Here is a 72,089-nt window from a genome sequence, read left to right as displayed (position 1 = left end):
CAACTCTCTAATCCAATATCTATTCAAATTCTTCAATCTTCTTCTTAGGATAATATTTTAATATAGAAACTTCGTCATCAAACTCATGATACTTATAAAAATTAGCAATATTGAATATAAGAGATATATCCATGTCATTAGGTAACTAAACTTCATAAGCATTACTGATGTCAAACTTCTTCAAGATTTTAAAAGGTCGAAACTTCTTCATCTTTAGCTTACTGTATGTTCCAATAGGAAATCTTTGTTTCTTTAGATGAAACATCACCTCATTACCAACTTCAAAAACGTGATGTCTTGTAGACTTATCAACATTCTCCTTGTATTTCTCATTACTTTGTTCCAACTTTAGCTTCTCTTTCTTATGCAAAGACTCCATGAAAACAAAAAATTCTTCTCCAGTAGCACTTCTCTTTTCTTCAGTAGAAATATTTCTCAAATTTGATACTCCTCTAAGCTTCATTCCAATAACAATTTTGAAAGGTGTCTTCCATGTACTCCTATTCAAAGAATTATTATATGCAAATTCAGCTTGTGCCAATACCATCTCCCAATCACTTGGCTTTTTCCCAACTAAACATCTCAGAAAATTATCCAAGCTTCTATTCACAACCTCTATCTATCCATCTATCTATGGACGGAATGTATAACTTCAATTCAATAGCCATCTTCTTCCACAAAGTCTTCCAAAAATAACCAACAAACTTACTATCTCTATCATAAATAATACTTCTTGGTAATCCATGCAATCTCACAATCTCTTTAAAGAAAAGTCCAACAACATTCTTAGTATCTAATTTCTTCTTACATGGTAAAAAATGAGCCATCTCAAAAAAAATTTCCACTACATCAAATATGGAATCATACCCCTTCACTATGTTAGGTGATCCAAGAGAAAAATTCATACTAATGTCACTCCAAGGTTTCTTAAGAATAATAATAGGTGTATACAAACTGGTATTTTGACTCACTTCTTTTGCAACTTGAAAAACTCCACAACTCTTTACAAATTTCTAAAAATCCTTATACATTTGTGGCCAATAATACTTCTCTTCCAGCAAATTAAATATCTTATCAATTCCAAAATGTCCAACCAATCCACCACTATGATTTTCTTTAATTAGATTCAACCTCATAGAACTTCTAGGAATACACAAATGAATACGTTGGAATAACATACCTTCTTGAATGAAATAATCATCATACTTACTTATGTGATGTGTCAAATTTGGTGCTCTTCACTCTTAGCATGCCTTACGAAAATCAAGATCAACATCTTACAACTTTTTCATTTTATCAAAACCAAGAATTTCAACCTTCATTTCAGTAAACATAGAATGTCTTCTACTCAACCCATTTTATATGTCTCTAATACAATTTATGTTGAATTCTGAAGTATTGTAAAGCTTTATGATCAGTATATAACACAAACTCCTTAGGAATCAAATAATGTCTCCACTTCTTCAAATTTAATAGAACAAATCTAAAAATCAGCCATCTTTGCTTCATCCATTCAAAAATTAAAAGCCCATCCAACCAATCAACATACAAAATCAACTAAAAATTGCAATGCTCCATCTATAACTTATCATTAACATCATCCTTATACATTAAAACTAGATCAGCAATAATCTATAAACTCAGATCCATCATAGCAAAAGAATATAAATTCATAACATAGGAATCTTCCACAAAATCAATATAAAATGAATCCATATTAGAAACATGCAACAATAGACCTATGTCATCCTTATTCATAACAATATATATTCATTCTTCCAATAGCATGTAAATCAGTAGCATCATCAAAATCCACATTAGTAGTAACTTCCATATCCTTTAGTATCTCAATAGTAACATCTAAGTTCAAATCCATATTAGCAACAACAACATCATGTAAATCCACATCAATAACACCTCTAAAACCCTCAACCATATTACAAGCAAGTAAATCGATCTTCTTACCGCAAGCAACATCCAAATCAACATCATTCATAATATAATAAGCATATAACTCTAGATTAAAAATGATAGCAATAGATAAGTCATTAATCACATCCATTTCAACATTAACATTATTCTATATAACAACATCCAATTCCTTACTGACATAAGTGAAACACTCCTCTTTAGCAATCTCATTGTGCCCAACTAGATGCTTCATAATTTCCATGTGAGATCTATCCATTTGCTCATGAAAACCAAAAGATACTTCCTCCATTTTAGTAAAATCATCATGTACTTCCATGATTTTTCTTCTTCTCTTCATAATCTCTTTAACTAGCCAAAAAACCTTCTTTCTAATCCTTATATGCCAACTCAAATTAGGCTTTTCCAGATCATCAATCCTTCCATGTAAATCATCCCAAAAAGAATCATACTCATCAAGATGTCTTCCATGATTTTGCACTAACTCAATAGCTTCTACTCTGATTGCAAGTTTCCTCACCATGTCCAATAACTCTAGATCAACATTTCTCATTCCTCAAATCATCATTACACATACAAACAATAATCAAATAGTGAGTCCTCTACATGTGCAGGCCAAATCCGTAGAGCTGCCACCCTACACTAGATTGCCAACTAGCTAGGACTTCCAAAATCAAAAACCTTCTCTAATAAAATTTTCTAAACCAAGATCCTAGTACAAACTAGCTCTCACTTATACAATCTACTTGTACACTCAAGAACAACTAAGCTTTGATACCAACTAATGTAGTGCTAATCTAGATGTACCCCAAAATGAGATCCAGAAAACCAGCCAATAAAAATATAGTGGAAAATGAACAAGAGGAGTGGGATTAAGATTTAGAGAGACAATATTTCATAAATTCATATCAATAGGTTTACATCCAATATGCCTAGTTATATGGCCTTCTAGGTTACATCCAATATAGAGAAGAATAGATCTCCAAACCCAAATACAAACTTCTGCTTCAAGTTACTCCACCTAAGACTCTTCTACCCAAAAAAATTATCAAGTCTCTACCAAATATCCCTAACTATATTAATCTAAGCCACAAGTCATCCCTTAATTCTAAAAATTAAAACTAAATACTTGAAGAGCCACAAGTCAGCCTCCAAAAATAATTAAATATCCACAAATTCATGTCTAAGAAGTATATGGATATCTCCTAGCTCTGATTGAATTATAACATGTGCTTTTTAAAAAAAGAATTAATTTAGGTCCTCTAAAACTCCTTAAATGATCAAGGGATTATTCAACAAGGAAATGTGTGCATCCATTTTGAAATTTAAGCACAAAAAAATGACACGCAGAACTGCTAGAAATTGATGCTCTAGGAGAATTGTCATATTTCCCAACTTATGAGGAATTATAACTTATTCCTTGGAGCATAGATATTAATCTAGGCCCTCTTCAGTATCTCAATAAATAATCCTCTAATTCATTGTGTAAAATTAGTTGCATGGTCTACAACAGGCACCCAAAAACAAGAAAACATAGTTTCAACAAAACACAATTTTAGCAACAAGGTAAAAATTGAAAACATGTAGGATAGCAGAGCAACCCAGGCTGCTCCTACATTAGTTTAAATTTCATGGATTTGATTGACATTTAGACCTACTTATTATAGCATTTTATCTACAAGTTATGTTAAGCATAAACTAGATATGAGAAGGTCAATATGGTGAATGTAGTATAGTTGTTTTGAAGGATAAAACTTTTATACATCTTGATGCACCCCCCTTCCATTATCTTAGTCTCCCAATAAACCTCCAATATTGGGATATGTGTAGACCATTTTAAGTTCAACCTTTTATTATGTAATAATCTAGAATATTTTGTAAGCCATTTTGGCAAGCATAAATAGGGTTATTTAGGATTAGGTTAAGGCTCACTTAGGGAGTTTCAAGAAGATGATCATGGAAGAGTTAGTTTAGAGTTATACTAATAGAGATCATGGATCTATAAATAAAATATTTTGTATTCAATTGTAATGCAAAATGTCGTACAGGTAGGCATGTAAGCTGATAATTTGGTGAATGAATAAAGTAGTTAATGTTTCTTCTCTCCTTGGTGTTTTTCTTTGTGTTGTTTTCCTTCATTGTGTTTAATTAGTGAGGTGGGATAGTTAGGTGTACCTTTGGCCCTAGATTTGTTATCCTCCTTGCATCAAATTTTTCCAATGGTAACTCTCCTAGATCCATCTAGGATTTGACAAAATTGAGGTCGAATATTACATCATACCCATCCACAACCTCCATGAAAAGAATGAGCCTACTTTCTCTTAAATCCTTCGAAGTGAAATGTTTCATAGAATAATCCTCATTTCTTGATAGCTTAATATGAAGTATTTCCCCCCATTTTTGAGCCCTACTTAGAATTTTGAGAAACCTCTAGATTGGTAAGTTTTGAAAACTCTTGAATTTTTCATAACCTTAATGAAACCATGAGCTCAAATTTCTTCACAATAAAATTTGAATTATGGTTGTGACAATAATTACAAGATATTTCTTCAAAAATCCCATCCCTTTGGTAGTCAATATCCACGTGTGTACCTTCATCCTTGTATTCCTCACATATTCACCTAAATTGCTAAGTATCATACTTCCAATGGAGATTTGAAAGTTTCAGTATTATGTAATAAATATCCTCTATTTGATTAAATCTCACATAATCTCACAATATCTCCTTTAACATAGATTTTCCCTTTATAATTATCCCATCATAATCTTTCTAATGGCCACAATTAGTAATAAAATAAGAGTAATTGTCATTTTTTTTGTTTGAACTCCAACTTGGGTTCATGCCTTGTCCAAATAAAATTACCATCCAAAATAGCCAATAAAATATATTAATTTTAACTTACTCATCACAAACCATGTATAGGAGTCTTTTCCCTCTCAGTTAGAGTATGAATCTTAGTTGAGATTCCTTCAATTTTCATCTAGCATCAAAAGCCTTTGACATGTAAACCCATGGTATCCATAGCATATATCACTAAATTTCCCTCTTTGTAAGTGTATTGTAGGTTGCAACAATCTAGCTTAGTGAGGAAGTGCAAAATGTCCCCCAAAATTCCTCTTTGTGCCCACCCTAGAGTAAAAATACCTTTAATTGATTCCACCATTAGCAAGAAATCTCCTTCAATATTGATGTAGTTCCATCACAGATTGGATTCCAACTAGAGCCCATAGAAAAGGGACATCACTTCAGCCACTTTATTCAATATATTTACCAACTCCTTGCCATAGGTGAAAAGCTATCTACCAACACAATTCCTAATGATACCCTCACCCATAGCATACCCATTTCTTGTTGCACTACCAGAATTGAGCTTCACTTTAGGGGGTTGGACAGTTTCCATTTTGTATTTATACATTTTATTTGTGTTGAATTATCAAACTCATTAACCATCTCTTAAAGGTGTCATTGGATAGCCACCTTCTACCCAGCTAGCCTTGGGGGTTCCTGTGGAATTTTCTACTTGGTGGTGTCCACATGCTCCCTCAACAATCTGATAATATTGTCCCTCAAAATATCCTCATTCATCTCCTCCTCCCTAAAGACCCAATTGTTCCTTTCTTTCTAGATCCCCTAGCACATGTGGGGAGGAACCATGTTCCATAAGATTCTTAGTAGGAGATGCATATAGGGGCATTCCTAGCTCAATATGAACTATTGTAGATCAAACTAAAAGATCCGCACAATTTGGATTTTTTTATAAATATGGTGCCATATCCTCCTATCAAATGAATAATGGATAAATATATGGTTTATATCATCTTCATTAACTTGACATAAGTAGCATCTATTAGGCATTTGAAATCCTCTTTCTATTAGGTTATCAATAGTTAAGATCTTACCATGCAAAGTAGCCCACCAAAAAAATGATTTCTGGTATCAATTAACTGCTCCAACATTTTTTTTAAATGGTGTAATGTTGTCATGATAAGATAACATGTTATAGGTTGAATTCGCCAAAAAAGACCCATCAAAGTTGCGATATTAAATAATGCTATCATCTTCAAGTCTTAAAGTGGTTCTGTATAACTCTAGATGCTCTTTTAATATGGCTACTAAAGCTTCCAAATTTCTTTGGATGGCATCCAAAATGTTGTTTAATGTCTCAACATTTCCTTTAGTTGATGGAATTTTCTAAGGAAGAGGGGTTTTCCTCCTATCCACTTACCACACCAAAATCTAATTGCCCTCTTCTCACCACTCACCTCTGCCCTTTGTTCAATATTTTATTGTTTTTATTCACATTGTGGGTAAGTGTAAGAAGTTGGGTCACAATTCTATAGAAGTGAATTCTGTAGAATGAGACATCTTCAGAAATAGGTACCCAATTTGTTAGAATCAAGTACCTATTATGGTTCAGGTGCCTGATCTGTGGTAAAACAAATTGGGTGCCTAATTTTTGAATAAGGATTGGGCACTTGAACTGTAATTTAAAGATTGAGCACCTAATTTTTTTAATTAGGTACCCAATTTGTAAAAAACATATAACCCATTCATTGGGGGGTTTTTTGTCATTTTCATGCTCACTATTGAATGGGAGCACAATTTATGCTTGGAAAAGGGAGCCCATTTTTTATTTTCTACTAACACCTGGCTATTTTTTTTACTCTACCGATTATTTTTCTTTTTATTATTATTATTTAATTTTATTGCTTTTAGTTTTTTCTCATTTTTTCATGTTTACCAGTTTTCCATATGTAAAATTCTATATTTCCATTGTCAATAGTTTTATATTTAGATTATTGTTAATTTAAAATCTTCGCAACTTAAAATGTCATCTATTTTTATAGTTAAATGTTCATTTAAGTTTTTGTTTTGTTGATGTTCATTTAAAATTTATTATTTTAGATGCTTTGATGTATTTAATTTATATGACGTGTAATTAAAGTTAAAGTGATTGTTGATTAGATAGATGCATTAGATGTTTAGATTGTTTAAACATTTATTTACATTGATGTTTTAGATTTATTTCAACTAAATAGTAATTGTAAATTAGTTTGTTCTACATATTAAATAAATGTTTATGAAATATTTTTCTAACTCTAATATATTAACTTATTACCCTATTTGTATCCCTAATTCAACTATATAATCCAAATCCTAGGTAACTATAATCCCTAGAGTTGAACTATAGTCCTAATTTGAATGCTAACCATGTAATCCAATTTTAACTAGAGCCATAGTAACATTGACCTTAATTTATGTACATCCTAACTAAACCGTACAGAATGCACATAATCTAAATTCCTTACTTCAAACCTACATCTAACTCTAAACCCTAAATGCCTACCTCTAGATAATAAGTTAAGTTTCAAACCTTATATTCCTAACCCTACCATATAGACACTAAATTCTAAATGTAAATGTAAACCATGACATTAGCTGCCCATATCCATACCCTAACACTAAACCTAACCAAGTTTTATGAATTCATACCCTGATACATTATTTTTAAAACTTAACCTTGTAACCCTAATCTTGTAGTTTAAGGTGATGTATGTATATTTGAATTAAATGTGAGTTTAATATTTTATGGAGATATATTAAATTTATAAATTGGTAAGTGTTGTAGTCTCTCAATTATTCACATATGTTCACATGTATGAATTGATAACATTATATGAAGAAATCAAGTTACAATTTATTTTAATTTTTAAATAGCAAATAATCAATCTTTTGTGTATTAAAATAAATTCCAAATGATATATCAGATAATATATAAAACTAATTTACATTTATATCAAATGATCTAGAGCTATGTACATGTATATTTGTATATCAAAACAACAATTTAGTTCATATTCAATATATTAAACTTAAAAATTTCCCCTATCACCTCAAAGAGGCCCCTAGGACTTGGTAAGACAATATAGATCTATGAACATTTATTTTTTTTGGTTTTTCTAATGTCACAAGTTGATCTTATTACCTATATTTTATATGTAACATAACAATGGAATGTTTTCTTTCACTTGATATATACTAAATAACTAACATGAAAATTTTACTCAAAGGTTAATTTATTTCTTTTGGTGATAAGACTAACAATCACACCTTTGCAATAGGTATGTCAAACATATATTGAAGGTCAACTAGAAGAAAACATTGATGAAGGTCAATTGCAAATGAAAAAAAACATTGGTGTATTCTTTTTTGTACATTTGTACAACCAAAGGATTAAAAAATCTCTAAAATTAGGAAGATCTAGTCATGCCCTATTACCATAAACCTTAAACTTATCAAACCCTATCACAAATATTAAATCATAATGGTAATCAAGGTACAAAATCTTAATACTAGAATCATGACATAGACCTAAACCATTATCCTAAGCCAAACCCTATTAAAAATTGTAACTTCCACTATAAAACTAACTACATTCCTAAGTCTAACCTCAACCTAACCACAACTATACAATAAAAATCTAAACCCTAAACATAAAACTAAGTATAATATGCCCCTTTCCTTAAAACAAAAATTTTAACTCTAAACCCTAGATTCATTTAATAAAATACCTCCAACATAAACATTATCCACACATAATTATATTTATTAAAAAAAAGACATATTACCATAAATATTTATTTATTCAAAATGTCAACCCTTTTTCATAATTCTAAAAGTGAAATTATTTCCGCTCTTCCTTGGAATAAATATTTAGAAATTTATAGTTCTCATGTATTTTGAATAGAAATTTATAGAAAATTGATATAACTATTGTAACTATTATTAAAAACTTATTGCTTGAATCAAATTTCATAGTGAAAAACTACATGCATTATTCCTAATTTAAAAATACTTGTGAGCTTGCAATTGAGTGCATCAAGTTCTACCCTATTTATCTCATGTTAAATATCCTTGGCCCAATAAATGACAAATGATAAAAATTTAATGCACTAAATTGTAACCTTAATTCTAACTGGAAAATTTTTAATCAAAACTATTAAATTCTAAATCTTGACCAACATATATTAATGCACAATCTAGTAAAACCTAATTTTGTAAATGTTAACACTTTAGAACACTTTAGTAAATTCTATGCATAATTATAACACTAACCTTTTTTTAAAATAATTCTAATCCTTCTAAGCCTAATCTCGACCATAGTCTAAATATAATTTGAATCATAATCCATACCCTAACCCTAACCTATACTTTATAGCTATGTATGTTTATGATGTACACAATGTCTTTTTAATCCAAATATATTGTCTCTGCTTTTTGATACTTTCAAGTAGTTAAAGATGTATTAGATGTAAATTTATATGGTTTTAAAGATGTATTTATATTGATATTTTAGATTTATTTTATTAAATAGTAATTTTGTGAATTTCTATGTTGTTTACATATATGTAGATTATATTTGATGGACCCATCCCATCCCCACCCCCACCTCCACCCTCACCTCCATGACCACCTAGTCCTCCTCCACCACCTACCCATGATGATTTGTATGAGAGCATGTGGCCCATCCTGTGTGACCTCATGCAAGATAATTAGACTATTAGGTGTGAGGCCTATCCCTCCACCTACTTTGCCTTGCAGGTAAAATGCAAGGCATTTTACACTTTATTGAGCATTTAGATAGTAATATAGATAGCTTAAGACTATGGAGGCAAAACATGTGTGCCTTCTATTATGATGACCTATTTTATAAAGAGGTCCATCAATCTTAATTATTAAAATAATATTTTAAAAGATATTTTGTAAACCCTAAGACAAGTCTTGAAGTAAGTGAGAAGAAGCCTCACATATCTATTAGATGGTGCACACATCCTCATATATCATAATACTTTTGGGAGTGGTGGTGATGCTATTTGACCATCCACCACATGCAAATCATGAGGTGCCCATGTACTTTCTTAGGAAACTATGGGTGAAGTTTGAATTGGGTTTGAAACCCAATTATTTTAATGTTCGATAATTTTAGGTGGTTGGTGGAGGAATGCCTTAGGCTAGGCCTAAGGAAAATCTCAGTGATAGTATGAGGACTCATAGAAATTGTCAGCCTCTTATTCCTCTTCCTGCACTAGTTATCCAAACAACTCTCGTTCATCGAGTAATTGTTGTGGTGTCCACAACACACGCCCCATTCCTCACTAGGAATGGGGACCCCCTACTTTTTTTTTTTGACTCCCAGACTCACAATTCGAGTCAAGAGAAGAATTTTTGTTTAAAAGTTGAGTCCAAAAATCACAAAAAAAATCAAAAAATTGAAAATAACCACAAAATTTTTTTTTTTAAATTTTAAAAATAAATAATAATAATTAAATTTTTGTTTTAAAAAATTGAGTCACCGCACACTGGCACTACCATATGTGCACGCACCGCTACCCACTCTGCCATGTGTGTGCCACTGTGCTCCACCGTGCGTGCACACTATAGCATGCATCGCAACGAGTGCGCGTTGCACCATCACAAGCATTCACCATGCCGTCGTTGTGCCGTGCCCTACCCTCACACGCTTAGCCACAGGTTTGTGCCTCGTGCGCATGCTCTAATGCATTTCATATGTGTGCGTGCGTGCAAGATAAGGTGCCTCATGCACATTCGTGTTGTGCACTCCCAAAGCACCATGTGCTTGCCAAGAAGCCCTTTCACCTCTTGTTTTTCTTGAGTAGCCATAAAAGAGGTTTAAAATATATCGTTGAAGTATAAGTTGACGTATATTTAATTCCTTATACTTAAGATATATTTTAATATATGTGACGAATCTTTTGAGATAGGTTTTAGACCTCCCGGAGATAAGGTAAAGATTTTAGGAAATTTCAGGGCTTCAGAAATCCAAACTTAGCCAAATTTTAGGGATTCAAGATTTCAGACTTAGCCAAATTTTAGGGCTTTAGGATTTCAAACTTAGCCAAATTTCAAGGCTTCAAAATTTCAAACTTAGCTAGATTTCAAGATTCACCTCCAGTTTTGTTTCAATGGGTAGTGTGTCTTTACTATGCATTGTTAACTCTACAGACTAATGTTTGCTTCTTTTGTAGGTAAAAATGGTATTCTCAACATGTCGAGATCATAACTTTTGACTCAGGCCTCAGAATTCAGAACCGCTTACACCATTTGAAAGAAGCACTGAAGATCTAATTTTAGTCCCTAAAATAGTGAGCGTTTGACTGCCCAATTTTAGGGATCGACAAAGGTTTCAACTTAAAATTTTGAGCAAAAGACCTCCAAAAAGGTTATTTAAAAATGCCTCGAAAATTTGTGAAAAAAATATGAAAAAGTTGCAAACATTTGATCATCTTGAGTAATTTGGATCACTTGGTTTCTCACCGGGAATGATTGGATAGGTGGAGAGAAGACAAAGGTCAAAGATATAGAGGTTGGACATATACAACAAATCAAGTTCCTCATCTTATGCAGCTATTGGGGACAAGATTCAACGCAGGTGCCTTGAGATTTTTTGATTGAAGAAGTGGATGGAGTGCAAGTTTATGAAAGTAATTGGCTATAAAGAGGGTGTAAATCATCAGAAAGGGGCATAAAGCATATACAAAAAGTGATCTAAAACCTCATTTGAGAAAAACCCAGAAACTATTTTCAAAATTTAGAACTTTGATTTTTTGGCAAATTGAGCTTCGCAAGTCCGCAGGTCCCCAACTGCACATTTTCATGTAGCTCTGCAATTTAGAGGTGTGCTAAAATTTGACTGCCAGTTCCAAAAATAGCACTTTTCAAGCATTGGGAGCGCATTTTGATGGCAAGTCAACTCCAACACACATCAAGTGAAGGGCCAACTTCTATTTTTGGTGTCTCCGTGCACTTCTACTTTGACTGATGGCTTCCTCCTACTTTCTCTCTCATGTTTTCTTTATGTTTGACATGTAAAGGGCTCATGCATCCAATTAATGAATAAAATATGGATGGAGTCTCTCCAAGCACCAGTTAGATTGTCAATTTGTATATATTTAGTTTGTTTAAATGTTTTAAAAGCATTTTATTGCATCAAGATATCTCTCACTCTCAACACAAATTGAGGAGACGATTTTTATAAATACCCCATTGTAAAATGTTAAAATGGCCACCATTATTATGCAATAAAATTATGCTTTTGGTGCTAGCATTTGGAGTGTAGTTATTCTTGCCTGAATATGTCATTATTTTGTGGATTTTATTCATGAGATTGTGATTGAGCCAAAGGTTTATTGCATTGTTTCTGGTTGTGCAATCTTTTAGTTCTGGTGTTTGCTATAGATATATGAATTTCGTTGACATAACAAACTTGAGAAGAAATCACCCGATTGTGTCTACATAGCTTTTTGTCTCGCATGAGCACACTTTTCATGGCCTTGCAATTTGATGAAGAGTGAAACATCATTCAATTTGTTAAAGATACTCACCGATGATTGCATCAGTGGATTCTAGGAAGCACTGCTCTCATTTTCATTGGTTTCCTACTAATTTCTTCGAAGGTTTAACTCACAGCGTGTTGTGTTCTAAAGCTTATGTTTGTATAAGAATTTCAATTTCAAGTCATTTGATTTCATGTTATTTGCTTGCAGTTTCATTATTTGCTTTACTAACCCCCCTGTTAGAATAGGACCTCATAGTAGCTGCATTGTTAGAGTTGCATATATTGAAAAATAGAAAATGCAAAAATATTGTTCTTTTGGTGTGATATTTTGAGACAGCGAATAGATTTTACTTGATTCCAAGGTAAAAGATTTTTTTGGAACCAGCAAAGGCCTCCTCGTGAACACTCGCATTTATCTTCTACTGAGTAGATTTTGGTATGTTGCAAGACAAACACTGAACCTTGGAGTAGATCCTTAAAAAGATTTTCTTTTCAAGAGAGGAATTACACTATGGATTCCTACCATTGACCTCATGCAAAATGAATGCCCAATAGTATTCTCATCTATTCTTACTTCATTGAGTGCCCTTTCAAGAAATTTAGGAAATTAGTGCATGCAGGTGACAAATATTCATCCACTTGGAAATGTTTGTACAAATTGTGGAGGTATATGTAGAGGACCTTAGAGTGATGCTGATGTAGAACAAGATGACCATGATGCCAAGGGTGTTGATTTTGATGATGAGGCATACACTACTTATTGTGGTGGTAGTGATGAGATTGATTTTGAGTCATTTGTTGACCTTCTTTGTGGAGAGGGAGATAGTCAAGAGAAGTAGGTAAAAATTTAATTAAAATTTATAAAGTACATTGGGTATGTGCAGGATCATGGTGTGCCAAAAAGTGGCGATCTGAAAAATATGTAGTTCTGAACTGCCTCAAAGAATTTCAAAATCTATTCCAACTTTTTTCCCACCCATCCTGATACTAAATGAAAAAACTTAATACCTTTATAATTCCTACTATATCTTTTGATACCAACCTTATATGGTCATCTTTAAAACATCCCGAAAATGTGTTTTTTGCATGTTCTTATGTGTTTTTTACTTCAAGCATGTAGTTGACGACTTTTTTTAAACCAAAATTTGATGTAATGAAAAGGGTTTCTTAAGAATGTTCTTAGCTTTTCATAAATGTAAGGTTTCTCAAATTATGAGTTCAGTAAGTAATTATTACTTATTTCTAATGGAGTTAGCTACAAAGTGTTGATTGACATACTGGTTGAAAAATAGCTATAACTTTCAAATCGTATAAGATTTGTGAAATCCAAAAGATGCATCACATTCTATGCTTCAACTAGTATAAGAAGGAAAAAAAAAAGCATAATTTTGATTTTTTTTGAACTAGTTAAGGTGGTCAGACATGAGAGTTTTTTAATTCTAAAAATAGTATAGTAGAAAATTCATAATTAATTATTTATTTGGAATAAAAATTCCCAAAAATATGCATCACATATAGGCATGAGTGTAATTTTTATATCTAAAATTATATTTAAAAATATTATCATTTCATTATGATTAAGGTGGTCAGACATACACCTACCTTTTATTTTCACCCTGAAATTTTTGTAGTACTGCATTAAAATCCAAACTTTTGACCAATCAAATATTTTTTCTCCAAATAAGGCCTTGTATTTTAGAAACTAGATTCAATTTTCTACAGATTATTTTCTTACAACTTTTTGATATAAAGTCTAGAACCACTTTAAAATTATGTGTCAAGTTGACATAACCCTGATTTGCTGGTTTTTCATTGCCACTTAAGGCCATAGTTATGGTACACCATGATCCTACACATACCCCATTATTATTTAATTTCTACATATATGTATAATTCTATTAACTATATTAATGTATTTTGATTTTCAATTAATAGAGGATGGATGATATTGTTCCTCTTAGGAGATAGTTTAGTCTTTTTTTGAGACCTTCAGATGTTGGAATCCCTCATACAGTATGCACTTTGAATTACACTATAAATAATGTACATGGGAACTCAAACTTAATAACATGTGCTCATGTATTCTTTTTATCTAATTTTTTAGTGACTTTCATCTATTACATATTTCGATTCTTGTATAGGTATTGATCCATTGCCCACTAAGGCACAGCCTCAAATACCTATGGTATGAACTTTCAAAGACAAATAATTCATATTATTTTTATGTACCCATTGCTATTAACTTATCTTCAACTTTGATTCATGTATAATATTTTATTTTAGTTTTACAAACATGAGATGGATCATACATTTCCATATAGGCCTTGGTATAGACTTTTTTCTATTCCTTCATCTTTTGGCCAATTTAGACATGTCAATGATCATCATGGTAGCATATCTCTAGACACATTTGTGATACTGGCTACTACTCAAGTATGATATATATGGTTTTTATTTCAAAAATATGTAGTTTAAATTATGTAATTTTTAATTTATGTACTCTATAATTCATGTATATATAATTTTGACTCAAGGTTTATGTATTCATGATTTTGAAATGCTCCACTAACAAAGATAAAACTAAACCATGAACAAACATAAAGAATCATAAAAAAAATTATTTTATTTTAATCATCATATTACTAGAACAAGTACAATGACTGAATCATTCTCAATTCGAAGACCTCAAAATGAAAGATTATATCATCTAAATAAATTTCCATAAAGATGTCTATACATAATGAGTTCAATACAATAATGATGAACAGTGTCATTCAAAGATGCCTAGGTTCAACAAATGGACTTTACAAGTATCAAATTCAATTTGAAGAAGTATCTTCAATAGTCTTCCTTAGCACTAGTTATTCAACTTGAACACCTAAAACATACACAAAAATGCAACACAACACAAAGAGGGCTTAGTACACACTGAGTTGAAAAGTGTAGTCCACTTGCATACATGTCAGAATAAACATATACAAAAACATTATTCAAATATCTGAACCACATATCATACTGCAATTCTAAATTTACTATGCAAGAAGTAACATCTTCTAAAAAATGCAAAATTAAACTCACACTAAGAATAACCAGTTAATGAACCATATATATACTGAGGTGTCATCACTATGGTGCTAAGATACTGCCTTCGTATATGGTAAGCCCATAGACAACACATAGTGGGATTCTATATAGTACTCATGAAAAGATGCAATAGAGACTTACCTTGTTCTCCGTACTTAACCTTACTGGTTTAAGTCATAGGTAAGGCAAATTATCTTTTATTTATAATTAACCCTCCTAGTTCATCTTAAAATTTTCACTGAATTAATTAACTAAATAGGAAAAATTGATATTGAGCCACCTCGATATACATTCATTACAGCTATCCTCAAAATACACATCAAAAAAATTTACAAAAGAATGTGCATGCAACAAATATAGACCTTCCTTGTAGACCCTTACAATGTAGAGATGATGGAGAAATCCATTAAGGCAAACAAGACCGAGATATTTATAGGTATATTTATATTAGATTAAAAACTTATTTATATGTGACCATTATGTTTTAAGGAGTGTTTGACCTTGGGAAATGTAACCATGTCAGGGTTTTGGATTGAAATTCACTATTAGTAAGGACAATTAGACAAATATGTTATTATTCATGAGTATGTATGTGAGTTATTAATCATTCTTTTAATAGGAGTAAATTTTGGTACAAGTTTAGACAAGGTCTATCCTGGAATGAACATTTTAGTTGAGCGACTTCTAAGAGGAAGTCAAAGGCTAGTTGGGGAGGATGTAAAGTCTCTCCTTGTATGTACTTATTAAATATAATTTCTTTGATAAAAAAATTATAGGAGATTGAAACGGATATGAAGTAATGTTTTATGTTGTGAATGTCCTAATGAAAATTGAGATAAGTTGATACGTCCATATTTTGATACTCAATGATTCGAGAACTACAACATTATCTTGACTATTTAAACATTAAAATATCACTAACAATGATATGAGGTGTTTTCATTTGATGATGAGGATGTTGATTTTGGTACCACGATGATTAGGTTATATGCATTCAGATGGTTTAGTATGCCCTATTGGTGATGTTATGATGTTTAGGTATATGCATGCCTAACAATGATTATTTTAGTATTTTAATCTGAATTAATGAATAAAGTTATGTTATATTGATTATGTAATTATAGATGACTAATTGTGTGTGTTGAAGTTAGAAAGGGTTATTTAAATGAAAATTTTATGTTTTGATTTATGTGACTATCCAAATAAGTTTTAAATATATGCATGTAATTTTCTCGAGCTACTAATGTGTGAAATGAGTGTGCAGGATTTATTAGCTAGGAAATCTAATGGAGAAATGGAACTGAACCCTATGTGTCATTTGTAGAAACCTAGGTTGAGTATAATAAAAGATGTAGACCCCATTGTTCATATTTTATTAGTATCGTGAATTGAATGAATGTATCATTCTGTAATCAATAAGTGTTGCTGTTTTGTAATAGTTATTTTATAGTGTTGCTTGACACTCATGATTTGTATATGCATTTCAACATGATAGTTAGGGTTAACCAAGTAACCTAAAGATCTAATTTGGACTATGTTAGTGACCTTTTTTCTTATCATTTTACAATCAAGATTAATTGCCCTAATTTGGATTAGTGATTAATTTGCATTTTTGAGGGTTGTTAGGAAGTCCAAAATTTTCTAGCATTTTGATAGGTCCCTAATTATTTCTAGAGGCCAAAAATCATGAAATCTAAGTACCTAACTGGTATGGCTATGGATTAGGGGCATTTTCCACCCCTCTAGCCCCTTTGTTGACTTTTATGGTCACCCAAATATCTCATTTTTGCTTTGTTGCAAAAATTACATGTTTTTCCATGAGCTAGATGAGTTAAACTCCACCTTGAGGTTAACCTTATGTCAAGTTGAGTTAGAAGACTCTAGAATCTTTAGGCAAGTGGAGAAGTTATTTTAGTTTGGAGCTAGTTGAGTTAAAATCCTATTTAGAAGCAAATTTGAGAGAGGAAGGGTGTTCACCCAACCTCTAGGTTTAGATAGCAATTCAGAATTAAAGGAGAAGGAGAAAGGAAGTGAAACTCATCTCAAATTATTCAATTACCATAAACTTTTTGTGAAGGTAGAAATCCCTCTAGCTCTTTTTGTTCATGTTGTGTTTCATGTTGTAATTATTTTGTTTGCATATGTATGTTTCTATGTTTGTTGAATATGTTTGGGAGGGATTGATATGGGTTTTCATAAATGTTTTTCCTTTTTTTTGGTTGATTTTTTGAAGGGATTGTATGGGTTATATTGGCATTACTCGCCCTTGGATAGGGTAGAATTGGTCATGTATACGAGGAGGTCTTTAGTTGGACTCTAATAGTGTAGAGTCTCTTCTTAGGATGAGGAGAGGGAGAGAGAGAGTAGGGTGTTATGGGCCCCTACTCGTCAAGAGAAACCATGTTTTGAGTTTCAGAATTTTAAAAATGGAAGAACAAAAGTTTATATGACTATAACCCTGAAAGGGCACCTATTATGGTGTTGTGACTGACATCTCTTGTTGGAAAAATCCACCTTCTCCCTAGTCTAGTTCAATGACAAACCTGTTGTGCATACCTGGATGGGAGTGAATGTTTGAAATTATCTTTATGTTAAGATTGGTTATTTGCTGGTCAATTTTCATTCCCTCTATGATTATCATGATGTGTGGCAGACTTTGTAATAGTTTCCCTATTGTGAAGCCAAGAAGAAAATTCATAAATGTCATTGAAATTCAAATATGTTCAGGGATTTCGTGTAAAAATGTTACTTTTAAACTTATTGTGGAAATAGTTATGATGTTGGGTTTTCTTCCTAGTTCTTTCCTAGTGGAGCCTTTGAATTAGGTGGTAAAATAAAATAAATGAGAAGTGGTTGGTCCATGTATGTTAATAAAAATATTGAGTAGTATTCTTGCATATGAGATTTTTGTATTTCAATTTTTGCATATGTTTACTTGAAATTAGATGTGATGATGTTTACCTTACTGTGGCATTATATACTTTGAAATTGCATTCATTTGATTAATGTTCATTGGACAAATTGGTGAAATTTATAAAGTTATAAAAATTCAAAGTCAAACTAAGTTAAAGAAAATTCATATTTGAATGGTACTTCAATTTCATAATTATTCTTGAGTATGAGGAAGTTAAATATTTTTATTTAAATTCTAAGGCATTACAGATAACCCTATGTTATAAATCCAATTAGAAAAAAAATATACTTCCTTGTCATAAAAGTAAAATAAATTTGCATTCAAAAAATTAACACTAGAAAAAAAATGGTCTTAAAAAAATAAATACCCCTTGGAGAAAATATGCTCTTTGGATTTTGTATGGGGAGAGAAATTAATTTTTCTCTTGAACAAAGAATCTTACAGATTCTCTAAATATCTCTTTAAACGTAATAAATAATTTTAAATGAAATAAAAGAAAAATATTAAATAAAAATAAAATATATACATAAAAATCTATTTCTAAATATCCTACCCACTAAACTTTTTACTATAGCTACTCTGCTTCTAAGTCTTCATCTACACCACCCCTCCCCTTCCCCTTGGTGCTCTATTTCCAACACATGAGACATTCCACTCATTACTAACCTGCATGTTTCCTAGGCGTTAGTTTGAAACAAACAAAGAATGGAGTTTTTAAAAAAAATTGAAGTCAATGTTTTTAATGCAAACCTAAACCTTTCCCATCTCTAATTTGACAAGGGACTTTTATCTTAAATATCTCCCCCCATGCGACTTTTCTACCCAGCAAACATATTGGTTTGGCTTAAGATCACATGCCCCATGACTAACATGACAGAAGTGCTGACCAATGGTATTAAGGAACATGTTTAGGGTGAGTAGGGTTATATTTAAGTTCAAACTTTTCTCACGTTTTCTTAATTCCTTGTTGCCTTCCTTGGCCTAGGCATGCTTTTCTTGGAAGATCCTTGGGCAACATGTGCAGACTTGGGGAAACACCCAAGTGTTTTGGGAAGGGGGGGAATAGACATGTAGCCATGTGGCCTAAGGTTTAGGGAGAGGTTATGAAGTTTGGGGTTAGCTTAGTGGAGTTAGGAGATTTTTTTGGTAAGGTTAGTTAGGTAGTATGTAGTTTAGTTATTAATTTGTTTATGTAAGTTAGTTTTAGTATTTTAAAAAAAGAAGTGTTAATTAAAAGTTATTTAATTTAGCTTAGTTTTAGTATAAGTTTTTTTAGTTAGTTTTTTCTTTTTGGTAATTTAATAAATATGTTTTTTATGTATTAGAAAATTGAAAGTATTACCTAAATTAAAGTTAGTAGTAGAGATTAATTAATTAGTCTATTTTAATATTAGTAATTGTATTATTTTTAAATTGTAAGTTAGTGTTATTTTATTTTAAAATATTTTGAGATTAGTAGTGGTTATAAAGTTAAGTTATATTTATGACTTGTTTTAATATGTAGGTTTAAGTTTTGTTAGGTAATTTTTTTAGTTTTAAAATAATTATATTATTAGATTAAACTTAAAGTGTTGAATAGATAACTAGATTTAATTAGTATGTTTAATGTAGAGAATGTTGTATTAAAATACGATAGATGTTAGATTTAATAAAGTTTAGTTATTTTTATGTTAGGTGTTATGTTAATTAGTTAGTTCTTTGATTTTAATGTTTTGAATAATTAGAGTTATAATTATTTAAATTGTTATTAGAGAAATTGAATTATATTTTATTAATATTTTTATTAAATAATGTTATATCGTTCATATTAATACTACTTTAAGGTAGTTGTAGATTTGTTTGCTAGCGGGTCTGGTACACTATTATTTTGTGAGTATAATATTTTAAAAGTAAATAAAAGTAATAATATGTTAGATCTTTTAATTAATTGAAATTGAATTATTTAATTTAATTAATTGATTTAATAATGAAATTTTAATTTAACGATTTACTCTTGGATGATGATTATAAAATTAATTTGAATGCCAGGTAATTGATAGGAGAACCTGTTATGTCTTACAATGTACCTATGCTTTAACTTACGAAATAAACTTATCAAATTTAGTGGATTTAATTTTAAAAATAGGAAAAAAAAGAAAAAAAGAAAAAAAAATTACATGAGTTTTAGCACGATATTTTGGGCATGACATTTTGGTATCAAAGACCCATTTTGTGACACTTGTGCAATAATGGGTCCATGTTATGTGTGGACATTTAAATTTTACTATACAAAATAGTGATTTTCGCTTGCTAAAATTTGATAACCAAATTTATTCCTTCTAAACTTTGACACCAATAATTAAAACCTAAGTAAAATTTAAACCGGTATTAACAAATGTAAATGGTTCACCATATCGGATAACCTAGTCTTGATGACTAAAAATGAATGATTAAATGCAAGAATATTACATTTGTGTTAAAATGGATTATGATCTCATAAAGAATTCAAAATTACATTGAATACGATCACCTAGAGAGAAAACTAAATTAAGAACCCTAAAATATATTTTAATCATGTGAGCAGAAATGATCAAATAACCTAGAAGTCAAAGAGAAAGTGTTTCTCAACATCTTTAATAGAAGTCAGATTTTGTCTAACCCAATTACTCATGTGAGCATTGTAGTTTATATCAATTTTGGAGGTGATATAGTAAAATACTATTGTTTTAAACTTTTCAAACATGAGTAAATGAAACCTACAATCTTCATAATCTAATTTTGTACCTTTAGATTAAAATATTGAATAGATAAAATGAATAGTGAATAATTAGGAAGGCAACACTTGAAGAGTATACCATGTTACTAAGTTACTAGGATACCTCTAATATATTACGAATTTAAAATGTATTGGTCCAAAAATCCTCAAAAAAAAAGAAAAAGGAGAGGTAAATTGGAATCTGCAATTAACCTTTGGAAAACATTGAACGATAGGATTACTAATGTGAGAAGATATTCCACAAAGAAGAGTTGGTTAGGAGTGAGAAAAGAATATGAATATCTTAGTGTACTATAGGGAATAGAACCCTAATGAAGGAATAAATCTATCTATGTACGGTGGTAAGAATGAAATTAAATGGTGAGAAGTATGTAACATGTAGCATTGAACTGGTAAGATATAAAATGAAAACTTTTGAGTTAGGGTTATGAGTGTCTAATTATGTTAGTAGGCTTATTGTATAAGCATGAGTAATACCAAATTTTAACTATCAAGTGAATACTTGTATACTCTAGCATTGAAATTCTTGTATCAGTTATAACCCTACAATATAGAGAAAGTAAAGTTGCAATGAGCTCATCAACCTAATACAAAATAAAGGTTTACGTATCAAAATTAAGTAATAAGTAGATTTTAAGCCATGAGGCATGATAAGAACAATAATGATGACGTATATTGTTAGCAAGGAGATAGTTGTAAAAATGAATGAGTAAACATTGGCAACATCCTAATAATGGTTCTATACCTACCTAGTTGTGAACCTACAACCTAAGGATGAATTTATAAGTCATTTATGATCGGAGACATGGAATATGGAATTATAGATAAGAACAATAGAATTTAGTAGATTCTCGAATGATAATTAGAACTTGTGTAAAGATGGAAATTCACAAGCAATGATATTTATGTATACAAGATCATACCAAATTTGGTGAGATTAATAAGACAACTTGAGCTGGTATATTGTGATTAAATTTTGACCAAAGAAAGATTATGGGTGGGAGCCCTAATGTGCAAATATAGTAAATTAAGGATATGAGATTTGGTTTTGTAATTGTAACTCAAAGTATAACTCTAGTGACACTAAAATTCCCACATGTTTAGATTCTTTGAAAATAATCCAATGTAACAACAAGGGGATGGAAAGGGACTCATTCTAGTATCCTTGCAGTTGCACTTATGAGTGAGCTTTGATCAGGACAAGCCCTTTAGTATAGTAAACACTAATCATAGGGAAATGTCGATAAACATGGATATGTAGTTAGTATGTGGGATCAATCATAATTTGAGCAAGATGGTCTTTAAACTACCATCTAATTTTAATTCAAGATCCTTGCAATGTATTTGAAAGGCCTAAGATTCTTCATTTTTCTTAGTGACCCTGGTATGGCCGTATTATGTTAGTAAATTAAATTTTGTGAGTAGTTGGATTTATTTCCTTATTTTTCTATTTTAGATGTCAGTATTTTAATGTTCTTTTCTTTTTTCCAACAATGTGATGTGGTGCTATTTAGCCAACTGTATTAGTGATGATGCTATTTTGTCTCTAGGTCATGTCTTTATTTCTTGATTAAAATTATTCTATTGCAGCCACTATTTATTTCTTTTGTTTCAAACTTTTGCATTGGATGTTTCATCATTGATGTTGAATTTAATTTTGATGAATTTTCTTGTGAATTTTATTGGCAAGGTTACATATGATGGGCCTACCAAAGGGATTCTTGACAATTAAGTGGATGGCATTCTTCTTTATTAGGCATTCCTTCATAAAATTATAAAAATGATTTGTATTCTTCTTACTTTTTCATAGGTTCAGTACCATGTACTTCTGTATATTCATCAAAAGTCACATTTGCACTTTCCACAATTTTGTTTGTGTTACAATTCAAAAACTTGTATGCTTTATTTCTTGTGGAGTATTAAAGGAATATACCTTCTTCACTTTTTGCATCAAGCTTACCATTTCTAATATCTTTAAGAATGTAACATTTTCTCCCAAGTACTTTAAAGTATTTTACATTAGATGAGTATCCATGGGTATGTGTAGGATCATGGTCAACCAAACTATGCCCTTAAGTGGCAATAAAAAATTAGAAAATTAGGGTTATGTAAACTTGATGTGCAATTTTCTACTTGTTATTAACTTTATATCAAAAAGTTTAGAGAAAAGAATCTCTAGAAAATTGAATCTAGTTTCTAAACTACTAGGACTTATCTCAAAAAAATAAAAATTGATTTGTCAAAATTTTGAATTTTAGTGCAATATTACAAAAATTTTAAAAACAAAAATAAGAATTAGATGTATGTCTGACAACCTTAGTCAAAATCAAATGATAATATTTTTTAATAATATTTGAGATATAAGTAGTAGACTCATGCCTAGATGTGACACATATTTTTGGGTATTTTTATTCTAAATAAATAATTAATAATTAATTTTTTACTTTAGTATTTTTGGAATTAAAAAACTCTCATGTCAAACCACCTTAACTAATTCAAAACTTTGTAAAATTCAATTTTTCATATTTTTTCCTTATAGTAGAAGAAACATAAAATGTGATGCATCTTTTGGATTTAAAATTTTTTATACCATTTGAAAGTTATAGTTGTTTTTCAAGTAGTGTGTCAGTCAGCACTTTATACATAACTCCATTAGAAAAATAATAATAATTACTTACTAAACTCATAATTTGAAAAACCTTACATTTATGGAAAGATAAGAACATTCTAAAGAAAACCTTTTCATTTCATCAAATTTTGCTGAAAAAAAGTCATCAGCTACATGTTCGAAGTAAAAATGACATAAAAATAGGCCAAAAGGACATTTTTAGGATGTTTTTAAAGTTGACCATATAGGTTTGACTTATCAAAAAATATAGTAGACCTTATAAGGATATTAATTTTTTTCATTTAGTATTAGGGTGGGTGGAAAAAAAGTTGGAATAGATTTTGAAATGGTTTGAGATATTTCAAAACTGCAAGTTTTTCAGATCGCCACTTTTTGGCACACCATGATCCTGCACATACCTCCATACCATAGTTCAAAAGGTATTGAATTAGTACCTTTCTTGATTTGTACATGATTCAGGGTATAGATAACTGTGCTTATAGCTTCTCTCCAATGTTTTAGAGCAACATTCTTTTCCATCATAAGTGTCCTGGCATAGTCTATTGTTGACATGATACTTCTTTCAGCAATTCTATTTTGTGGAGGGGTTCTAGGTGCAGTTGACTATCTTTTGATTCCTCTACATTACAGAACATTTCAAACTCATTTGATGTGAATTCTCCTCCTCTTTTTGATCTCAAGCATTTTAGACTTTTAGCTATTTCTTTCTCAAATCTTGCCAAGAATTCCTTAAACATTTGAAAAACATCATATTTTTGTTTTAGAAACATGATTGTCATCATTCTAGAATAATCATCTATAAATAATAGTATGTACTTGTCTCCCTTGTAGCTTTGTACATCAATTATTCTACAAAAGTTAGTATGAACAATCTCTAATATTTCTTTAGAGGTATAAGTTTTTCCTTTGAAACTTGACTTTATCATTTTTCCTAACTAACATTGTTTACATATCATGTTATCGAGATTTTTCAACTTGGGCAGACCTCTAACTTTCTTCATGTTATTGATGCTAATCAAGTTATCAAAGTTTACATGACATTACCTTTTGTGCCATAGCCATACATCATCAAATTTCACAACAAGTCAAATAAGATCCTCTATATCAAGGTAAAATAGATTGCTTCTAGTTTTGTCACCTTTTCCAATCAATTTCCCATTTGTGTCATATATCTTAGCAGTCTTGTTTCTGAATTCAACCTTGCAACCCAAATTGTTTACTTGTAACACACTTAATAGATTATAATTTATTCCTTCAACATAGTAAGCATTCTTACATGAGATCTTATCTATTATTTTAATGGAACCTTTTCCTTTTATCAAACATGGAGCATCACTACCAGATCTTACAATATTTCCATGATAATAGTTTAAAGTAATGTACTTACTTTTATCTCTTGTCATGTGATATGAGCATCTACTATTAATGATCCATCTATCATTTTTTTCACAGAACTCACAAGTGTAGTTGCCTCATCTTCATCAATTTTTTCTTTCACTACAACATAAACTACTTCATCATCATGTTCAACAGAATCATCCTCTTTAGCAATGTAGCACTTCTTGCCTTTTTCTTTGTAATCCTTGTTGTCTTCATTTCTTCTACCTTTGTATTTATCACTTCCTCTATATTTTTTCTTCTCTAGACTAGCAACAATTGACCAATCTCATTGTGATCAAAACAAATGATAGGTAACTTACCTTTGAACTTGCCTTTTCCTTTGTGGAATCTTCTTGCCAATAGTGCTTCTAGTTGTTCAACATATTCTTCATCTATATCACTATCACTAGACACATGTTTTATCTTTTTATTTTCTTCTTCTACTTCTTCTCATCAGAATATTTCAATAACAACTTAGTCTTGAAATTAGATTCAAGACTCTTTAGATTGTAATTATCAAAGTTAGATAGCTTAGAAGTAGTGAGTCTGCCTACAAGACCTTCAATTCTTCGATTACATCAACTCTAATAGCATGGACATGTAGTAGTGTTCTTAATACTTTTCTTAGAACTATATCATCATCATCTATATGACCAGTAGCTCCTTTTATTGTACTAACAATTTATTTTATTGTAGCAACATATTGAGCAATATTCTCACCTTCTTCTATTCTCATGTCATCAAGTTTACCTCTGAAGCTCTCAGATTTGGCTCTTTGAACATTTTTTTCTCCTCCATAGATGGTGTGCAAGGAATCCCACATTTTTATTTGCAATATCACATCCTTTGATATCATCAAATTCTGCATAGACAAAGACAGAGGCAATCTCCAACATTGCATGATTGTGTTCTTTCTTTTCTTCATATCTTCAGCAGTTGAGACTCCAGTAGGATCAACATGTTCCACTGAGATGGTGGATTGTGCTTGATCTCCTATTCCTCAAAGATGTTGCTTCATTAGAATTTTTCATGCAACAAATTTTTCTTTGTTAAGCTTGGGTACTTCTATTTTTGACATCTTGATCTTTGTTCTTCTAGTACCTTCAAAGTAGTCCTCTTTAGCAGATGGCTCGGCTACCAATTGTTTGAATTTTTTAGAATAACTAAGAGGGGGGAAGAATAGTTATTCAAGGTCCAAATGTACAAATAAAACTTTTTCACTTGGCCTAGTGAATTCATCAAACATTCATATATGTGCATGTATAGAAGCAATTACTAAAACTTGCAAGTTACTATTAAATACTCTTGCCAAAATGTTAACATGAAACATAGAAGATTCATCAACACACTTGACAAAATGATTTAATTTGGAAACCCAATTTGAGAAAAACCATTGCTAACATGCTACTCCTTTTCACTCTTCTTAAGTGATGCCCTGTGAAAGGCCAACCCTGTTAAAGTTTACAACACACATTGTTAAATGTGACTTGGTTAATTTGGATTTCAATCGCCATGTTAGAAGTGATCCTTGTTAGAGGACTTTAGGCCATTCACTTGGAATGCCACCTGATTAAAAGATTTTCAAATGACTATTAGGTCAACCTTAATCCAAAGGATTTATCCTAAATTGATACAATTGTTAGACAGTAATAGTAGAGATTTGATCTGATACTACTTACAACTTCTCTTGTAGATTACATATCACTTTTTAGTGCTCAATTTTTCTTGGCTTTGATACTTTTTAGTTTTGACAACTTGTTCACCCTTTAAGCATATATATATCTCCTTAATACTTCTTTCATAGTATGCCAATGCAGTCATCTTTTAGGTCACTTGATGAAGAAGAGTCCTTGACTTCTTGTCATCCTTCTTTTCTCTGTTATTTTTCTTGTCTTCTCTTACCTACTCCTCTCATTTTACTTCATGACTAGATATTACTATAAATTGGAAATTAAGATACTTTTCTATTTTCCATTGTCCATTTTTGGGTTTGGGGGAATTAGGCAAGATACAATGTATCTACCTCATATTCCATCTTTCTTCTAGAGACTTCTTTTAGAATCTATTTGAATTTGCCTAGAAATGGTTTACCTCAAATTCTATTCCACGAACTCATCAACCTTATCTTCCACCTGGTTCACAAACTTTTAGAAAATAAACTTCTTGGCTCAAATTTAGTGAATCTTTTGTATTTCTAATAATGCAATAGCTCGACATTATTAATCTTCTGATGTGCGACACATACTATGTTGCTCGACATCACTTATGAATTTACTCAGGATCAACTAAAGTTTGTTGATGCTTGACACCTACTGTGTTGCTCAGCATTGACTGTGAATTTACTCGGCATACACTAGAATTTTATTTTACTTGACTAACTAATTTTATGCTCATCTTGCACTAACTTTTCTCAGTAGCTACTATCAGCTTAATCAAGCTTGCCAGACAGTCTTTGTGCAACTTGTTCTTCTAAAGTATCTAAGTGTAACTAGCCTTTGCAACCTCAAGTAGATTATCAATACATCATTTCATCATTGTCCTAAACTAATCCTTGTAGGTCATTACATAATCATAACTCAACCTTTCCTCTAAGTGTTATTGTTACATCTTATTGATCAAAACCTCTTCATCAATCAACTAAGTGATAACATTTGAATCTTACAAGCAATTTTCCTACTAGTAAAATAGTAAGTTTGACATGAGTGATAAAATAATGATTGAAACACATTGTCTACTTCAACAATCTCCATCTTTCAATAATTTCTTTCAGAAATGATCTTTTCAATCAGATCTCAACAACCAAGTTGTATGAGGTTTTAAATATGAGCATAGTCTTTTGATGAAAATATAACATTTGGGACTTCATTTACTATATCATCTTGAAAATGTGTGTCAGTAGGTGCTAATGATTTATGTGGTCAATTTTCAGCCCATTTTTATTCTATAATTCTTCCTATTCATGTGTAAGACAAAACTAACAAAAACAACCAAGCTCCCTACTTCGTATAGTCCAAGTGTTAGAATCTAAACTCCTAAATGAAGGTCATTTAGTTAACCCACTAATTTTATTATAGTCATATCTAGAAAGGATATTCTTCCCTTCAACTAGGAAGAAGAAATTTTTTATTGTAGAGTTCTGACTTGATCCTGTGTATAAATATTTGTTACACCATTCCACAATCTCATGTGCATTTTTGGATTTGGTTTTCTCCTTAAATTTTAATTTCTCTCTACAAAGGGTTGTCTTCACAGATGCACCAGCATCATCATGTTCTCCTTTACCATGTCCAACCTCAAAAAGACTACAAACATGTTGGATATTAGTTTTCCTATGCATCCTACTCAAGAAATAAAAAATTCTAGCATTCTTGAATTATCCTATAAAATTATATGACCATATCCAACATTGTGTCATTTGAATTTTCCTCTCTTTTAAATTATCATAAAAGACTTGAAAACAATATTGGACAAACTCAGATGAATGATGTTCATTATCACTCATATAGAAATCATACTCTCTCAACTGTTTTTTATCCTTCTCTATACTATCAAGTCCATGCCTATAAACTATATGAAAAAAACAAATTCTACTTGCACTAAATTGTAATATTGTGCATGTACCTCATCTTGTGGTGGAAGTGTGTAGTTCTCTTGTTATAAATTGTGCTTGTATTCTTACATTTGGAAAATTATCCATGATGCCATCTAGCATATTGAGAGTGTTTAATATATTTTGGTATGATCACACTCTTAAAATCATCCATAAATGAATGACAACTAACTTTATCTATAACTAGATCACACCTTCTTCCAATCTTCTCATCCTTTAATGGATATTCAATAGTTTTGAATCTTTTTACATCAACTCATTTTTGTCCAAAATTAGTCAAATAATTTTCATACAAATCTTCATCTAACAAAGAAAGATTGCCACACATATCACATATACCTGAATGACATGCATTGAAAAGAAAATATTGCTCATTAGGTGGCTTACAAAACAAACCCAATATGAAATACTTTATAGTTTGAGGTGGTATTTTTATAGTGCATTCCTACAACATTTATTTACTATGTATGGTACCACATATAGATTGAAATACATCATAATCGTAACAAAATAAAGCATGAGTTTTACAACAACATGTGATTCTTTCCTTGTTAATCCTTACATACCATGGTTTACAATTTTTAGAATATTTTTTACTAATGGTCATAGTTAACACAGGTTATTGTCTAAAAAGTTTATAAACACTTCAATTTGAATCATGTCCAAAAGGTGTTTAGGATGTGGGTCATGTATTTTTGAGCCGACTCTAAATTTAAGAACATCTATTGAATTAGGTGACACTCTTGTATTATCATGCCATAACATTTCAACCACTAGAAGTCCACAAACTATTTGGTGGATCACATTCAAAGTTAACCCTTCTCTTTACAACTCTCTATAAAGTCTTATGATTCACAATATGATATCCACTTATTCTTGGGTTTTGCATACAATCCTAACTTTTTCATTATTTTTCACGTTTTAGACATTTTAATTAGTTGCACCATCAACTAACATTGAAACCCAAATTTATTACTATAAAAAAAAACCTATATAATCTATTAGGATGTGTCCTAAACTATCTCCACAAAACCAATCCATGAAGATTATCTACCACATCATTAGAAAAATTTCTCTTTCCCATAACATCAAAGGCACTAGGAACAATGTATATAACTTGTTTCAAAGACTCATTTTTATTCTTGGGTTTTGCATACAATCCTATCTTTTTCATTACTTTTTGCATTTTAAACATTTTAATTAGTCGTAATATCAACTGACATTGAAACTCAAATTTATTACTATAATTAAATGTCTATATAATATATTAGCATGTGTCCTAATCTATCTCCATGAAACCAATCCATGAAGATTATCTAGCACATCATTAGAAAAATGACAATTATGTTCATGCACTTCAATATCATTCAAACATGTTTGTTCAATACTTGGACTTTCCATGTCTACATTCATACCATTGTTATTTGCAATTGGCATTTCATTTTCAATGTTATTTGGAATTTGAATGTCATTTTCATTTTGTCTTGGTATTTCTTTTGACGCTTGCATTTTTATTGGAATTTTTTTTGCATGATCATTTGATAATTATTCTCATGAAGAAAACTTAAATCATTTAAATCGTAACTTGCTTCTAAAAAATTGCCAATTTTATCATGCAAAAGTACTCATGTTTTGGAGACACCCCTCTATTGAATATTTGATTGGAATGTGGACCTAAATCTCCTCGTATTTGGTTCTCTTCTTCAACCTCTTTACCCATCATGGTATCCTCAATGTATTTATCTTTAGAAATATTTCCCAACTCTCTAATTTTTTTCTTCTCTCTCATTGATGTTGCGCTTCATTCTTTTTGTTTGTTGCAATCTCATCATTTGTCAAAACTTTTATTTTATTCTTTCTTCGTTATTTTGATCCCTTGTTTGCACCAATTTTGAATTGAAATCAATAGCTTCCACATTGTAGAAGATGACAATAAAATAAAATAATTTTGATACAAATTCATTGTTACAACTTGAAATTGTCAATCAATCATTACAGTGATTGAAATGTGCTTTTTTGGGCCTCTTTTGGGGCCCAACAGGTACTTAAGAATCTGGTAACCAATTTTAAATTTGGCACCCAATATTTAAAAAATTGAGTACCCAATTCTAAATTAGGTGCTCGATTTGTAAAATGACTATACTAGAATCAGGCACCCAATTTTTGAATAGAAAATCAGGTAGAAAATTGGAACCCTGATTCTGATGGCATGGGTGAGAATTTCCCTTTGGCATCAAGTTTTTCCTTGGGGAAAGGCATGGTATAGGCTTGTTGGGACCAAGCCTATGCCTTTATATATCAAATCTTGAGTAAGGCAATTAATCAACAATTTAAGGGATTGTCATAGTTTTTATACGGTCTTCCCCATTGATTTTTTCGACAAAACGAAAACCCATTATAGGTCTTTGTGTTCTAATTTTAAAAATGTAAATTTTATAATGTTATGAGTTCATTTGATATTTTTGCATTATTTATTAATCAAAAGTGTCTCTTAAACATAAAATAGTGAGATTCACTAAAACTTTAATATTTTTTTTAATTTTTCATATTTCTTAAATTAACTTACATGTCATCAATCTTCACACAATTCTTTTGAACATTAAAAGAAATCTTAAAAAAAAAAAAAATTATGGTGTCCATACACGAGAGTTTTTAGAAATTATCTTAATTGTGAATTAAATTTTTTTTTTTTTATAATATTCAATAAATTATTAAAGAATGTTATTCTCATCAATCTTTGGTTTTTCAGGTAACATCTTTTTAAAGGATTCAAAAAAAATCATTTAGTTGTGTCAAATTATGGTGTCCATACATGAGTCTAGTACGGTCCTAACATTTACATTTTTAAAAAGTAGTTTTAAAGATCCCTGCCAAAAAAAAATCTATCATATGGGTATACAAATAAATTACATATTCATAAAGGAGATTCCAAGCACTACAAGTTTTATCTCTTATTTTTTTAATATTTAACCTCTAAATGCCTAAAATTTTGGCATTAATTGACAATATATTTCAAAAATAGGAAAAGCACTTCCATTTTTTGGCCAAAAGTGAGACCCAACTTCTTGCACTAACCCTTGTCCCAAATCTCAAAACCTTGTAGCCAACTAGTCTCTAGAAGACAATAAATATATAGGGTATTGCCTAGGTACTTGGCTTCTGTAATATTACTCTACCCAAACCTATTCTTAGTGAGCCTCCAACCAACCTTAGTAAGGAGATCTTTCTTTAGGTCCTTTATTATTCTTACCCATAACCCTTCTTTATCCTTGGGCTTACAGATAGTTTCTCAATTCATGAGACTAAGTTTGTTCCTCTCTTCACTCCCTATCCACAAACCATTTCTTTGGAGCTTCTCTAATTTCTCCTTCATGATACTAATGATTTTAAAAAGAGATAGAAAGTACACTAGGACACCCTATAGAGAGGCAATGAGTAGTCGAAGCATTTCTTAACTCTTTCCATTCTAGCCTACAAGTCTTTTCTACATTCTTTCTAAGATTGAGTTCAAAAATTGGTTACTTACCTCCTTCATTGTCAACAAAAGACCAAGGTAAGTAGTTGGGATATCAACTAACTAATAGCCTAAAATGTTATGTATTGACTACTAGAGATTTTGATTAGTATTAAAGAAATAAATCTTACTTTTTTTAAGTTTATATGTTTCCTTGAACCCTCATCTTAATCATTCAATAAGTTCCTCCATATTTTAGCTTCTACAATAGAAGCATATCAAAATAAGAAAGTGTCATCAATGAATTATAATTATGGGAATGGTAGTGGCATCTTTAACACCAATGAGTGTTCCCAAATCTACCATCTTAAAAAATGATCTACGCAAGACCTTAGCAACCATGATAAACAGATAGGAGGAGACAGGGTCACTTTGTCTAAGACCTCTAAGAGTCCTAAAAGACCCCTATGGAGTAATATTAATGATAACAATATTTCTAATAGTCTCCACCATAACCTTTATCAATGCCACCACTTTGTGATTAAAGCCATTTTTTTGCAAAACCAAGTATAGGAGTTCCCAATCAACCTTATCATAGGATTTAGAGATATCTAGTTTAAGATCCATACTAGGAATTCTACTTTTTTCAATAGAATGGATAACCTAATGAGTAGCCACAATAGCATCGAAAAAAATTCTTTGAGGGACCAAGCAATAAAACTCTCCAATAAAGGTTTGGTTCTATTAACCATGATCTTAGAGAAAATTTTATAGACCATATTATATAGACTAATAGGTTTAAAATTCATAGCCTTTTAGGATCTTGGATATTAGGAACAAGAGAAATGTTTTTTTTATTGAGTCCCCCAAGCATCTTACTAGTTCTAAAAAAGTCTCTATTAGCCCTAGTTAAATCCACCTTGAAAATATCCCATAAGTGTTGAAAGAATGTCGGGGGGAACCCATGTGGTCCTAGGGATTTATAGGCTTTCATAGAGAAGAAAACATTTTTTACTTCCTCTTCAAGCACTTTATGATTGATGAGATGATTATCCTCCTCACTAAATGTATGCTAGGGAGATTTTGTATGAGCTCCTTCTTGTTTGTGCCCACATTCATATCTATCCCCGATAAGAAGTAGTAAAATAAATGACTTTCCATCTTCCCATCTCCTCCTTATCTTCTAAAATATTATTGCTTTCATCTTATAAGGAGGTGATAGTATTTAATTTTTGGTGTTTGGAAGTAGATCTCTAGAAAAAGTGGTATTTGTGTCTCCCTCCATTAACCATTAAATTATTGATCTTTTCTCGTATTATTTTTTCTTCATTTGAAGTGATGTCCTTCCATTGATTCCCGTAACTTTATTTTTCCTTGGTTATTTCCATAGAAAGGTCCCCCTCAGCCATGGCCTTCTAAATTTCCTCTAATTTTGATTGAATTTCTTGCTTCTTCTTAAAGATATTTCCAAATGAATATATTCCCCATCTAGTGGTTGGTTCTCCTAACATTACCGAGTTTGGTAGCAAGTCTAAGCATGGCAGTACCCTCAATCTTGAAATTTCACCATTCCTCCAAACACCTTTTAAAATTTGCCATTGATAATCTTGGAAAAAATAGATGATCTTGGAAAGAATAGATGATGTGTTAGATATATCAACTTCATAGGTTATTGGGTACATACATAAATAGGTAAAGGTTTTATGAGAGTATTTGAAATTTCTTATAATTTTTATTGATAGTCATTTATGATGATACTAACATAATAGCTCTTAGTGGAGTCTTTCTAGAATCAATTAGATTGTGCTCTACTCCCATGGCCAAGTCATAGGAATTATTATAGTTATTTCAAGTGGCTAAATATCCATTTCTATATCCAAATTAAATTCCTTTTATTATAATACATAATCAATATTAAATAGTGGATGTATATTAATATAGATTTAATGAAAAGTCTTGTGGAAGTTGTTGTTAAAACATCTAAATTTTTCTTGGCGTGCCTTTTTGATAGTGATTTCTTTCTATATCAAGCATAAGTGATTACCCTTCTAAAAGAATTTATTAAAGAACATGTTTCCCAATTCATTAAAAATAATTATAGAATGTCGTAAGGAATGTATACAAATCATGTGTTTTTCATTTAAGGGGACTATTAATAACCTACAGGATACTTTTTCTCCTATTTTCTTCCTATAATATGGTGCCTTATGCACATTTTTGAGATATTTTGTATATACTCTATGGGAATTTTTTGTAGGAGTTGATGAAATCCAACTCCGCAGTCGCCAAGATCACCTACATGCAAATAGCTTGCTGAAGAGAAACCGAAAGAGCAAGAGCAAATATTTCACAATAGGAAAATGAGATTGCTATGTGAATGGAATTAATTACAATGAGAGAGAGACCGTTTAAAAAGGCCTCATGGAAGCTTGTAGAACAAGCTAGAAGGAGGTAGAGGACAAAAACGACAACTCAGCACATATCCTCAGAAAGTTGAATATGCTAAAAAAAGAGAAAACTCCTGAGTTGTCAACAACAACCACTACATGCATTAAATACTAAATATGCATTAACCTAAGTAAGCTTAAGTAATAGAATAAATAATTAATAATTAATTATTTACTCTAACAGCCCCCCTTAAGTGCAACTTAGGGAAATGCCTTAAGCTCACAAAACTAAGATGAAATGCAAAATGGGTCCCGGCAACGAGGCCATGTTAGGTACCCATGTACAATGCAACCTCTGTAAAACGGAGAAAGAGGGAAAACCCTGTGGGAAAAACCCTCCTCCAAAAAGAGGTAAAAACAACATGCTAAAAAACATGAAGTGAAGGAAGGAAGGCCTCAACCAATCCCCCCAAGGACAACTTCCGCCAGAAATGTTTCAAGAGACTTTCTCAAAACCATAAGTACAACCAGCCCCCCCATGAGAATAGACACCAAGCCCCCCCCATAATGATGGAGTTCCTGTAGAAATGATCGAACCAATGAAATTCCAATTCGGAAGGAACAAAGGCACGTAACAAGGAAATCCCTGCGCGAGAGGAGCAATTGGAAAGCCTAGCTGATGTCCAGAAGAGAATGTATGAGGAACCAAAACGGGAATTCCCAAGGCAGGTGTGATGACATTGTCATGAATGTCCATTGAAGTATCTGCAACAAGTGTACCTGGAGTCTCAATAAATGAAGCTGGAAGATCAGGTAGAGCGGAAGGAGAATCTTGTAGAGAGGAAAAGCCCTCATCTGGTTGTGGTGTGGCAGTCAAAGTAGGGATCTCAGGAACAATACAAAGGTTCAAGTGTCCTGATTGCACCACACGATGCTCCTACGAAGGAGATGGTGGACCAAAGTGTGAGAAGGTATAGAGATGAGTGGAAGGATCAACTGCTTCTGTAGCAATAAGATCTCCTGTAGCACGATCTCGAATGAAGACTAAATCAGTAGTGAACTCAACTGTCTTCCCTGATCCACTGTGTGTAATCTGAGAAATTGAGAGAAGGTTGGCAGACAAAGATGGAACATACAATACATCATTGAATATACCATCTTGGATGTGAACTGAACCTTTCCCACAGACTGGTAATGCAGTGTTATTCCCCATGAGAATGTGAGGAATAGGAGAAGCCTCAAGAGTGGAGAAGACACCTTGAGAAGATGTCATATGGTGAGAAGCACCTGAATCCAGTATCCAAGGAACCTGTGAAGAAGATGCAATAGAAGCCTGTAATGCATGACCCTTTCCAAGATCTGATGTAGATGTTGAAGAGGTGGAAGAAGCCTGAAAAGAAGACCCTTGTGAGGTAGAAGAGGATGGAGAGGAAATAGTGCTCTTCTGAAGGAGAGCGTGCAAATCAGCAATCTGTTTCTCATAGCCATCACATCTCTTCTGAAAACAACGTGCCTCATCATGAGATCCTTTCCCACAATAGGAACAGGTAGGAGTTGCGGTCTTCTTTTTCTCCTTCTTGTTAGAAGATGATGAACTAGTAGAAGAGGGATCTGATAGCTGCTTCAACTTCTGTTCCTGTGTAACCTTGGAAAGCAATACTTGTGACTGAGAACTTGAAAGTGAATCCCTTTGAGTAATCTTCGATTGTTCACGGGTTAACCGATTACAAAATATCTCAAATGAAGGCATCCTATGTCTATCACCCAAGGCATCCATAGTGGAGTAGAAAGTGGAAGAGAAGATCTGATACTGTCCCTTTAACTTTGAGAGTACCAAAAAGATACACTCATCATCTGTTTTGTTCTTCCCACATCCCTGCAAAAGTGTACGTAGAGATTTGAACTTCATCAAGAAGTCCTCAATGGTGGGAAAGTGATCAGGTGTCAAAGAAGTCAATTCTGCATCTAGCTGAAGTGCCCGAAACTCATTTACTTGTCCAAACAAAGTCTGAAATTTTAGCCAATAAGCCCGTGGAGTAGTCAAACCATCCAAGTGAAACAACAAGCTGTCTGAAATGTTGAGTGCAATAAGCCCCATGGCTTCATCCATCTTGTTCCTGTGTTGTAGAATCTCAAAAGGTCATTGGAGATTGGGCTGATGCTCATCCAGACAAGACCATAGACCTCTTGACATTAGAAGTCTAGTCATTTGTGCCTTCCATGTGTGGTAGTTGTGTGGTGTGAGACGGGATATAGATGGATCCGCCATTGAGAGAAAGAAGAAGACGGAAGTAGAAGGGTCTTAACTGAAGTAAATTACAGAAAAGAAAGACACCCCCCCACAAACATACAAAAATATTTCCCAAATACCACAAAAAAACAACTAAGGAGAGCAAAAAAACTGGAAAGGAACCTGGATTTGTTGTGCAGAAAAATCCTCTACTTTGACACCAAAAATGGAAGCTCAAATGAACTCAAAATCGTGCGAAACTAGCACCAATGCGTCCGTCTCTGAGTCAGCTTTCCGATGCTTCTTTCGGATCGGAAAAAGACCTCCGTATGCTCAAGTTATAGCCAAAAAACTGACTGCTGCTCCAAAAATGCACTTGCTGGAAAATTACAGACAATGGCATAAATTTGACGGCCGTATGCCCGTCACAGACCAGTTGCCGGCAAAAAAATCCGATTACCGAAAAATGACGTCACTGACTGGAAAAGACGTCAGCGTCAGAAAAGTGACGTCATGGTCGAAAAAGTTGGAGACGGCGTCGGAGGAATATCACCCGCCGGCGGTGGCGCCCGGGAGGAAAACCCGGCGGCGCCGCTGTCTGCGGTGGCGGAGGCGCTGCGCCCGGGCGGCGGACAGGAGGAGGCGGAGCCGGGAGGAGCCGCGGCAGAGCGCGGGCGGCGCTGCCTGCTGCGGCCGCTGCGGGCGGCGCGCGGGTGGCGTGGCGGCGGCCCCGCGGTGGCGCGGCGGCGGCGCCCGATAATATTTTTTTTTTTTTTTTTAAAAAAAAATTCGCGCTGCGTCCGTACGATTCGTACGGCAGCGAACCCGGGATCTTCAAAAAATCGCCAAAATTGCCCTATCTCCAAAAACGAAAAGCTTTATATGAATCCCGACTGCAAACGGCCTTCCGGATCCAATGGTGATGCCCGTTTGGGCTGAAAGTGCTCCAAAAATTCGCTCTAGCCCTAATTTGAAGAAAAAATGCACAAACAAACTGGGGTTTGTGACTTCGAATCACGGCTTCACAAATCCTTCAAACAAGAAGCAGCAGGGAGGCTCTGATACCATGTAGGAGTTGATGAAATCCAACTCCGCAGTCGCCAAGATCACCTACATGCAAATAGCTTGCTGAAGAGAAACCGAAAGAGCAAGAGCAAATATTTCACAATAGGAAAATGAGATTGCTATGTGAATGGAATTAATTACAATGAGAGAGAGACTGTTTAAAAAGGCCTCATGGAAGCTTGTAGAACAAGCTGGAAGGAGGTAGAGGACAAAAACGACAACTCAGCACATATCCTCAGAAAGTGGAATATGCTAAAAAAAGAGAAAACTCCTGAGTTGTCAACAACAACCACTACATGCATTAAATACTAAATATGCATTAACCTAAGTAAGCTTAAGTAATAGAATAAATAATTAATAATTAATTATTTACTCTAACATTTTTAGAGTCCTCTATAGTGAAATTTTGTATTCAATTTAGAGAAGACATAAATATATGAGACATAGGAATAAGATCAACGTTCACACATAAATATACAAGAAGAAATAGTAATTGGGTATTTCATTAAGAGGAGACACAACTATACAAGATGACATAGGAATTGGATATTAAAGAAATCTTGTATATACTATATAGTAAAATAATATATTTCATTGATAGAAGACATAAATATACAAGAATCCTTATGAATTGGGATTTTTAGACATTTTGTATATACACTTTAGCAATTTTTGCATCTCTTATAGTAAAATTGGTTATTTCATTAAGAGAGGATATAAGAAGAGAATTAGAGTTCATACAAATTGTAGGAAACATAAAAGAGATTCCTCTATCCCAAGTAAGAAAGTTACAATCTATAATTGTTGAAATTCTTTATTACAACTAAGAGGGAGGGGTAAATGAGTTATTTAAGGTCCAGATGTATAAATAAAACTTTCGATAGGTTAGTAAACCCATAAAACATTTACAATCATGCAAGCATCCATAAGATTATGCAATCAATTAAAGCTTGTAGGTTGCTATCAAATCAATTTGCATAAATGTAAACATGAAACATAACAAATTTAGCAACACATTTGACACAATAATTTACGTGGAAACTTGATTTGGAAAAAATCATTAGTAACATGCTACTCTTTTTCTCTTCTAAAGTGATGCCCTATGTAAGGCAAACCCTATTAAAGTTTACAATACACACTGTTAACTATGACCCTATTAAAGGATTTCAATCACCCTATTAGGAGTAAGCCTTGTTAGAGGACTTTAGACCATTCACTTGGAATGTCACCCAATTAAAGGATTTACAAATGACTATTAGGTCAACCTTAATCCAAAGGATTTACCCTAGATTGATATAATTATTAGAGAGTAATAGTAAGGCTTGATATGATAACAACTTAAAACTCTATTTTCATATCACAAATCTATGTTTCAGTCCTCCATTTTACTTAGCTTTCACACATTTTAGCTCTGATAGCTTGTTTACCCTTCAAGCATCCATACCCTAAAACCTTCTTACTTAACATGTGAATGCAAAATCTCAATTAGGTCACTGAATGAAGCAATACCCTTGACTCCTTGTCTTTCTTAGTTTGTCAAACATGATAACCCTTTCTTCTAACCAGCCATACCTATAGATAGAGAATTAATTGATCTTTTTTCATTCATTCTCTATCATCCAATTTAGGGTTAGGACATAATAGGTAGGATTCAATGAATCTACCCCTCATTCCATATCATTTCTAGAAAATTATCCTTCAATCCTCTTTTAAATCACCTCAAAATAGTTTACCATGAATTATATGCCACTATTTCATCAATCTTATCTTCCACTTGGTTCACACAATCGAAGAAAACGAACTTGTTAGCTCAGATCCATTGAAGTCACAGTCTTTCTAATAATGTTGACACTTGACATTAACTTTCTTTTGATGCTTGACACATACTATATTTCTTAGCATCCTTTGTAAAATCATTCAACACGAACTAAATTTTACTAGTGTTCGGCATCAACTAAAATTTACTCGGCATCCATTATTTTTCTCGTCATACACTAAAATAGGCTTTCACTTGACTCCATCTAATTTTTCACTTGGGTTGCACTAACTTTTCTTGAAACCTACTATCCATTTTCTCAAGCTTGGCAAGAAAACTTTGTTTAACTTATTCTTCTGAACTTGCATAGTGTAACCAACCTTTGCAACCTTAAGTAGATTATTAATGTACTATGATATCACTATCTATGTTAATTCTTATACTCCTCTTTATATCATAGCTTAATCTTTCCTCTAGATGCTATTGTCACATCTTTTGATCAAATCCTCTTCATCAATCAAATAGGTAATAGTACTTAAATCATATTTGTAGTTGTCTTACCAAAAAAAAGTAGGTTTGACATCAATGAAAAAACAATGATTGAAACACATTTATCATACTTGTCTCAATCTATTTTCAACAATATACCTCTTTGACATTGATGGAAAACCAAATTGATCATCCAAATTGACTTGGTTAAAACAATAAGACCAACAAAATACCAAAAAAATTAATCCCTTGTATTGAAATCTCTCCCTCTATTAATAATTTTTTTCTATTCTGATCAACAAATAATCAACAATTAATTCATCTTTATGACTCCCTCTAAATTACTTCTTATATCTCACTTCTACAGTATTTAGTAGATACACTTTTCATCTTAGCAGTTAGCATTTCTCCCTCATACTGTTTGTTTGGATTTCTCCCTCTTTGTTCAATCTCTTTTATTTCTCCCTCTTTGACACAATGTCAAAGACTTCTCATCTTAATATGCAGATATAAACTTCTTCAGTTTCTCCTATGTCACCTTGCTTGTGACTGATTTGTAGTTCCAGCTCTTTGATTACTTTAGGTAGCTGCTAAAGTAAGATTGACTACATCAATTTGTAACATATGGAAATCATCTTGTTTGATGCAGGACACTCTGTTTATTACTTAGATAACCTTTGATAGGGGTATCACCCCTAGTTTACCTCTTAGATATTCATGAGCATCCATGGGTAATGCTTTTGTGAAGATACCAAAAATTTTATTGTTTTTGTTAATAAATTCCATCTTCACCTCTTTATCTTAAACTAATTCTCTCAAATGATGATACTTGATTACAATGTGTTTAGTCCTTGTGTGCATCACAAGATTTTTTGATATATTTATAGCACTTGTATTATCACAATAAAGTATCACTGGTTTAGTTATCTCTTCCTTCATATCTTTGAGTAGTTGTTTGGTCCATACAATGTTTGTACAATTTATAATAGTAACATCATATTCAACTTTGGAAATAGATTGTGAAGTGTAGTTTTTTTTCTTACTAGTCCATGTAACCAACATCATGCCTGAGAAAAATGTTCGTCCACTAGTGCTTTCTGTCATCAATGTTTCTAGCCCAATCAACATCAGTATAGGCTGTTAATTCAAATGTCTCATTTTTCTTATAGTATAGACCATATTCCTCTATTCCTTTCAGATATCTTGAATTATTCTCTGTACTACCATCAAATGATTCTCCCTAGGATCAGTAGAGAATCTTGCAACTATCTCTATGGATAATGAAATATTAGGTCTACTATGTACTACATATTGTAATTTCCCAATCATAGACCTGTATAATGTTTAACTCACCTTAGCTAAATCATCATTCTTTGACAATTTATGTCCTATCACCATAGGTTTATTTACTAGTTTGGAATTCTCCGATCCAAAAGTTTTAAGTATCTCCTTGACATACTTTGACCGAGTGATGCATATACCATATTTCATCTAATGTACTTGCAAACCCACAAAGAATTTGATCTCTCCAAATATAGAAATCTAAAATTCTTGCTTCATTTCATTTGTAAAGGCCTTACATAAAGCATCTTGACCTCCAAATATGCTATCATCAACAAAAACTTTAGATAAAAAAATTCCTTTGTCTTTCTTTGCCTTCATGTATAGATTGTTCTTATCATCAGTCCTTTCAAATATAATTTTCACAAGATAATTATTAAGTCTCTTGTACCATTCTCAATATAAACTTATTCCTCTAATATGCCATTTAGAAATGCATATTTAACATCTATTTTCATAAACTTTGAAACCTTTTTATGCAGAATAAGTGAGCAAAGTTCTTACTCCTTCTAATCTAGCAAAAGGAGAAAATGTTTCTCCATAGTCAATTACTTCTTCTTGTGCATATCCTTTGAAAACTAATCTTTCCTTATTCCTTATGACCTCACCAATTTCATCTAGCTTACTTCTGTATACCCACTTGGTGTCAATCACAATTTTTGTCTTTTGGTCTAGGAATTAGAGTCCATGTCCTATTTTTCTCAATTTTTTAAATCTCTTCTTCTATGGATTTACTCCAGTCCAAATCTTCTAAGGCATATTTTACTATTTTAGGCTCTTTTATGCTTAGCGAGCATGTATCATTTCTCAACATTTTTTTTCTTATTGATCTAGCATCTTTATATTCATAGCATGTGACTTGATAGTTACTAAACTGTGTTGGTGGTTTGTAGCTTGATTTGTAGCATCTTCTTTAGCAGGCATATCTTCATAAAATTATATAAATGATTTGTATTCTTCTAGTTCTTTTATAGGTTTAGTTTTATATACTTGTGTATATTCATCAAATATCACATTTACACTTTCCACAACTTTGTTACTATTAATATCTAAACAATTATAGTCTTTACTTCTTATGGAACAACCTAGGAATATACCTTCTTTACTTTTTGCATTTAGATTACTATTCTTGTAATCCTTAGAATACAGCATTTTCTTCCAAATACTTTAAAATATTTTACATTGAGTGAGTATCTATACCATAGTTCAAAAGCTGTTGAATGAGTACCTTTCTTGACTTGTACACGATTCAAGGTATAGACAACTATACTTACAACTTCTCTCCAGTATTTCAAAGCAACATTTTTCTCCATCATGAATGCCCTAGCACAATCTATTATAGACCTATTCCTCCTTTCATCAATTCCATTTTGTGGAGGGGTTCTAGGAGCAGATGATTGTATTTTGATATCTTTGTCATTACAGAACATCTCAAACTGATTTGATGTAAATTATTCTCCTTTGTCAGATCTCTAACATTTTAGACTTTTACATGTTTTCTTCTCAACTCTTGCTAAGTACCACTTAAATATTTGGAAAGCATCAAAAGTTTGTTTCAAAAATATAAGTGTCATCATTCTAGAATAATCATCAACAAGTAGCATAGTGCACTTATCTCCTTTGTAGCTTTCCATTTCAATTGGTCTACACAAGTTAGTATGAATAATCTCTAGTATTCTTTTAGAGGTATGAGTTTTACTCTTAAAATTTGACTTTATCATTTTGACTAACTAAGATTATTTACACATTATATTATCAGGCTTCTTCAACTTAGGAAAACCTCTAACTTTTCTGATGTTATTGATACTAAAGAAGTTATCAAAATTAACATGACATAACCTTCTGTGTCATAGCCACACATCATCATATTTTATAATTAGACAAGTAGCATCCTCCATATCAAGTTAGAATAGATTACTCCTAGTTTGATCACCCTTTCCAATCAGTTTTCCATTAGTATCATATATCTTAGCAATCTTGTTTTCAAACTCAACCTTACATCCTAAATTATTCAATTGTGACACACTCAACAGATTATAGTGAAGTCCTTTAACATAGCAAGCATTGTCACATAAAATATATATTTTTTGAGTTTGATAGAACCTTTTCCTTTTATCAAGCATGGTGCATCATTACAAACCTTAAACTATTTCCATCATAACAATTCAATTTAATAAACTTACTTTTATTTCTAGTCATGTGATGTGAACACCCACTGTCAATGATCCATCTGTCATTCTTATTCACATAAGACACAAGTGCAGTTGCCTCATCTTTATCAGATTCATCCTTCATTGCAACATACACCACTTCATCATCATGTTCATTAGATTCATCTTTTTTTCCCTCTTCAACAATGTAGCAAGACATCTTGCCTTTATCTTTGTAATCCATGTTGTCTTCATCTATTCTAGTTTTGTACTTGTCACCACCTCTATAATTCTTCTTCACTGGACATCTAGTAGCAACATGACCAACTTCATTGCAATTGGAAAAAAGATAGGTAATTTACCTTTAAACTTTCCTTTACCTCTGTGAAATCTCCTTGCCACTAGTGCTTCAAGTTTATATACATCCTCCTCATCTATATCACTATCATTGGACACATACTTTTTATTTTTCTTCTTCTTCTTATCAGGTTCCTTCAATGAAAACTTAGCTTTTAAAGTAGATTCAATATTTTTAGGTTTGTAATTATCAAAGTTAGATAGCTCAAAAGTAGTGAGCCTACCTACCAGTCCTTCAAGAGATAGATTATTCCCTGGTAAACATCTCAGTTCTTGTATTGCAAAAATTTTAATAGCATATATGGCCAGTAGTGTTCTTAAAACTTTTCTTAGTACAATATCATCATTTATTATACCAATAGTTCCTCTTATTGAATTAACAACATCTTCACTTTCTTGAATTCTTATATCATCAAACTTACTTTTGAGACTTTCAACTTTGGCTCTTAGAACATTCTTGTCTCCTCCATAGATGGTGTGTAAAGCATTCCACATTTTCTTTACACCATCAATAATTTTGATATCATCAAATTTAGCATACCTTAGGGTAGAGGCAATCTCCAACATTGCCTGGTTGTGTTCTTTTTTCTTTCTAAAATCTTCAATAGTTAAGGCTCCAATAGTATCAACATGCTCAATAGTAATGGTAGATCGTGCATGATCTCCAAGTCCTCCAAGGTATAGCTTCATCAAAAAATTTCATGCATGAAAGTTATCTCTGTTAAGCTTGGGTGCATCTCTTTCTGGCATCATCATCTTATGCTTCTAGTACCTTCAAACTAGTCCTCTTAAGCAAATGGCTCTAATTCCAATTGTTAGTATTCTTTAGAATAATTGAGAGGGGGTGGGGAGTGAATCAATTATTCAAGGTCTAGATGTATAAGTACAACTTTTCATAGCTTAGTGAACCTATAAAACATTTATCATCATGCATGCATCCATAAGATAATGCAATCACATAAAGCTTGTAGGTTACTGTCAAATCAATTTGCAAAAATATAAACATGAAACATAACAAATTCAATAATACATTTGAAACAATGATTTACATAGAAACCCAATTTGGTAAAAACCATGAGTAATATGCTACTCTTTTTCACTCTTTTGAAGTGATGCCCTATGAAAGGCCAAACCTATTAAAGGTTACAATACACAATGTTAAATGTGACCCTATTAAAGGATTTCAATCACCTTATTATGAGTGAGCCTTGTTAGAGGACTTTAGACCATTCACTTGGAATGTCACTTGGTTAAAATATTTACAAATGATTGTTATGTCAAACTTAATCCAAAGGATTTACTGTAGAATGATACAATTATTAGAGAGTAACACTAAGGTTTGATCTGATAACAACTTACAACTCCATTTCTAGATTACAGATCTCTATTTCAATCATTTGTTCTTCTTGGATTTCATACATTCTAGCTCTGATAGCTTGTTCATCCTTTCAGCATTCATACCCTTAAGCCTTTTTTCTTAACATGCCAATGCAGACTCTCAATTAGGTCACTAAATGAAGCAATACCCTTGACTCCTTGTCTTTCTTAGGTTCTCATACATGACAACCCTTGCTTCTGACCATCCATCCTTATAAATAGTGAATTATGATCCTTTGTTGTTCATTCTCCATCATCAAATTTAGGGTTAGGATAGATTATGTAGGATTCAATAAATCTACCCCTTATTCAATATCACTTCTAGAAACTTCTCCTTCAATCCTCTTTGAATTTGCCTCAAAATGGTTTACCATGAAATTTGTGCCACCAGCTCATCAATATTATCTTCCACCTAGTTCATACAATCCAAGAAAAAAATACTTACTAGCTCAGATCCATCTAATTCATGATCTTTCTAATAATGTTGACACTCGGCATTAACTTGCTTCTAATGCTCGACACATTCTAAGTTTCTTGGCATCATTTATAAAATCACTCGACATCGACTAAAGTTTATTGGTGCTCGACATCAACTAAACTTTACTCTGCATCTACTATTTTTCTCAGAATACACTAAAATAGACTTTTACTCAGCTCCAACTGATTTACTACTCGGCTTGCACTGACATTTCTAAGAATCTACTATCCATTTGGTCAAGATTGGCAAAAAAACTTTGTTTAACTTGTTCTTCTGAACTTGCTTATTGTAACCAACCTTTGTAACCTTAAGTAGATTATCAATGCATTATTATATCACTATCTTAGTTGATTCTTGTACTACTTTTTATATCATAATTCAACCTTTCTTCTAGGTGCTATTATTACATCTTTTGATCAAATCCTCTTCATCAATCAAATAGGTAATAGTACTTAAATCATATAAGCAATTTTCTTACAAGAAAAAGCACGTTTGAGTTTAGTGAGAAAACAATGATTGAAACATATTTATCATACTTGTATCAATCTATTTTCAACAATAACTATAGTGTGTAGTGGTGGAGGTCATGAGATGTAGAATTTAAATTACCAAACCTTATAATGAATAACGGTGATAGTATGAATCTTTGATTTTTGTCCCATTGTAACCTCATGATGGGTATGTGGTTCACATATTCTTAAGACAATGAAATAAAATCTAGCTAAGGTGAAACATCATGAATTAGATAGGTAAACTCTCCAAAAATAAAATTATTCCTAGCATACTACAAAAGTTATAAGACAAACTCTAAAAAGAGTGAGACGTGATTCTATAATTAACCAAATTAATAAATATTTAGAAACTCTAGATGTACGATTTTTTTTTTTTTTATATCAATAGATATATTATAGATTCATAAATAATTTTATATAATAAGAGATATTACATGAAAATATTAGACATTGATATATATATTAAGAACTAAAATGTCTACACTAGGATCCAAGAAATCCATACATTTTACACATCCTACTAAATGTATTTTAACTAAAATATTCTTGAATAATGATAAAAAAAATATATAAAGAATAATTACATACTTATCGCTTGCAAAAACTATCTGTCTATATATTTCCAAAATTCTCACTTTTTTCCTTGGGATGCAATTACAATTGCCGTAATAAATCATCATCCTACCTAGTACAATATTCCAATCAAAAGAAGTTGTTTCCAAGATACGAATAAATGATTATATCCACCTTAATGGATGAAAAAGGTGAAGATCACACATATAGGTATAGAAAAAAATTAATAGACCATGCGTACTCAAGAAATAACACCCTTCAATAGGGTCTGAAGATTATCTTGGATGCACATACGGCAAGATAAAAAAAAATTATTGACAGGGAAAAGGTTGAATCCCACTAATGTTGGATAAGAATCGAAGGCTCCTTGTGTTAGCATAAGAAAATCTAAGAGAGTCTTATGTGAACCAAAACAAGAATCGCATAAGGGATGCTTAGACTCCTATGATGATAAGGGTGCCAAAAAATAGCATTTTCTACTACAAGTTGAAAGATACAACAAAAATGTAAGTTGGGACAATTATTATGGTAGATTAAATCTAGTGTTAATATTTCATAGAGAGTGTAATTTCAATGCAATTGACATTTGCAATCATTTTGAAAATTGGCTTTATTTATTTGGAGTTGACCTTGTTTCCATTATACATTTGGGATGTGGCTAAGCTCAAGACAAAATGTACCATTGACAAAAATTCAGAAATAAAAAAGGAAAACACCATAGATGTTTCTAAAGTTTTTAACATTTCTTCTTCATGGTCTACAAACTTTGTGATAACAAAAAGTTAAAAAATTGTGAAAAAATCACTTTGTTTGTATGAATATGAAAAAAAAAAATGGTTTTACTTTTTTCTTCTTTGAGCATTTTGTCTATTGCTTAGCCAACACCATACATTTTTTCACCTCTATTTTTTAGCGAAGGACATTCTATTTTTCTCTTTTATTTTATTGTGCAACTATTTACACTAAATGACCTTAAGCATTTAACTTGTAACTTGATTTTGAGAGGCTTTCATCATTTCATTCTTAGTTTACTATCTACTTTTGAAATTCATTGAAAAATATATAATGTGATTTAGGTATAGAGGTGAAATATTTAAATAAACATAATTTTTTTGGTGGCTTAAATTTGATTAACATTTTATACAAAAATAATTATGTGTCCATTAACTTTGGTTGAAAAATGTTAACTTCATTTTTTACTTTCCTTTGCACAATGTTTGTAAAGTCTAAATTGTAGGGAGGTCTCTAATACTGGATAAAGGGAGTTCTGTTTTGCATCTTGTCTGTTAAGTGTTCATTAACACTTTCTTGTTCATCATCAATTTGTTAATTTGAAAACAAATAAGACAATGTGGTGCTCGTTTACATATAATCATGAATTGGAATACAGATAAACTATAGTTAACTAGTTCATTTCTTGCCTAAACCATGATTTTACCAAATAAATTTTAATCTAACTTTAGAGAACTATTTTTTCTTTAAAATAAGGGATACTAGATAACCAACACAAGTGTGGTTTATTATACTATCCCCTTATAGGTTTCATTGATCAAAATGATAAATATAAAAAATGATTTGTTTAGAAAGAACTTGGCATGTGATATATTTTACACATATAGAGTATATTGATCATCCTTTCATTTCATAGAGGGTAGCGATACAATAATGGTTTCCACTTTCCATCATGAAGAAATCAGATGGAACGTGGGAATGTTGTATTTTAGAAGCTTCAAATGAAGCCCAACTTTTGAATGAAGAGATCTACAGGCTTCATTGGAAGCCCCTAGTAGAGAGGCTTCAAATCAATCCCCCTTACCAATGTTGATAGGGGGGCTTTGAATGAGTGGACAAAAAAGTTTAAATTCACCATTTTATCTTCTTCTTCTTTTATCATTCTTACTTATATGAGTTGGTGGACTAGGGGGCTTAGAGAAAAGTTCATGACATCATAGCTTACATCAACCTCTCCATCTGCCATTTTTTTAATTTCTTTGGAGTATTTAGGTATGTATTTTTTTTTTGTGTGTGTTTATGGATATTTAATTATTTTTAACGAATATTTAATCAACTTTAGTAAATGTTTAGTTGTTTTCAATGAAAGTTTGGCTATTTTTTAATGTACCTTAATTAGTTTTATGTTTACATGTTGATCTTTGGAGTATTTAGGTATGTATTTTTTTTTTTTTGTGTGTTTATGAATATTTAATTATTTTGCGTGAGAGAGAGAGAGGTCCATCTATTTCTAATTTTATCTCCCTCTTAGGTCTCCAACCTTTTATATATCAGCATATCACTCTTCATTTATTAATCTTATTTTATGTTCGTTGCTCTATGTTTTATATATCTATATTGCACTCATCCTCTAAATGCTCGAGTATATCTCCCTCCTAATTTTTAGTCTAAATATTATATATTAAAAAGATAATTATTTATAAATTTAAAATCTAGGAGAGTATTATTGTTTTCCATGTTTCAAGATGTAAACTTAGAAAATCGATAAATTCTTTTGACATGAAACATGTAGTGTTAACTAATTGTTTACTAAAATTATATTTGAAATATTAAAAAATATAATATTATAGGTTGTATATGAAATGGTGTGCTATAAATTCAAAATACAAAAATAACATTTTTGTGTTCCAATTTAGACCCTTAATATAGATCATTTTTAAAAAAATGATAGTACTTTGAAAGTAGATTTGAAGAATTATAATAGTTTCTATTGCCATGTCTTGAGTAATTTTATCATTAATTATATTTAATTTCTTATCTAAACTCATTCATTGTTATTTATTCAAAATGAAAAGAGCTCACCTAAGATCCCTCTCTTGTTCAATATTTACATGCTCTAATGATACCCTTGGACATCTAGGTTGCATTCACATACATACATTCATGATTCCTATATTCCATGTCCTTTTGTCTGGATCGTCATGCTATAAAATTCAAGACCAAATTCACATTGCTTATATGTAACTCTAAAATTGAATTCTGACACATAAACACACAAACTCCTGCCATTTTTTGTTACCATTGGTAGGTTACTTTGCAATGTCTATGCAATGATCCATCTAATTGTGGCATTTTAAGAGATTGAGGTTTAAATTAATTCACTTCAAAGCAATTGTTGACCAATAATTTATATTTGTAATGAACATTAGAATATTTTGATTTGACACATTAAATAGAATTAAAGTATTGCATTACAATCAATACCCACATATCTTTATGGCGAGTAGACACCTATTATTCTTTTTAAAAGAGTTCACACTAGAGAATGTGGACCTTACATTTAGTTGTCTTTCTAGAGTATTTCTAAAAACTTGGAGTCTTTGACAATCAATAATATGTAATTTAACAAATAAAAGGAAAAAGGGTTTACAATATGATAAATAAGATGTAGGATTATATATTAGAAATATATTCTAGTAAACCGTTATAAATCAACCTAAAACCATTTTTTAAAAATCGGATAAAAAACATATTAAACGGTAGTACATAAATGAAATATTTACACTTTATCAAGATTATCTCAATCAATACTTTAAGAACAATATCAGTTTTTGTTTGTACCTTTTATTCACGCATGATTTCACTATTCTCAGCTTTCCATTTTTTTCAATGTAAATGAATTTCTGCAACATGAATTGAATTTATTGATATATTTGAAATTTGGGAGGTGTATTATTCAGACATTTCTCTGAAGTGATGAGAGAATCTCGACGTCAAAAGAGAGCAAAATAAGTGGGAAGCTTTAATTGAGTCATGTGGTGATGATGGTTGGGAAGCTAGAGAGTTAGAACACCCGCATTAGCAGTGATGGAAGGCACATAGGAGGAAGGCCTTGCCTCTATGCTCGAAGCTTTGGCATAGTTTGACATCCCCGTGGCTCCCGATTCTTTGAAGAATGCCCCATTTAACATCATATCTCCCTCTGATTTCCAATTCCCCGTTGAATCTTGCCGGTGTGTCACCTGCACATTTATATACTTATATTAGTCCATTTCTACGTCTGAATACCTGCATTAGATTATAACTAGTCACACGAACACGTAATCTTTCTAGTCTAATTACCTCCTTGTGGGAGTCGGAAGCAAGGAATCTGTTCCCCTGGCTGTAGATTGTGGGATTTGCACTTCCACCAATTGCGTACATCTCCCACTTTGTGTAATCATTGTTCACCACATGAAAATACCCATGTCGGCATCTGCATCACAATATGAATACCACACTCAGATGGATAAAAAGCCCCTCATCTAGTTTAACGAAGATCATTTTGCTCAAACCTGGGCATGCGCTGAACAAGGCCTTCTCCAAAGTGGTTGAATGCAACTGTCACTTGCATTTTGACGTCTTGGGTATACTCGTCGCTGTTTCCTAGGAGAATCGCCTGGGAAAGAAACCAATTACTTTGAGATAGACACAGCTTAATATATAGTATGTACAAGTGTTACAAGTGTCAAAGAAATTAAAGAGAATGATCTATTTGCAGCAGCACCTCGTCATGTTGAGTGAACAGGTTGTTTGAAATGGTGATAGCAGTGGACCCCATGACTGCATCGATCAGCCCATCTGCGCAGCTTGACAACGAACAGTGATCCACCCAGATTGATCTTGACGAAAAGATGTTAATCCCATCTCCATCAGCCATAGTTCTAAACCCATAATGTGTGGGTGAGCTCCTCACATTTGCATTTCCCGTAGGTTTGCAGTTGTGGATATGGATTCCATGAATGATGATGTTATTCACATTCTGTATTGTAATGCAAGCTCCATTGGCAATATGGACTTTGGTCCCTCTACCGTCAATAGTCTTGTAGCTGTTCATGATCAGCTCCTGCTTCAGCTGAATATTCATATCTCTCTCGAAAATGATCCAGAGAGGCTCCGTCTGGATGACAGCATGGCGCAGAGTGCCGGGTCGAGGATTGATTGGGTCGTCATTATCGGGATCAGTAACTCTGTAAATCTTGCCATTCTTACCTCCAATGGCGTTTTTGCCAAATCCGATGGCACACTCAGCAAGCCTCTTTCTGTTCTTAGCCCACTCAGAATCGCAACGCCAACAGTCGTCAATGGGGTTCCCCGCTCCGCACGACCCCACCTTTGATCCATTCAAACTCCTGCTTATATTGAAGTTAAATCATTTAGATGCTCTGCACCAACATATATATATATGGTAGCTATATTAAAAGGAAATAAAAAATTCTAAAACATGCTAACCTTTCTAACATTTGAACTACGTGCTCTTGCTTCTCCATACCATTTCCAGACTCATGCGTCACATTAATTAGTACATGAGAATTCTCGACTGATCTCGCCACTACTATTTTGGACTCCAAGGAAAATAAATACATTATTAACACGAGGGAGAGCTGTAAAGCTCGAGTAGCGGCCATCTTGATCTTTATCGGTGAGAAATTAACTCCCGATGGTTAGATCGCATGCTATGACTTTGAGCTCTCTTATATAGATATTAGATAGCCAGTCCTCTCTAAATTTAGGTGATATAGGTTCTCAGTTTGACCTAGTTTGTGTCCATACAACTACACCATAAAACAAAAGATTGAAGTATCAAAATATGAATGCAAATGAAGATATAAACTAATCTAAATGATAATAATGCAAAGCAATGCAATAAAAAAAATCTAATCGATGAAATCAAATATGACTATAAGATAATATGAAAATGTAAGGATGAAACCTGGTGATTGAAGCCATGGATGCAAGAGAGACTAAGACAAGAAGAGGGAACTTGCAATGAAGCTCCAATGTCCAAACCGTAAGGCTGAAACTTCTTATCACTCTCTAAACTTGTAGCAGAATAATACTATAGCAACAAACCTCTCTCTCTCTCTCTCTCTCTATATATATATATATCTTTCTTTACGTTGTTCTTCCTATATGAAAATGAAAAGGAGAGAGCTCCTTATAAAGGCAAATGTGGAAGTGGCAACTTTTCACAACCAATATGGGAAAATAGTTTTTGATCCATGTGAGATAAAATCCCACCAATTAGAAAAGAGGAGTGTTTGAAAAGAAAGTGTAAAGAGGAATCTAATTTAGAGATATGTGCATTTAAGTGTAGAGAAAAATAAGATTTATTTATTTTCATTTAATTTATTTTCTTTTTCAAGTGGTATTTCATTTAATTAAAGGGAGCAAGTTCTTTTAATTAAATAGGAAATGTGAGATTTTATTTAATTAAAAGGGAGCAAGTTCTTTTAATTATAAAAAAATATTTAATTAAATTAAAAGAGAGGCTTTTCTCTTAATTAATTAAATGTGGATTAATTACTTAATTAAAAGAGAAGTTTTTTTTAATTAAATAAGACTTAGGATAAAATGATTAAAAGTCTAAGAAATATTGAAATAATTAAATTAATTACAATTTGATCAAAGAAATTGATTTGAATTGATTTAATAAAATATTGCAATGCATTGATTTAGGAAATTTCATAAATTAAATAATGAGAGCTCATAGTCTAGGTGACCATTTTAGGGTGCATACATCTTATATAGATATTAGATAGCCAACTCTCTCTAAATTTAGGTGATATACCATTCATGTGCGAATATTAAGTTGATGGGATCTAGCTAGGATTATCATTTAGTAGTTGATTTGCACCATTGATTATTGTAGCCATGTGTATCAATATGATACAAAAAATATCAGTTGTCGTACAATAAAAATTGAAGAGATCAGCCTCTAACTGTAAATGATATTTTTCACATGAATATCTTCTTATGGTTTCATGGCATGCTATGTCATTCAACTCTCTTATATAGATATTAGATAGCCATCCCTCTCTAAACTTAGGTGATATATTTGTGTGCGAATATTAAGGTGATGGTATCTAGCTAGGATTATCATTTAGAGGTTGATTTGCATCACTGATTAATTAGCCTCTAACTTTAAATGAGACTCTTCACGTGCTAAGCCCACCGATTCATCAATATCACAAGTGAAAAAATATGCGTCGTAGAGGGAATTTCTCCAAGCCCGATGGAGAAACATAAATTTAAAGAATTTCTAATAGATGTATCATAGTGCAATTTATAAAGCTTGGAAAAAATGTCAACTTTGACAATTTAACACTTTTGGTCTAGGAATTAAGCTTCGTGTGTGATGTTTAAGCGATTCGAAAACACACAACATTTAGGTTTTCGTAATCGAAGGAAAATGGGTCCTTATGATTTCACATTATAAGACTAGAGCAGGTAGTCCTAGATTTTTACAGAATATTTAATGGTGAATTGTCTTATGAATTTTAAAATTTATTTCATCTTAAATAAGTATGTTCTTAAATTTAAAAATTTTTCTATGAGTTATAGAGTGAGAGTAGCATGAGATTCTAAATTGATTAATTCTAGCTTTAATGGAAAAATAAAGGAATTGTTGACATGTGACAACAAATTCCCTAAGCTTATGGGTTATTTCTAGGCCCACCCCATTTCCACACATTCAAATTGAGTATGCTAAAAAGTTGGAGCTCCCATTTTGTAGGAAAAGATTATGAATAAACCTTTAGCCCCCCATCCAAAAATTATCATAGAGTCACCTGCTACAAAAATAATAGAGCCCTACCTCCCTCCATGGAACTTGTAGCTATTCAGTTTGTTATATATTTAGCATACAAACATCTTAGATTAGCACTTGTTCATTAAAGTTTTCTATTAATTAAATTAATTATATTTTAAATGTTTTTTTTAGTAGTTGATAATAAAACATTAGTTATATTTTACAAAGCATTAACATAATAAACATTTTACAAAACATTAGCATAGAGTTTTGTAGTTGATAATAAAAAATTAGTTACATTTTAGAAAACATTAACATAGTAAACGTTAATGTTCAACAAACCTATTAGTTACCTTTTAGAAAACATTAACATAGTAATCATTAATGTTTAACAAACCTATTAGTTACATTTTAGAGAACATTTACATAGTAAACATTAATGTTCAACAAACCTATTAGTTACATTTTAGAAAACATCAACATAGTACAAATTAACAACAAACCTATTGGTTACATTTTACAAAACATTAACATAGTAAACATATATGTCCTAAATAACATTACATTCTAAAAACCTATTAGTTACATTTTACAAAACATTAACATACTAAACCTAGATGTAATAAATAACATACATGCATATTTTTTATTCACATACATGAGCTAGATGTACTAAATAACATGTGCATATTTTTAGTTACATTCAACTTTGTACATATTTATATAAATACATGTTTTAAATTAAATTTAACTTTCAATTTTATATGTACTTATGTACATATATTTTAACTCTGCATTTATAGATATCTAGATCTTTGCATATATCATTATGGCATCCGATACTACTAGATCAGCTATGTCCTTAGGTGAGGCTAGTGTTCATGGAGGGGGTCCTAGTGCTGAGTCAGGCACAACACATAGACCGACATCATCTATTGAGGATAGAAAATGTTTATTTATAGATACTATTGCTAGATTATCTCATGATCTCAAGTATCTTGATTCTACATTGTTAGCTTCTACCACTCTCCCTAATAGGGAGAAGGTTGTTTCTATTAGAGATGAGTTGTGCTAGATAATCGATATGATCTCTAGGTACAACCCATTTGATGATATTAGTATTGAAACATTTTACTCTTCCCTTTCTCACAGTGTCACTAGCACTTTGAAGTATTCATAGATTAATAGTCAAGTCTCCATCGCTATGGTGAAGACCATGTTTCCCTTGTATATAGATAGTGCTAGGGTTAGAGGTTATTTAGTGATGAAGTGTGTAGATTAGCTTGTCGCTCCATTTATATATCCTCGGTGGTTAGCCATGCATCACAAGTGGCAACAAAAGGATGAGTTTCCCCTTTATTTCTCCAAACAATTGTTTACAAAATTTTATTTACATCAAGATGTTGAATATATAGATTTTCTAGTTCATGTTGGATAGGGTCAAGGCCAACTGTCAGAGAGATATAGACATGTGGACACCCCTGTGCCTATTAATAAATGGGCAATGGTGGGTCCAAACCTTTTGGTCATGTCAAGAGGTCCACAGATGACTGCTATGGGTTTGAGTGTTCTTGATGATACATTAAAGAATTAGATATATTCTAGCATTACCACAGTTGTCACATAGTTATAGGAGATATCTTTAGATAGATGTGGTAGATACATGTTATGATCTCATGGCCCCATTTTGATAGGTGCATGCTCTAGCACAAGACCAGATGATCTATATGAGATCGTAGATCTACCATTGGCACTAGAGGTTTTAGCCATATTAGATATGGATGCATTGCACCATATGACATCTTATTTAGTATTTGATCTTCTTGGAGCATATCAAGCATTATCAACAATCATGGGGATTCCTCTTCATGACATTGGTGGACACATCAGCCATATTTTTTCATGCACGGTAGGACCATAGCCCTCAAAAAGACAAGAGAATATCCTTGCACATTCTACAAAACTTGCTCCTATAGAGGGACATAAAACTCTTGCCCCTACAACACCTATCCCCACACCTACTTGGGATCTTGGAACACCTATTCCTACTCTTACTCCTGCACAACCTAGCCTTAGAGCAGCTACTTTCTGTGATTCAAAGGTCACTCTATCACTACATGACTCAAATATTAGTCAAATTGGTAGAGCATTACATGATGCTATGGTAAATATTGTAAATTTATATATGTTTATATTTATTTGTTACTATAATTTACACATGTACATATTCTTGAGTGATTCAATTTAACTTGTGTATATGTACATGTGTGTTCTATAGGGTCTTAGTCATATTTTGTTGCATTTTGAAGATCTTTAGACCTCGACAGATCCTTCGCAACATGAATCATATGTATGTTATGTATTTTTATTATATATTTGATATATATATATATATATATATATATATATATATATATATAGTACACATATGATATTTAATACATGCACGTATACACATGAATATGTATAATTTTATAATTTTATAATTTTCTTTCATATGACACAGGGCACAGATCTAGATCATAGAGCCTTTTGGAGTCAAGGATCAGGAGGGGGACATGATTGATGTTAGTTTACACATGTATCTATTTCATTGATGTTGCTAAGATATTTTATATATATGTACATGTCATTTTCGATACTTTTATATCCAGAGATGTATGTTATCTCAGATACATGTGTTACTTTACATATGCTTTTATATGGATATATGTATGTTATTCAAGATCCATGCCTTATTTTAGATACTTTTATATGGATGTACATGTTATTTCAGATGCATTTGATGCATGTGATATTTTAGAGATATTTGATGTCATATTTTGGAGACATTTTATATGGTATTTTGGATACGTTTTATATGGGTATGTATACATTATTTGATAGATGTGTTATTTTACATAGATGTACATGTTATGTTCATGTTGAATGTATGTATGTTTTTAATATTTATGTAAATATGTATATGTTATTGTTTTTAATGCCTTAATCTTAATATAATTGACTATATTTAATGACATGTCTTAAGGGCAACATATACATGTACATGTAACATATAAAGAGTATAACATAGAATATAACATAAATACATAACATCATTAACAATCATATGTAAGAAAACATAAACAATGTATATAAATACATACAAATACTAAAGGGGTTGTCTTAAGGAGAGGTCCTAAAAGGTGGTACTAAGGGGATGTCCTAATAAGTGGTCTTAAGGGGAGGTTCTAATGGGTTGTCTTAAGGGGAGGTCCTAAGAGGTTGTCTTAAATGAGATATCCATGTCTAATTTAAATAAAAATAACAAAACATGTCTAATTTAGCATATCCAAGATAAATGATCCAATGTATACAAATTTATAAAACAAATATCATGTCAATGTTAAATGTGAAATTATAAGAGTTATATAGACATAGCTAAACTAAAGCTCAACAATAATTACATAGGTAAACTAGAGCTCCACAAACAATGTATTGTTAGGATCCTCTCTAGTTTTTAATATCTCTAGAAGTTTTTCATGTTCTTCAATAGATAGTTTCCACTTTTGATTTCCATGACATCCTCTTCTTTGTATTGCTTCAAATTGTAACTTGGTTGCTATAACATGGTTACTATAATGTAAAACCTTTCCTCCAGGCTTGTATTCAATAAATTCAATACCACTATCAGTTACCCTTGTTTGTTGATAATATGTTCCTTCAATAACAACTAATCCAATTGGATATGACTATTGATTAGCATCTATAGTTCCTTCTAGAAAATTGTGTTTTTCTTTTATGCATCTTAAAAGATAATAGTCCACATTTTCTGCATATATATAAAAAATTAGATAAATATAAATTAATTTTAAAATGGCTAGACATGTATATTAATTTATATATAAGTATATATGCGTACAAACCTGCCATAGTTAAATCAGAAATGCGCTCATAATCAGTTGGATATACAAGATCATGAATGTCAATGTTAATGTTAGCATCTTCAAAAAGAGGCTTTCTAACTATCTCCTTCAAATTCCAATGTGAAACATATCCATTCACAATATTTTCACATGCACTCACTGGATTTTCCTTAATGCAATCATCACAAAAACATGCTTTCTCTCTTACTTTAATTACTAGAGGTTTATGGTGTCCTATAGCCATCACTTGATGCAAACTTCCAATACCAAGGATCGTTTGACAATTGTAAGGATTAGATTGATCTATATCTAGTACAAATACATTACAAATAATTGTTGTATTTTAAAATATTTATATTTAATATAAAACTGAACAATTTGAAAAATACACTAAAAATAAATATAACTTAGTTTACATTTCACTTCCCAAAAGTAATGCTTATTGTATTCAACATCTTGAGTAGCAAAATGAACTTTGCACCATTCAACAATTTTATTTGCACTCTCTATCCTACTCCCTATATGTACATACAATATGCATATATATAAAATTTAAAAGTATATATGCTACTAGTATTAAACATGCACATCAAATGCATATATTTACCTACAAGTTCATGTTATCGGAGCACATGCTTTATACATGGTCCTGCTCCATCATGCTCCCCTTTTCCATGTCCACTTTCAAAAAAATTCCATAAAAACTTAACATTGGTTCTAGCATGTTGCATTGCTAACCAATTAAATGTTTTTCCAGATTTGAATTGTCCTATGAACATGAAACATGATAAGTATCTACAATTATCTATGTACATGTATCAACTCAAAATATGCATGTACAAATAAATGTAAGTTAAAATAAAGTTAAATAAATGTGTAAGTTCATGTATACTAACCTGCACATCCATCAAAACAAATCCAGTGCTCTAAAACATTTATTCATGATTTCTAAGATCTTGAGAGAATATTGCAAAAAAATGAGCCACATAACTCCTATCATGAACTCTATCATCACTAATATAGAAATGAACCTCTTTGATGATGATGCATTCATTTTCATCCAACGTTTCTATCTGATCCACCTCAAATTGTGCATGTCTATAGGTCACTTGCATAAATATTGCTTGACTTGTTTAGAATGATAAAATTTCCCTTGAAGCTCTATTTGAGGTGTGAATGTATAATTCTCAAAAATATCTACAATTGAAAGTATACAACTAGGTGGAAATTTTTTTTTGGAATCATGAAACTATTTAACTTGCCATCGTGCACCATGACAATGTTGGATATGTGGATATTTCAATGGATGAAACTTGGTCATAAACTCATCATGACACAATTCACTCTCCTTGAATACATTTTTTCTAGATTCATATTCTATCTTATTTTGGTATGTCTCATATTCATATCTCATCCATGAAATTGGTGTGGATTCATTAATATTCTCAATTTGCATTTCAAAAAATTTGCATAAATCTCCACAATCTTCACACTGATTTTTGATGCATTGCACTTTGAACTCGTCTAAATCTTCTAATTTATCACATAATATGGACTTCACAAATTGTATTGGACTGCTAGGGATGACCAAATTAGGATCAAGTACTACCATAGCTTTTTTATATGATTTCAAGTGTAGACCAAATTCAACATGATTTCAACAACAACAAGTTTCATGTATCTTATTTATGTGTACAAAGGAAGGATTCACACTCTCAAACATTCTCTAACATAATTTGACATTTCAAAATTCTTGCTTGAATGTTTGAAATAATTCACTTTGAGTTATATCTATGAAATGTTTTGGATGTTCAATTTTGGCCCCTTTCTCTTGATCTTTAATTTGTATAGTATCATGCCTATTAGAAGAAACATGAGAATGTGTGGTCTAAAATTCAATAACTTGAATTTTCACATCTTCAAAAATTCTGTCTTTTCAAGAAATCTATAAATATTCACTCAATTATTCTCAATGTTATCATCTAGCATATTTCTCTTCTTGATGTATCTCTAAACAGTTCTTTTGGATATATGTAGTACATCAGAAATTGCACATACCTATTTTCTACATGTCAATTTTTTACTAGATATAGTATTCATCAATGCTCCACGTGCATTACTCAAATAACCTCCTCGATTTGTGTTGTCAATTTTGTTATAAGCATTTTGTAAATTTTCAACTACTATTTTATTAATATTATGTGCATGGATTTTCTTGTTATCAACACCCAACAGCTCTAAAATAGGCCTCATATCTTTTCTCCTAAATAACTTAAAAAATAATCGTGCCTATCCAAATATACTTTTATCTTTAAAATATTCATCCCACATGTTCTGACAATTCTTTCTAATAGTGTTATCATTTATCATATCTTTAGATGGAATTTGGTTAAAAAGAAGTTCCTAATCCAAATCCATCAAATTTGTTATGCCTTCTAATTTGTTTCTATTAGTAGAACTACCAATTTCTTCCTCTTCATTACTTTCATTCTCTTCATGAATCTCATCCTATTTAGGAATTTCAGTAGGGTGGTTTTGGTTACGTTTAGTATGACCTTTCATTTTCTCATCTCTTTTCCTATCATATTTCCTTGATATTTTCATTTTACTACCCATTGAATACTTTTATGTATAGAAAAAAAAAAAAAGATTTTGAACCCTAAATACCAGCTAATGCTTCAATTTAGAATACATCAAAATAAAAAATATTTAGATGGGAAAAACAACTTTAAAACATTTAATCCTTTGCAATTCTAAGGAATTTCGCAAAATAGTTGCTGAAAATGGCTTCAAAAATTGTTGTCTTCTAAAAATGCTCTTCTACATTTTGTTGTTTTCTATATTTATTAAAATAAAGAAAACAAAAATATTATTTTTTACATGAAATAGCTTGTAAACTAACTTATTTCATACATGAAACTGCCAAACTAATCGCTTACGGTTTGTTGGGCTGACAGGGGTTTTGGTCGAAACTATTTCACCTAAAATAGTTTTGGTAGGAACAATTTTGGTTGGAACTACCTATGTGGCATCCTAGGTGGTAGCCAAACAATAAAAAATAAGAACTTCTACAAACTTCTCAATTTGAATGCCAATTTGACCTACTAAATTGAAGTTTTCTAAAAAACTAAAAATATAGTTTTAAAAACTAAAAATATGGTTTTGTAGGTCTCGAACTCAAGATTATGATCATATAATTTTTTTATTATTTTGATTATGAAAAATATGTTATAATTTGAAACTATTACAAGTAGGTATTTTAAGATTCAGGAAGATGTCTATTCAAAAATAAGAAAAAATAGTAAATCATGTTAAAAAATTATTAATTTTTAATGCTGCACTAGAGGAGAGAGCCTTCTTCAAGAATATGTAAATTTTTTTAAAATATATATAGATTTTATAGAAAAAGATTGACGGGAGAAAAAAACTATCAATTTCTTATAACTTTGACTTTGACTAGTTATAAATTGAAAAAATTAGCCAAATTTCAATTTTTCTTTTTCGGTACACTAGGTATACGTGTTGACTCTAACATATTTGAAAATTAGATCAAAATATGAAAAAATGCATTTATTTGTTTGATAGGAAAAATACTCTATATTTTCAGCATTTAAAAAATTAAAAAATAGACATTAAAAATTAAAAAATAGATAAAATTTGCCCTCAATTTAAAAAAAAAATATTATAGACATAAACTGCATCTAATTTTACACATTTAATTAGTTTACAACATCTTCAAATTCTAAGCACAAATGCTACTTTTATGTCGTTAAAGTTGGAGACTTTAAATTCTGACATCACTTTTCCTTTATAAAAGGTGACACAAGTTTGTGCTTTTACCCCCCAACAAGTCTCCCTTAAGAGTTACCCAAATAAAAAAATAGTTTTCTTTGTGTAACCAAATTTGTCAAGTTCTCTCTAGGATACTTTATTGGATAGATAATCAAATTGATAAGAGGGAAAAGGTTAGATTACAACTTTATAACCTTACCGAAAATGTCAATTAAAGATAGCAAACCGGTGAAGAAAATTACATCAAAAAGTTAAGTACAATAGGACTGAAAACCTTTCCCTCAATGTATGGGTGTGAAAACATATTGCCTAAAGCCTTGTTTCTAGCACAAGTTTCCCTTAAGAATTAAACAAAAAATAAGTTTTCTTTGTGTAACCAAAGTCATCAAGTTTTTTATAGGATAATATATTGGATACCTATAGATAATGTTGGAATTAACAAGTAGGAAGATTTACTTATGAGTGGGGGGGGGGGGGGTGAATTAGAAGTAACTAACTTTAACCTTTTCAAATCCTTTCAACTAATATTATCCACATGTGTCTACTTCATCAAATAAACATGAAAGTAAAAGACATGCATGAAAATAGATAAAACACAAATTTGGTAACCCAAAAACCCTCCAAAATGAGAAGGTAAAACTAGGGTGGGGATGACACCCAAAAAGTATCACTGTAGCAATATGTACCTTGTTCAAGGTTACAATGTTTTACCACTTCCAATTATCTGCCTTGTGAAAGGCCTATCCTGTTAAAGACTTTACACCATATTAAAAGTGACCTGGTTAAAGGATTTCATTACCTTGCTAAAAGTAGGTCTGGCTAAATGACTTTAGTACATTCACTTGGAATGCCACCCTATTAAAGGATTTACAAATGGCCACTAAGCCAACCTAAGTCTATAGGATTTCCATATCTAATACAATCACTATGAATTATTAGAAGATTTTGATCTAATAACTTGTAATCCTCAATTACTGATTACAGATCTTTGTTCTGCTTTGACTGATCTGATCCTTGCTTGATCTAATATGCCACTCTTCGAGTAACTATTCATCTATTCTTAATCAACTAGATTCTATAATGCTACTCTATTCTTCACTAAGTCTTTTTACCTTTCTACACTTCACTATAATTCACCCATATGCTTCTCATACAAACATATCCTCTCTCTTGGATAACGGGGCTTTGTCCTCCTTTTAAAGATTCCTAAGACTTAGGGTTAGGTATGAATCTACGATCAATATTAAATCTTCATTTCCCACTCATTTCTTGTAGTTTTCCTATTGCTTGCATGCCTTCTCCATTTTTCTTATTGGTTGCATGCTGATTGCATAGGTAATGAAAAAGATTTGATCTTATCTTCAAGATTCTTCAAGTTGCATCCTATGTTAGCTTCAAAAATAGTTTACATCTAAGTTTGTGAAGGCACAAACTCATGTGTTGATTCTGTGTTACTCAACACTTACCAGTTGTTGATGCCTAGAACATATAGGAAAACTAGCTAACTCAACTCCTATAGTAATTCTATTTCACTCAACATCTATAGTGACTCGGCATCTATACTTTGCTTAGCACTTGAACTTCACTAAACACTTAAATATTTATGAGCACCTAAAGTTCACTCAGTACCTATTGAATTCTCTGGCTTAGCATACACTATAGCTTGACTTCTATGTTATCCTCAACATCATCTTGAGAATTTGGTTAAATGTGTTGACACTCAATTTTCAAAACCAATCTAAGACTAATAATCTCCCTCTTTGACATGAGTGGAAAAAACACTTAGCTAAAAATTATGAATTTAATCTTTGTGAGCATAATACATATCCTATTTGACATATATATAAAAATTTCAAAAACTTTTTCAAAACTGTGTAGTAGACTATATACCTTCAAAAATTTGTAACTCCCTCTAAGCTAATGTGTCATTTCTATTCCTATAACAAAAATTTGTGTGTTGAATGTGTCTCATGTTAATTTATCTAATACTCTTTGCCTTGTTTGCCTTTGTTTCTGTATCTATGTATCATGTTTCTACTTCTTGTTCTCTGTATCTATTTTTCATTTCACATCTTCTTGCAATTTTGCATCCTTTTTTATTTTTTTTACTTCCTCAAAATTTGAATATCTCCCCCTTTGGATATTCATTATTTCCATCAAAAATGTATTATCTCCCATTTTGATTCTCATCTCCCCCAAAACATTATATCTCCCCCTTTCTATTTACACAACATTATATCTCCCCCCTTTTGACACTTATGTCAAAGGATCATAAGGATGAATAGAATATTTAGCCAAAAATGTTTAATTTACCTCCATAATCATCTTGAGATAAGCATCCCAATTATCTAAAGCAATTTCCAATAACTTGTGCTAGATAACTATCTCTGCTACAAGATGAACAAGACCTTCCAGTATAGAAAGATTATGGTATTTCTTTAGAACATTCACTACATAGGCTTGTTCCTTATGGAGTACTTCCAAATGTGGGGTAATGGAAGATTGAATTTGCATCAATTTGTGCTTGATATAGGCCTCTTTTTCTATCAATATAGCTAACTCTTTCTATGTCTGAAGTGTAGCTACAAAATGCTTCTCACTCTGAGTTGCATCTTTGGATAGCTGAGTGCTAGAAATCTTGAGATTTTGTTCCAAGTTCATTATCCTTTGGCTAGTTTCTTGTGTGAATTAAGATGAATCAGACAACTTGGTGTATAATGAGGATACACTCTCAAGTACTTTTTGCACTTTTTCAATCTTCTTAGCAAATTATAATTGGAAAATTTTTATTTCACTGGATATTTTCTCATTTGCTTTCATCTAAAACTTCTTTTCTGACCATTCTAATAGTTTAACATTAGTGTCAAGGTCCTCATTCTATACCTAGTCCACTATGTTGGACAATTTCTCCATGATAGGCTAGGTTTCATTAGGTACTTGTAGGCTGAAAGCATCAAGAAATATATCTTTAATTTCCACTAGTGGTTGCTTCTGCCTATACTCATTTCTAAGTATCCCTTGTTTCTTCCTTCTTGCTAGTGCCTCTTGCACTTCATTTATCTATTGCACTTTCATGGTTCTTAAGTGATAACTAGGTATGACTATTTCTTCATCAAGTGCAAGGTCTCCATAGTGAAGTACCCTTGCAACCTTGATGGAGCTTGAGCCTGGTGCTAAAATCTACAATGGTACCACATCAATGCTTGGCTTCTTAGTAAGGGTCCTAAGGTAGGAAAGTTCACCAATGTTTGGATTTCCTCCTACTCCTTAGGGGTTTTATCCTATTCTTCTCCTCTTCTCTACTACCTTGGTAATAATGATGATTTTAGGAGGTGCACCTTGAGTGTGTGTTGTAGGAACATCTTTCCCTATTTGTTCCTTTGTTAGCTCCTCTATAGTTGTTGTAACTATAATTGTATCAACAACCTTAGCAACTTTGTCATGTGCTTCTTGCTCTTTATGTTGATCAGCTATAGTTGTGGGAGGTTGTGCAAATGGTACTTGAATGTTTTCCTTCTCCCTTGTTATCTCTACTACATCCTTTTTTAATTCATCCACACTCAAAAAAATTGGATTAGTACATCGTTGTGATTGCAATGTGGTTTGTTGTTCAAGGATCTTTCTAAGATACTTTGTAGTGAGTGGATTGATGTTCTGACCTGTGGTGTCAGGAACATCCTTAACTATTACTATTTCTATAGATGTTGTATGTGGAGGACTTGGCAGTGATAGTTGGGTGTCTTGGACACTCTATTCAATCTGCTACTCTTTAGTTGTTGCCTCTTCACCTTGTGTCTTCTCCACTATCTCCTCTTCTGTCTCTTTTTCCTCTTCCTCATCTTTTTCTTTCTCTCCTTCCTCATATTTCTCTTTTTCTTCTTCTTCTTCATCATTTCTACCTTCAAATGGGTCTTCCTTCCCTTTTTTCATAGTTATCAATCCATAAATTAGTTTCCAAAATTTTTTTGACTTTTGCACAAGATCTTCAATTTGGTTTTGCAAAATCTTAAAGGCTCTGTATTTGGGTGCAAATTTTCTCCCATGTTTCTTGCTAGTCTTTGTTATTTTACCTTTTGTAAGGTCTAGCACTACATGAGCCAATGTTGACTCTCTTATTTATTTCTCCATATTAAGCTAGTAATGCCATTTATTCTCAACCAATGAGCTTAGCTCCTTAGGCATTGAATTGTCTAGTTCAAGTGGAGTGGTCTTGAACTTAGCCATCATAGTGTAGATGGACTTTTCCACTATGTTTTTTTGTACCCTTGTCAAATTATTGAAATCAATGGTCTTCAGACCAGTTAAATCAGCATTGTCTCTAATATTATTGCAAATTCTTTCCAATTTAGATGTGGTAGAATGGCTTACCAATCTGAATTGATCTTCATCAGACTCTGTCCTTTCTTTATCTAATTTAGGAGGTGCAACATACTTTTTTGTTTTCTATTTCTCTTTAGTCCTCCTAGTTCTATTTTCTTCTATTTCTCTTGCTCCTTTGCCCCTTGAGTTGTAGCCTTGGTGTCAACTCTTGTAGTTGGATTGGCTAGGCTTGGCTTTGTAGCCTTCTTCTTTCCTTTTTGTTGGGCAACTGGTTGTTTTTGAGCTTTCCTTTTCTTTGGCTAAGCTTTGGATGCTTCATGATTGGCACCTTCCTCCTCATTTTCATCCTCCCCCATACCTTGGATCAAGGAAATTGGCCCTTGATCTTGTTCTTCTTCATCACCCTAGCCATCTTCATCTTCTTCTTTTGTTGCTTCTATAGTGCCTTCCCCGAATTTGGCCTTTAGCTTCTTACCAAACTTATCCTTCCTTTTCAAAATGGAGGCAGTCTTCAAATCCATATCCAATTTTTGTTTTCACCATGTCATAAGTTGCAAAATGTGGTGCTTCCTTTTCTATTTCCTCTGCTAATAATGTAGTTATTGTTGTTAATGCTTGATCTATATTTATTTCATACCAAGAGGTCTTAGCCATCTCACTCTTGGTATGGTAGCTTGAATGTATGTATAGTCTATATCTTTAAGAAAACATACTTCATTTACATGTTTCTCTACTAATGAAATTGGAATATTTATCCTTTGCTTCATTTTCTTCTTAAAGTCCTCAAAATAGCTAGTTGTTAGGGTCTCAAAATTAGCTCCCATCTGCTCTATGTATTCTTTGATCTAAGCTATAATAGACCTATTAGTTTTCCATGCCACTTTACCAAATGAGGAAAACTCATTCTAAACATAAAATAATATACAAATAAAAATGGCACCAAATTTACATTGGGCTCCCTTGGTTCTCCTAATAGCTACTAGATTCTCATTTATTTCTTGTAGTTGCAGTTTTGTAAGATCATAGGTATGATCCTTCTTCACCAATTTGTATCCTACATCCACTACAATGCATGGCGCACTATTGAGTCTACTAGATTGGTAGAATTTGTGTACAATTAATTTGACAACAAAATCAACTAGAGGATCTTGAATGCTATCAATTTTCATCCCTCTCTTGTTCCACTTGGCACTAGTATTTTTCTCAATTGCTTCCTTTGCATCACTCTTAAGTGTCTTCAATAGATCTAGATCAGGTATCCTATCACTCTATGCATAATTATTTTGGTTATTTTTATTGAGCCATCCTCCAACCATAAGATTCCATCATGTATTCAGCTTAGCACTAGTCTAATCCATTCAGTTTTGAATACTATGGGGAATTCTAGGGCATGTGTTAAACCCTTTTTTTCAACACTCCATTTTCACACAATTTCTCATAGGCTTCCCTCATCTCCATATCTCCTACAGATCCAATTTTTTAATTATAGCATCTCCTTACATCTTGAACCATTACAACCTTAGGGGGTATGATGGATAGGGCTCTAGTTGGGTCACATGCTTATATGCAACCTCTTGTATTGGGCAGAAATTGAGTTGTTTGACCTCACTGGAGACTAGCTAGACTTTGAAGGGTTCCTTCTCTTGAGTTTTCCTAGAGCTAGAAGCCATTTGATCAATTCTAGGGTTTTAACATGAAGAAAATATTAAACTATGTAACTCGGCACAGATGTAAATAACTCAAGATCTATGAAATCATGCTGGAATGTTGTTGAATTCTACTTAATCGCTAGAATCTCTACTTTAAACTTGCTCTGCACTCTTTTCTTTTCTTTTCTCTTTGTTCGTGATGAAGAAAAAAGATTGAAAATATGGTAATATATCCTATTTTTACTGCATTTAGTGCTTAGTGTAGTTATAGCTATCCACTTGGCTTTTGAAGGATTTTGCATTACTTGGCTTCCATTGGCTTTTCAACACTAGGCATCCACAGGAGTATTCTCCACTTGGCTTCAATTGAAAATTTCTTCTTCACTCGACTTCATCTACCAACTCAACTCTAATTAATCATTCGACTCCTACTATTTTGACAATCAACTTGGCATACTAGAGTTTTACTTGGCTTCTGAGGGCAACTCAGCAACACTTATGAAATCTTGAAATTTTAACTTTGCATCTTTATTCATGCTGATCACTTCCTTTTAGTACTTGCTTATTTAGGAATTGATGTATGATAAAACTTTGTAAATTAGTCCTCATGTCTTCTCTTTTCTTAGTTTGATGAAGTGTGACCACTTGACTTGTTAGGTGAAGTGTTCCCTTCATTTGATGTGCTACACCCATCTTTCTTTTTCCATGTCTTATTCATTTCTCCTTTGATGTGTTCAACATCTACCTTCTCTTTACCTTTGTCATTCTTTGATTTGGGTGCCTTTGACCTTGTTGGACAATTCCTGTTAATATGACTAGTCTTCAAACAACTAAAACATATGGTTTAGTTTAGCCATCTGCTGTAGTTCCCTTTAAAATGTGTCCTTATTCAATTTTTAGGAATGTGTCCATATTCCTAAGAGTAATTACAACTATACCTAGTGTTGTAGTCCTAATTGTAGCTATTTCCATGGTTATTTCACTTTGTTTGATTAGGTGTCCACATAGGCTTTCATCTACACTCAAAAGATCTATGTTCATACTTCTTGCAATTGTAGCAATGACCTTCAAATCTTGGTGTCCTGATAGTCCTAGTCCTACAGTTATGTGCTTGATGTCCTTACTTTTTGCACTTATGGCAATAACTTGAATTCTTAGGCTTGTTATGCTGATGGTCATTCTTGATCCTACATACATTAGAGGTATGTCCCATTTTACCACAAAAATGACAACTAGATTTATTGTTCTTACCTTTGTTACTCATTTTTTCTATAGTCCTGGATGACTTTCCTTCTTTAGTGTTGGTGTATCTTAGTCCTAAATTATCATTGCAAGCCCTTGGTGATTTTAGTAGCTACTAAAAGTACTTGATTGCCTCATTGTCTTTGTTGAAGCTTTCTACAATCTCCTTTTCTCTTTCTAGGTCATTTTGCATCTTCATTGTAGAGATCTTAATATCTTTGACATTCAGTTCATGATGTGCATTCATCATATAGCTCAGGGTGTCTAGCTACATATTTGATAACTTCCAATGGTCTAGCTACAAATTTTGACCACTTCCAATGGTATTCCCTATGAAATACATGTCCTATTAAAGACTTTACACCCTATTAAAAATGACCTGGTTAAAGGATTTCACTACCTTGCTAAAAGTAGGCCTAGTTAAAGGACTTTAGTGCATTCACTTGGAATGCCACCCTGTTAAAGGATTTACAAATGGCTACTAAACCAATCTAAGTCTATAGGATTTCCATATCTAATACAATTGCTAGAAGGTATTAGAATATTTTGACCTAATAACTTGCAATCCTCAATTGTTGATTACAGATCCTTGTTCTGCTCTGGCTGATCTAATCCTTTCTTGATCTAATATGTCACTCTTTGAGGTTCTGATACTCTATTCTTAATCAACTTGATTCTACAATGCTACTCTATTCTTCACTAAGTATTTTTACCCTTCTGTACTTCACTATAATTTACCTATACACTTCCGATACACATATCCTCTCTCTTGCATAATGGGGCTTCGTCCTCCTTTTAAAGATTTTGAAGACTTAGGGTTAGGTATGAATCTATGATCAATATTAAATCTTCATTTCCTACTCATTTCTTTCACTTTTCCTATTGGTTGCATGCCTTCTCCATTTTTCTTATTGGTTGCATTCTGATTGCATAGGTAATGCAAAAGATTCGATCTTATCTTCAAGATCCTTCAAGATTCATCCTATGTTGGCTTCAAAAATGGTTTACATTTGAGTTTGTGAAGGCACAAACTCATATGTTAATTTTGTGTTACTCAGTACTTACTGGTTGCTAATGCTCAACACATATAGGAAAATTGGCTTACTCGGCACCTATAGTAATTTTGTTTCACTCAGCATCTATAGTGACTCAGCATATATACTTTGCTTGGCACTTGAACTTCGCTCGGCACCTAAAGATTGCTCAGCACCTAAACACCTATTGGATTCTCTGGCTTGACATACACTGTAGCTTGGCTTCTATATTATACTTGGCATCATATTAAGAATTTGGTTAAGTGTGTTGACACTCAATTGTCAAAACCAATCCGAGACGAACAGATAATCAAACTAACAAGAAGCAACAAAACTTTAGAATCTTACTAGAATTGTCAATTAAAAATAGCAAAAAGGAAAAGAAAATTACATCAAAATGTGTAATGTAGAAGGACTGAAACACTTTCCCGTAATATGTGGGGGTGAAAACATGTATTCTAATGCTTAGTTTCTAGCATAAGTGCCACTTTCAAACATTTTCTTATTATTATGAAGCTTAGGCCTCAAGTAATTGGAAGCTTAGGCCAATTAATTTTTTTTTTAGTTGAAATCCTCATTTTCAAAAAATGGGATTTAAAATGCGAATTAAAACAAGAATTCCAAATAACAAGTATTTTGAAAGAATTTGGAATTCTTGTTTTGGGGGTCAAATGGGGATACCCAATTCTACTTTTCCCAATTCCAATTCTGATTGTGCAGACCTAAACAATGGATTAGAATTCTTTAAGAATTTTGAATGCCAATTCCATTCTAATTCTAGCTACCAAATGGGCCCTAAGGGAATCATACATGCCTACTTGAATGATGCCTACCTGAACTAGATCTAGCTCATATAATGGTGACCCTTTTACAAAATAGACATCTTGGAACATTCCAACACGACCCTATTCAAAAACAACTATTTCTATGGGATGTAAGGTAACCATAGATAGATTTGGTAGATTAGATATTCTAAGATGGTTAATGAAATAGAAAATGTTGATTGGCCATTTTTCTAGAATATAAAATAAAATATGTGGTACATTCAGCTCGATTTTTGACATGGTTCTGGAACACAAGTTTTCTATTATGGCACTCACCCTTCATTCCATGACTAATGGGTTAGGTTTCTCCCACTTCTATTGTGGTGGCCAATTTAGTATTTTCCACCTTATATTTTCCACCTTAGTATTGAACAGACTAAAACTAGAATAAGTGATGTGCATCTAGGTTCTTCATATGGCCTAGCTAGAGCCATTAAGTTGAAACTTTGAATTTTGAAGTAATTACTGACCACTTCATAAAGAAACTCTTCAAAATAAAAGCAAGGAAAAAATATCACTAGAAATACTCCCTACTTAACCATTTGAATATTGCTACACCTAGTTTTTAGATCCAGTAGTAGAGACTTAAAAAAATTAATTGTCATGTCTTTTCTTAATTAAAATAATACTAGAAAGTTAGGAAATGTTTATTTTGGTCATGTCTTACCAATTTAATTATGTGTAGTCAATCATACCTATACATTTTTTTTATAACATCTTGATTTGTATTTCAATATTCTCTTACTGTCATCTACACCAAATCTTGATCTATCTTAATAATCATTTTTTATGCCTTAAGTCATTTGTGTATGTCTGTCATTAATTCTTCTACATAGCTCTAAGAGGTTGATAAATTTATTTGTTATCATCAAACTCTAACTTCTCTTGATGACATCTACGTATGAAGTTGATATTTCTTGTGACAAACAACATCATATCATTTCCTTATATCATTATGCCCACTCTATTCAAT

At 32.0% G+C, this 72,089-nt stretch overlaps 1 protein-coding gene across 1 annotated transcript; it reads right to left on the bottom strand.

Annotated features, from left to right (window-relative positions):
* Positions 1-50,603: 50,603 nt before the first annotated feature.
* On the bottom strand, positions 50,604-52,227 carry LOC149569301 (putative pectate lyase 22). Its single transcript, XM_089816885.1, has 5 exons — positions 52,052-52,227; positions 51,327-51,951; positions 51,115-51,218; positions 50,903-51,035; positions 50,604-50,802 (listed from the first exon to the last, which is right to left on the bottom strand). Exons 1-5 carry the CDS (start codon positions 52,225-52,227, stop codon positions 50,617-50,619), a joined length of 1,224 nt encoding a protein of 407 aa, XP_089673011.1. The 3' UTR covers positions 50,604-50,616.
* Between the last annotated feature and the right edge of the window lie 19,862 nt (positions 52,228-72,089).

This window comes from Cupressus sempervirens, chromosome 3 (assembly GCF_028749045.1).
Source record: "Cupressus sempervirens isolate cs-2001-9-10 chromosome 3, ASM2874904v1, whole genome shotgun sequence".
Classification (NCBI taxonomy): Eukaryota; Viridiplantae; Streptophyta; class Pinopsida; order Cupressales; family Cupressaceae; genus Cupressus; species Cupressus sempervirens.
The sequence above is the reverse complement of the archived record's forward strand: the minus strand, read 5'-3'. Positions and strand labels throughout refer to the sequence as shown.

What these genes read in the sequence shown, in the direction of transcription:
- LOC149569301 (XM_089816885.1), bottom strand. Translation starts at nt 52,227, where the DNA reads ATGGCCGCTACTCGAGCTTTACAGCTCTCCCTCGTGTTAATAATGTAT. An exon ending in GTAGTTCAAATGTTAGAAAG is followed by an intron (nt 51,952 to 52,051) that starts GTTAGCATGTTT and finishes CAATATAAGCAG; the next exon opens with GAGTTTGAATGGATCAAAGG. An exon ending in TGTTCACTCAACATGACGAG is followed by an intron (nt 51,219 to 51,326) that starts GTGCTGCTGCAA and finishes TTTCTTTCCCAG; the next exon opens with GCGATTCTCCTAGGAAACAG.